Raw genomic sequence first — 72,089 nt, forward strand, 5'->3', positions numbered from 1 at the left:
TAATAAAAAGTGCTTAACCCTAACACTAAAATGTTAAAAAACCCTAACCAAAATAAACCTCCAACACAGCTATAGAAATAGCCTTCCTTTTACCCGCCAAAAAAAGAATTAAAAAAAAAAAAAAGCACTCAAACATATAACCTAAAATTGCTATTAATTTCATTAGCTTAGGCAACAGAGAGATAGGAAAAGAGTAGTTATTTCATTAGCGTTGATCCAAACATAATTTAGTGGACAAGATATTAATTATCATTTTAAAATTGATGGTTCAATTTTTATATCTACAATTGTTGAATAATAATTTAGAAAAAAAAATCTATTCTCCATGATAAAGGACTAAAATTTCATGATCAATCTAGGTTGGCTACCTTACCTGGGATTTAGGCTAGGTTTGGCATTAGTTTTGTAAAAAAGCCATTTGAAAAACATCTTAACCGTTTTTTTTTTACGGTAAAAAAAATTTAAAAATATGTTAAAATGTCTTTTAAAAACACGTTAATTTGACATTGACTTTAAAAGCAGTATACTTCTAGTTTTTAGATTCTCCTAAAATCAGGTAGAATTTGTAATTAATATTTAGTCTTCAATTTTATACTTTAATATACTTTAAAAGCTAAAGCAATTCTAAATGGATCCTTAATATCCTACGAGTTTCTTTAATATCTAAATGTTAGGTGAGGTGGGTTGTCTTGTGAGACTAATCGAGATGCATGTAAGTTGGTTTAGATACTCATGGATAAAAAAAGATTAGTAGTAGTCCAAAAAATCTATAAAACCCCAATTCACGTATCAAAATCTAGCATACGCAAAATAATTATTGCCTCTTTATTATTAAGGAGAGCTAACTGTGTAAGTATTTACACCCTTTTCCCTACTTTCGTCCTTGCTTTTGGCCCAAAGATCACTAGTTGCCTATAAGTTATAGTCACTACACTTATCGAAATAGAAAATTTCACAAAATAACCCAAAATCTCAAAAACTTTTCTATCAATGACCTATTCCTAATAATTTATCTATGACTGACCTTTTGCCCATGTGAAATACCAATTTTACCCCTGAAAGAACTCTTATTCAAGAATACTTACGAGCGGAAGCGGATCTTTCCAATTCATTGTGACAGAATTACCGCATATACATTCAAAACATACTAATATGCATTTATAATGCTAAAGAGATCAAGAGATCATACTAGATGAGGATTTCTTCTTCACATCGAGTCTAAAAGACTCAAACATCTACCTTGAACAATCACCACTTGGACAAAAGAAAACGAAGAAGATAACACCACTCAGAGCCCTCAGTATTCTTGGAGTGAGAATCCAAAGTGTGGGCTTTATTCGAATTTGGTAGAGGGAAGGAAGAAGAGAGACCGTACACAACAATCAAGAAAGTAGGAGATGAGATCGTCTATCGCATAGACAAGATGCTTGATCGTTTAGGTAAAGTATACGATCGTGTAAGAAAAGTAAGCGATCGTTTAAACGATTGTGTAGGAAAAGGTAAGCAATTGTACAAACGGTCGTATAGGAAAAGGGTGAGCGATCGTCCAAATGATTGCGTAGGAAAAACTAAGCGATTGTCTATACGATCGTTTAGTAAATATTGGGAGCTAAACGATCGTTCAGATAATAGCGCGCGACGGTGTAATCGGTATGCGATCGTTTAGTAAATATCGTATATGTAAGGGATCGTGCAGTCACTATTGTATAGGCACTGATTTTCTAAACGATAACACTATCTTTTTCATAATGTCCGTGCACTTGTCTCTTGAACACCGTCAGCTATTTATAATGCACTCATTCGTTATTTAGAATAGAAGAGGTGCCTTTTTATTTCCTTTATAACTGTCCAATGAATGTGATCTTATCATATTCATAACATATAATTAATATCATATATTAATTATAATATTTTTCTCTACTAGATATAAATCATATTTATATCCAATTTCCTCCAAATTAATGTATCTTATACATAAAGTTAATTATATCATATTTAATTAACTCGTTCAATTATATCATATATAATCGAACTGCCTCTTGTCAATTTGAACATTTCAAATTGACCCAAAAACTGACTCTCAACTTATATCCAAGCTACCAAGGGGACCTTATGGACCTATGGCTTGAAACTCTAACGGTACGTGAATAAATGACTAAACTCTTTAGTCCCGATATCCACCATACGTTAATTTCCAGGCACTCCACTAAAGACCGACAGTTGAACTCTTCTTGCCATATATATATTTCTATGTCCATTGGATATAACCAATCATCAGTACGATGACCCTTCACAGATGCTCGTAATTATAGTAGACGAATTTACCATTTTTCCCCTGTAATTACATCTTCATTCTTAAGTACCACTGATCCCTCTAATGAACAATACAACATAGTTTTACTATGTGTGAACACCTCTTGGCCCATGAGAAGGTGTGTGGTGCCACATCGTTCAAGCCTCGGGATCAGCCCTTAAGAGAGCAATCTATCTACTTACCCTACTTTGGGGAATGAATGAACTCCATCTTGTGAAGCTGAGTTCCCAACTCTCAAATCAGACGAATCAAAGGACCGCCCTCAATGGCAGAAGTTTCCAATTCACTCAGGATTGAGGTCATATTACCTATGGTCATCCTAGTTAAGTGAAGTCTCAGTCATGAACGGTGTTATATGAAAAGACATTAACACTTCAAGGTCAAGTCTTATACAAACTCTTTGTAAAGGACGCCCCCACTCGCATGTCCACAACACGAATGATCAGGATCAAACCATCTATGACAAGTCACAACATTTGTAACTATTCCACAAAGCGGGCCGCGTCCGTAGTCTTAGCAGGATAAGGTTTCCCTCCTATATCCATATACTACAGACTATTTTTGTTGTCGTTTAAGACATGATCCACTTGTATGTCACTACATACATGCTTAAGTTACATAAAGACAACTAGGGATATTAAGTTTATTGGTTTGTGGTAAAATGAAGAACATCTAAATGTGTAAAGTCAAGTAGTGAAGTAGATATCATTTATATTATACATCACAAATGTTCGTACAAAGTTGTTTACAAAATATAGGACACGAGACTTTAGGGCACAAACCCAACAATCTCCCACTTGTCCTAAAGCGAAGTGGGGAGTACAAGTAAACAGGTGCAAAAAAATAAAATAGGGCATAAAAACCTAGTGCAACAAAATCTCCCACTTGCCTATGCACTGAAAGTGACCCTCAAACACGGTAGCCGTGAGAGCCTTCGTAAATGGATCAGAAACGTTTTTCTCCGAGGCAATCTTCGTGACAATCATATCTCTTCAATGCACTATCATGCGGATCGACTTTAACATGGAAACAAGTAAGAAAGTCTTCTCATAGTCAACTCCCTCCACCTGGGTATAATCCTTTGCCGCAAGTCGAGCCTTGAAGGTTTGCACCTTCCCATCAGCCCTCGTTTGCACTTGTAGATCCATTTACAACCTATAAGTCTTACTCTATCAGGCTGATCTACAAGATCCCATACTGAGTTGAAGTACATCGACTCCATCTCGAGATTCATGGATTTGACCCATTCATCCCGGTCAACATCTTCATTGCCTTTTTATAGGAAAACGGATCCTCAACGTCTCCATCTGTCACCATAGCTAGGATTTTCGTGAAACCCAGATAGTGATCAGGCAGGTTTGTAACCCTCCCACGGCATCGAGGTTCCCTCAACTCTTGAGGTGGAACTGACCTACCAGATGAATTATCATCAACAATTCTGGTTGATGAAGCAGGTTCTTCAACAACTCTTGTTGAAGTTTCAGTAATTTCTTTGGAAAGCTCACTTAACACGACTTTACTACGTGGACTATACTCCCTGATATGATCCTCCTCCAGGAAAGTAGCGTTCGTGGAAACAAACACCTTGTTTTCGGACGGATCATAAAAATAACCTCCGCGTATACCTTTGGGGTAGCCTACAAAGAGACACAACCTCGATCGTGATTCCAACTTCTTGGGATTTGCCTCAAGCACATGTGCTGCATAACCTCATATGCGGAAGTGACGTAAATTAGCTTTACGCTCGTTCTACAACTCCAGAGGTGTTCTTTCAACACTCTTAGAAGGAACACAGATGAGAATGTATACCACAGTCTCCACTATGAAACCCCAAAACAAGTCTGGTAAGGAAGCATAACTCATCATTGAACGAACCATGTCCAACATGGTTCTATTTCTCCTCTCTGCTATGCCATTTTGATGAGGTGTACCCGATGCCGAGAGTTGGAAAACGATTCCATGTTCTAATAAATAGTCTTGGAACTCATAATCCAAAAACTCTCCACCTCGATCTGATCAAAGTGTTTTTATTTGTCTATCCAAAGCATTCTCAAATTCGGCCTTAAATAATTTGAACTTTTCAAAAGATTCAGACTTTTGTTGCATCAGATAAAAATACCCATATCTTGAGTAATCATCAGTAAAACTGATAAAGTACTTATAGCCTCCTCGAGCTCACACATTCATAGGACCACAAAGATTAGAATGTACTAATTCAAGAGGCTCTTTGGCTCGATAACCTTTTTCAGTAAAAGGTCTTTTAGTCATCTTACCTTCAAGGCAAGATTCTCACACTGGTAAAGAATTTTCCTCTAACTCGCTTAGAAGGCCATTATTCACTAATCTCTCAATCCTATTGAGATTGATGTGCCCTAATCGAAGGTGCCAAAGTCGAGCATTTTCTTTTGGAGAAACTCGTTGGCATTTAGATTGAGTTACGACATATTTAACCATCTCTATGTTATGGAGGAAACTTAAGGCTAAAGGTCTTAGCACATACAAGTTATTTTCTAGTTTAGCTGTACAAATTTCAACACCATCCTTACGAATAAACACTTTATTCAATTTGAAAGAAATAGTGTAATTGTATTATAACAGAAACTTTACAGAAATAAGGTTCCTTTTTAGTTCAAGAACTACAAAGACATCTTTTAATATAAGAAAACTATTCTATAAAGTAAGTTGGATGTCTCCCACTGCCACAGCTGAGACGACCTGTCCGGTGCCTACTCGCAACGTCATCTCACTAGCCTCCAACTGTCGTCAGGATCTAATCCCCTAAAAAGAAGAACATACATGATTAGTAGCATCTAAATCTAATATCCAAGCAGAATCATCATTCTCCACTAAATAAGTTTCTGATACAAGTAAATCATATTTACCTTTGTTTGCCTTGGCCTTAGCCTTGGTAGCCTTCTTTTCCTTCAGATAACGAGGACAATTCCTCTTTCAGCGTCCATCCTGGTTACAGTGGAAACATTTTCCTTTTTCAACCGGCGGTGGATGCTTCTTATGGGCGACAGGTAGCAGGTTAGAAGGCGCATTCCCTTTCCCTTTACCACCCTTTTTCTTCTTCCCCTTTCCAGAGTTAGAAGTTGAAGGTGCAGACTTTGTTCCTGAGGTCGAACCTCGATAGAACTTTTTAGAGGACGAGACAACATTTGCCTCACCTCCCTTTTTCTCCTTACTTTTCAGCAAGGATTGGTTAGTCTATAACTCGTTGAGGAGGGTGGTAAGGGAGTATTCCACTTTGTTAAGAATCGTATTACTAACAAAATGGAGGAAGCTCTCCGACAATGAATGTAGGATAATGCTAACCTGACTGCCCTTATTGATTTTAGACACATTCATTTTTACCACGTTAAAGTTCACCATCATATTCAGCATATGTTCACAAACAGAGGTGCCTTTCTCCATTTTGGAGCTAAAGATGTGTTTCAGAGCCTCATGCTTGAGCTGTCTAGACGGTTGTTCAAACATTCCCCGCATGGACTCCATGATTTCACGAGTTGAGACCTTGGACTCATGTTTCTTGGCCAATACGTCACTAAAACTGGCAGAATATAGGCTCGGGCCTTCTCATTTGCCCGTGTCCAATGTGTACGCTGCCCGAACATTTCGAGTAGCGCCCTAAGGTGGAATAAGAGGACATTCCTCCGTAAGGACAAACTTCATATCCTCGATGATGAGTATCATCGTGAGCATGTTTCCAACTTGAATAGTTTTGGCCATTTAGTTTTTCGGCACTAAGCAAATTGATAGTGGCTGATGCCATTAAGAAAAACCGTTGCTGAAAACAAAATGAATAACCTTTTATAAGACTTTGCAAAAACCACATTTTTTAATTAACCAATTAATTTTAGCAAAACAGATTCCAAGTACTCTAAGTGAAAAGACTTCTATTTTGCAATGATGCCCCAGCGAGGTAGGACAAACATCACCGTTGGGGTGATTAGATGGCCCTTCACTGGGATGAGACATTCTCAACCATTAAGTAGAACCAACTCTTGGAACTAAACCTAATAGCCACCATTTTTTCGGTTCAGAATAGTTAACCCTTAACAATCCTATGTAAGTGTAACCCCTCATTTTTGGCCCCAAAGTCTCCCCCTAATGCGCTCACCATAGGGAAAAGACAGATTAGGACAAGAGACTAAGTAACCTTATCCTCTTACAGGAGATCAAATAAAGAAACATGCAAAAAAGTCATCCTATAGGGGGACACACCCAGGGTGCCACGATGCGATGCCAAAAACTTTATTCAATCCAACGAGGGAGATCGAGGGATATATTGTCGCACTTTCTGCTCCCACTTGCTATGAACACTCTCTCCATCCACCTTGATATTGACCTACCCAAATACCATCTGTTAGGGGGACACGCCAAAGGTGCCTTGAGGCCGAGGATAGATCTCACGGTATGGACTATGAGGGAGAAATGCGAGAGGTGAAAATGAAGCATCAAATGCCCCAAGAACCTCCCACTGAATGTTCTACCTAGGGGTTTATTAATCTAGACAATCTGGCTACTGATGATGATCTAAGTCATTTATTAAAATTGCTCAAAAACAATTTTTGTCTTTGAAATTAAAAAAAAAACAAAAAACAAAAAACAAATCCAAGTAGTCACATTAAATTCTTCAATGGACTGGCCTTAATTTGCATGCATGCATCAAATCTATCTAAATTACCTTTCCAGGTAGGTTCCCAGGTAAAGTTGTTCCGTTGCCGTCATCTTAAATACTCCAGCCTAGACAAAACCCGCCTTCGACAAAAGGTCTACTATAGATAGACTTGCTACATATTAATCTTTTACTAATTATTTTAGTTCTAATTTCATTTTATAACCATTTATAAAATAAACAATTAAAACACTCATCCCACATAATGAAGTATTTATAACGCTTATAAATATAACGTTAAAAAAATAAAAGCATACATAAATATAACCCTTATATTATATGATGCAAGAGCATGCATTTATGTAAATTAAAACATACTTCTCTAAATTATAACATTTACAATAAAGAGATGATGCATGACCAATGCATAACCTAAGGTGGGATTTACTACATGTGCAAACCATATGACATATTAAAAACATACAAAACATACATCGCATGTAATAAATAAAGGATTAATGGATCGAGATGAGCCTTTACAAAGATCAGATTGAAAATAACTCTATCTATTACATTTTTCATCGAGCAAACTGGTTCACAGGCGAACCAGGTCTTAAACCGCCAGGAGGACTCCATCGTGTAGTAAATGTCGTAGGTAGACGATCATCCAACACGCACAAGATGATAGAAGCAAAATTAAACGATCTCATAGATGAAAACGAGGCTACGAAGCCTAATCGTCTATGTGATCGCTTAACGTGACGACAAGTAAACAATTTACCTTGCATTACTAATCGATCGTTTAGTCAATTACTAAGCGATGAAGCTTGTTGACCAAAATGATCGTCTATGCGGTCACTTACGTTTATTACAAGTTGCTAAGATGATCGTCCCTACTGAGAAATATTTTTCTACTATAGTTTCTTGCCAAGTTCACAAAATTGTGTCGGTTATTAAGAATAAGTTGACAAAAGAGAAGATGAGAATGTTTAGAACAACGGTCTTTGGTCCACTGTTGGACATAGATCTTGTATTTAATGGGCAGCTTTTTCACTATTTTCTGTTGAGGGAGGTAACAGATGCGAACCCAGACATTACATCATTCAACATACTGGGGAAGAAGGTAACATTCTCCCAAGATGAATTTAATTCGATAACTGGGTTATGGTCGACCAAGGAAATAGTAAAAAGAGAAACAAGTAGTGAGAGCCTGCGACAACTCATTCTTAGACTGAAGAACCCAAATGATAAGGACATTTATTGTAAGGACGTGGAGAATGCATTCGAGAAGTTCACTTTTACAAACGATGAAGATGTTGTCAAGGTTGCATTAGCATTATTCATCAAAACGTTGATGATTGGAAAAGACAAGAAAACCCAATTTGATGTGAAAAACATTTGAGATTGTCAATGACCCTGAAGTCTTTAGACATTATGACTAGTCGTCCTTCTTTTTCAAACGTACATTGATTAGCATGAAGACTATCATGTGCGGGAAGAATGAGGCACATGAGAAAAAGAAAGTAGAAAATGCTCATCATGCTTTATATTGCTGTATAAAAGAATTTGCACTTGCATCCCAGGTATGTACTTTCATTTCCATTTCACTTTAATCTGTGTGTTATGTATGTGTAACAAAGCTCCCATATTATATGTTTGGGCTTGAAATTTTATTCATGTCAAAGAAGTTCATAGCCACCAAAGTCAGCAAGGCTGCAATTCCTAAAATTATTAGCTGGACTTGTTCTTGTGCTCCTGAGTAAAAATGTATTTCAGCCCAAAAGTAATCGATCACTTAGTAATTATTGGCATCTATCATAGTTTCATGTATTCTAACTTATTTGCTTATGTACAGACTAGTGTTTTGATGAGAATTGTACCGAGCGCAAAGGAGATAAGGTACAAAGAGGATTCGTTGGAAGGACTTAATGTTGAAGGAAGAAGGATTGAGAAGGTTGAAAGACGTGATCACTCTCTCGATACCCATGAGTCCTTTGGGGGGCACGATGAGTTCGACCAATATGTTGGGAAGCAAGAACATCCTCTATCTGATGAACCCATGTTGGTGAGCAAGATAAGCATATAATTAAGTATCATGCGCCATAGAGCCCAAATCACTTTTGCTTTGAACGTATCAATGGGTATGAGATCGCACAGTCATCAGACTGCTGAAGTATATTATGCACAGAAGTAGTAAAATTAGTCTGAAATTTATATATGTTATGCATTAGAAGTATGTGATCGCATGCTTTGCTTTTTATATAGATTTATTGGTAAAAATTATCTAAATTTCATGCATTTTCATTATTATTTTAAATGAAATAGATATAATAACCTGTATTTTTACAAGTTATCAGCGATCATTTGGAAAATCCTAAACGATTGTTTGGATAATTCAGAATAATTGTTTGGATAATCCTAAACGACCATTCAGGATTCTCCAAACAATTGTTCAGGATAATCCAAACGATCATTTAGAAAATCTTAAACGATCGTGTGAATATTTCTAAATGATCGTTTAGAAAATCTTAAATGATCGTGTAGAAAATCTAAAACAATCATTTATATAATCATGCATGATCACTTATTTACTTGTATATTTTGTATAATTTGTACAGGATAACAATGAAGGGACTCATGACGATAATAATAATGATGGTACTGATGATTATGGTAATGTTGAAGAAACTCATGATGATGGTAATAATAACAATAATAATGAATGAACCCCCCATGATAAGCAGTCCAAATTTATCAGTGATCAATGCATGACTGTTGAACACAAGACGACAGAAGTAGTTCAAATTTATCTTCAACTTCATTCTTGTCTACATCCAATAGAAAAGATCAGTTTTGCATAAGCAGCAACACATTCAACTGTAAACCATTAGGACATAATGTTTGAACATTAATGTTTCTAAGGGTTGCAACAGATATTGCACGGGAGTATGGGATCTCAATTCAATTAAACTCCATACAAGTACATGTTCGTGAATGAAGATCAACCAACCCCCCAAATATCCATCGTCCACATTAATTATAGACATGTCCACCAGAGAAACACGATCTGTTCTAGACATCAGTTCTGATTCCTTAAGAATACTCATTGCGTAATCAGTTACAATGCTTGTGCATGCCATTGCATATGTATGTCAGACATAAAACCAACCTTGTAACCACTCATAGATATGCTCTAATAGCTTCGTGATTGGTAGTTCTCGTGCATTTTTCAACACTTTATTGAGGCATTCTACTATATTTTTCGTCATCTTGTCATATCTACAATCGACTTGATAAACCCTGACCACCATTGTTATCCAATCTCCCCAAAATCGGCCATCACCTTGGGATACTGATGGAGCTTAGCCCAAGATATCTAAAACTCAGACAATCAATAAGCTTTCACCGTTAGGTAGAAGTGTGAAATTATGTCCTTGTTCTTAAACCTATCCACCAAATTGTTCCAAATATGGTATATACATAGGATATGGAATGCATCAGGGAATATACTTGAGACAACCTTCGCAATTAAGATGTGACGATCTGATATAATCATTAAATACGAAATGGCTCCTACTGAAACCTTCAAATGAGTCATGAACCAATTCCATGATGTATCGTTCTCCCCATCTACAATACTGAAGGCGATAGGATATATGTGTTATTGCCATCAATACATGTTGTTATTAACAATATACCTTTATGTTTCTCATACAAATGTGTCCCATTAACAACGATTATTGGAGGGATGCATTTCAAGAAACCCCTAATACACGGACCAAGTGCCATGAAGACATACTTAAAGCAATGTTCGTCCTCTACTTCAACCACAAATATCGTACCCTGATTTGCAAGCTTAAGCGCCTCACCATATGCCCTAACAATAGCATATGATACAAATAACGACATCTAGGATGCATCACTTCCTTCTAAAAAGAAGCTAAGATCTTCATTGTCGATTATGTCAATTAGGAAAGTCGGGACCAATAGATTGTAGCAACATTTGATGTGTATATCAAACATATCTGTATCGATATTCAGTCGTTGGTGCATAGTATTCACTAATTCACTGACCGTTATATCATTTCTGACCTTCAAACTTTTCATATAACCTCTAACATAATTGCTTCCCGACTGGTCCCGTTCCCCACCAAATAGTACAAAGATGTGAAGTAGCATCATAGATTTGCAATTAGATTAGTAAATTTTTAAGCAATATCTAATCAAATTTTAAGAAATCGCTCAGTAATTTATAAGTGATCGCCCATCTATTTATAAGTGTTCGCTTAGAGTTGTATACACGATCATGTATATACTATTAAACGATCGCACGATCGTTTAGTATTATATACACAGTCGTTTATATACTACTAAACGATCGTTTAGTATTATATACACGATCGTTTATATAATACTACACGGTTGTGAAGTAGTATATAAAAGATCGTTTATATAATACTAAACGATTATTTAAATGTTATATAAACGATCGTTCATATAGTACTAAACAATTGTTTATATAATACTAAACAGTTTTTCATATAATACTAAACTATCATTTATATAATACTAAACAAGCGTTTATATTGTAATGAATGATCGTCTATATATTGTTATACGATCGTTCATTCAATACTAAACAATCTAAAAGATGAGAAATATTATAGAATATCACTTACATTCTCTCCGTCTCTGGATCTAATGAATGAATCTTGCTCTATACCCAAAGACACAATGAAATGAACAAAGATGAAAGTGATCGACAAGGAGGATATTATACTGAAACAATAAGAGAACAATGGGAGAACTTCATGGTGAGTTCTACAGAAAATGAACAACTAAGAGTGACCTTCCATTCTTGATATCAATGTTGTTTAATGCTATCTGTAGAATATTAGTTGAGAATAAATGTGTTGATGGAATGTTAGTGTCATTGAATATACATTGAATGAAAAGCTAAAGAAATCGTTGAAGGAAGAAGAAATGTGGCACAATTTGAAGAGTTTTGTTAAATTAGGGGTATAATTGGTATTTCACATGGCCAAAAGGTCAATCATAGATAAGTTTTTAGGAAGAGATCATTCATAGAAAATTTTTTTAGAGTTAGGTCATTTTGTGAAATTTTCCTATCCAAATCTTTATTTCTAGATTCTCGTGAACTTAATTCATTTCATAATTTTTTTTTTTTAAGAAAACGATACTATATATATATATATATATATATATATATATCAAAACACTTCCATTGGCAATTACCTTTATAGATTTTAAGGAGTTAGAGTGTGAATATATTTCAACTTCTCATGTGTGGATTTTATAATTTTTTTAAAATTTTAAAATTTATCATAGATTTATTATAAACAAAATTAAAAGTTGGAGAACTTATCAGACACTCTTAAAATTTTGGAGTCTAATATAGATAAAAACCTTAAAGTTAAAATTGAATGATCAAACTTCTAACTTACGTAAAAGGTAAGCAAATTAAAAAGTCGCTCAAGGTAACCTAAATATTTTATTTATTTACTTATTATTTCATTTCTTGAAAACTAGCTATTTTTATCTCTTATTTTGTTATTGTTTTTATTACTAATGAATTTGTGCTGATTATTTAAAAGAGTTTATATTCACCAAAGTTTTATTTCCAATCGTTAGATGATATAATTAAATTTTTCTGTATCTATTAATTTAAGCTTTTAAGTCAATTGGTGACTTAAGATGATATTAGAGCAGGTGGTCCAGAGAGGTCCTATGTTTAAGCTCTTGCAATATTATTTTCTCTCCATTTAATACTGATTTCCACTTGTATAACTTTCTTCATATTTCAAGCCCATAAGTGAGGGGAGTGATATATGATAGGGCCAGTTGCATAAATGGTATTTAAGCCCAAAATAATAAATATATGTAATACAAGGATAAAATAATTGCATATATAGAACAAAAAAGGTAAAAGACTAAAAACTCCACCCCAACCACCATTTCAGGCGTTACTTACTGGCTTTTATCAAATTGAAAGCTATCACTGATAGTTGTGTTAGTTTTTATGTCCTAAAACTCGCAGTTTGTAAAATGATAAATATTTTCTATAATTAATAAACTTATTATTGATTTCATCAATTGTACGAAAGTCTAAATCCAATCAACGAAGACCCATGACTATTGTATGAGTACTTGAATTTTATGTGGAGACATAAGAGTGGATCATGTTCGAGTAAATAGTTAAAATGATCTATGGTATATGAATAAGGTTGGTTACCTTATTCTAGTAACACCATTGGATACGGCCTACTCTGTAGTTGTTACAAAGAGTTGTAAAGTGCTACATATAATGTGATCCTAATTCGTACGTGTTATGACATGAGGAGTGGGAGCGTCCTATGCAATGAGTTTGCATAAGATCAGGACCAAGAAATAAGTCACTCTTACTTTATAACACTGTTTACTGTATAAGACTAACTATTTCACCTAGATGACCTAAGTAACTCGATCTTAATCCTAAGCTAACTATGAACTCCTTTTTATTTGGGATTGCCCTTATATTTGCACAGGTGAGGGTTGGCTCAACAGCACCGACTCAATAAGACTCTCATTTCAGGGGTAAGACCAGACATATAGTTGGGGACAAAGGGTGTAAGACGGAGTTCGCGCCTACCCAATTTAGGGATAGGAAAAAGGTTGTTCTGTCAAGTACTAAATCAGGTCTTGAACAAGGGGCCCCACCCTCTCACTGGGCTGAGAGAATTTGGTTTAGTGATTGGATCACAAATCAGTTGTTCATTAGAGGATCAATAGAGACTTGAGGAATAAGACATAATCTCGGGGGTAAAACAGATATTTGACCCAGCTTACGAACAACCTGTGAAAGATCGACTTGTTGATTATAGTTAAATCATGTGGACATAATATATCTACAGTGAAGGGAGTGCAACTATGGGCTTTAGTAGAGTGACCTATTAGTTAACGAAGGAGATTAATTTGGTCTAATGAGTTTAGCCAATTAATCTTGGATCGTTGGAGCCCATGATCTGTAGGTCCAGGAGGTCTCCTTACTAGCTCATAACGGACTAGCTCTAGAATAGCCTGATAAGTTAATTTGAAACGTTCAAATTAAAATTAAGGGAATTAGTAATTATATGGGATATAATTACATTTTTAGTTTGAGAATTAAACGGAATAGGAGAATTTATATATTTAAATATGATTTAAATATATAAAGATGGACATGTGTTAAAATTAATTTAATCTTTGATATTAAATTAATTAAGTTTTATTTAAAATTAATTTATGAAATTAATTTAATTTTATTTTTTTTCAGTTTTAAAATCAAAATTTGATTTTATGATAAAATTGAAAAGGAGAAAAAACAAAACACTTAAATGGAAAATGTTGATTTTCCATCATCCATCTCTTCACTAGCTCACACTAGAACGCATCCAACTTTGCCTTGTCTTCTCCAAGCATGAGTTGCAACTCATGCAACTCTCTTCTTTGCCTGTTGATTTGCAATATAGTGAAGAGATTGGAGTGAAATTCGAGCATGCAATCTATAGAGAATTTTAGAGAAAATTCGGTTTGAAGAAAGGGTTCTTCACAAAGATTGTTGTTGTGAGTTTTTCTTCATCCCTTGATTCAAGCTTGTTTTGAGTCCCACAACTCAATCTAGAGTACCAAAAGAATAGTGGGGAAGATCTTGAGGTGGTCTGCAACAAGATTTAGAGAAGATAGCAACTAGAGAAGGAGCTTTGGAGAAGTTTTACAAGAGGTATCTCTTGAAACACACTTGTTTTCTGCAAGAGCATGCTTTATATTATGTCAAAATTAGTGAATTAGAGTGCTTAGATGATCCTTGGGCTTCTGTTGTTGCTAATACAATCCTACAAGCTACTATTAGTGTTAGCTTCCAATTTGAGAAATGTGCTATCAGGAAATATCATCGATAGCTACTATTAGTGATGCTATCAGTGATAGTTTTCAATTTGAGAAATGTGTTATCAATTGCTATCACTTGCTATTGGTGATGCTACTAACAGTTGCTATCACTGATAACTTCTATCAGTAATATCTTTTAATTTAAGAAATGCGCAATCAGTTGCTATTCCAAACACTGCCAAAATCCTCCACCATTTATGCCAAAATGCTTATTTTTTAGTATAGTTGCAACTTTTGTTGAAATAAATTCTTGATTTCAAGTTATTGGTATCTGTGAGAGAAGACAGTTATATCATTTAGAAATTCATAAATGAAATTGATAGTTAAAGTTTCTTAAATAAATTATTCAACATGTTATTCAAAAATTAAACACTATCAGGTTGTTCAAACATTAAACACTAGAGACCAGTTATAGGAGCTATCACTAATAGCATGATATCAATTTTCTTTTGCTTAATCTCGTTGATTTCAACGTCATCCAATCCTACTGTCTGATCGAGATCGTCGTCGTCGATCCTAGAACCCTAACGGAAGCACGTCGGAGTCCTCCACCCAGTTCAGTTTTCTCAGAGCCCACAAAAATGGAAGCTCTAAGAGCTCCACTCCATGCATGATCTCGTGAATTTGGTCCTTCATGAGCTTGCATTCGCTTTTGAATTCGACGAACACCACCGATTGGAGTCTTGTTGATCGAGCCACTCGAAGGTCGATTTCCATGGCGAGTCACCCTCGAACCTTAATTTTTAGAGCTTTTCTGGAGGAATAGACCCTATAGGAATCATTCATCTTAAAAAATCTAGCACGAACTTTGGCCGCTTCATGCTGTTGGTACGCCACCGTGGAGGCGTCAATCAATGGTGGTGATATCAGACTTCCGATCTCTGACAGAGGCATTGTCGCAACACTAATGAGCAAGAAAAACGTAAGATCTGAGGAAAATGGAAGAGCAAGGGAGAAAGAAAAGGGAAAAAGAAAGTGAGGAATAAGATGGAACGCGTACAACTGAGGGCAGGATTGAAATTTAAAAAAAATACAGATTAACTGATCCAAATCTGCCATATTTACAAATATTTTGAAGTTATACAATATTTTCATAATGTTTCCAAAATTGTACTATCTTATATAAATTCCCTATATGATATATATAAATTTGTCTTTACCCACTATTTTAAGCTTTTGGATCAATTGATGATTTAAGACCAACTGTTAGAAAAATAATTTTTTACCATCTTTTCCTCATTGGAATTTCTTTCTCAGAAAAATTCTTGGCCATGTCAATAAAATAATATATTTATTTATTTCGTGAACCCTACATAAATTTTAAATTCTACTTTTGAGCTTAACAATAAATAAAGGTAGTATGAAAAAAAAATTTATCCGATAATTTGTCATTTCTTTCTTTCTTGTATACTGAGGATTCCATATTGAAAAAAATAGAGGTGATAACTTGTAGAAATACAAGTTATTGTAGCTCAAAAGTTGGAACAATTAGGGTCTTTAATGATAAAATCTCATCATTTTTAGAAGAAACACATGGAATTACTTGAACACTATCAAACTCATGCAAAAGAATGTTTATTGCTAAAACACTGCGGCACTAACGCATGATATTGCAGGATTTCAACAAGAGGTAAACGCATGATTAAGAAAAGTGTCGCAGGCAAAGTCTAACGCATGGGCCATGCGTCGGAGGGATTCAACGCAAGGAAGATTTATTGATTCAGGCTATTTGTGTCAAATCACCACTTGCAAGCATGGGCACCTGCAGTGGGTGGCGTCTGAAAAGCATCTGAGTTTTAGGCGGCTGACCAGGGTATGGAATTTAATGCTATCCATCATCAAGTTGGAGAAGACCGACGCCTATAAATAGAAGAAATCCCACCAGATGAAAGAGTTAGAAGTTCCAAGTTCTCAACTCTCAGTATTAGTTTCGGTGTTATCTTAGTCTTATTTTTAAATCTTTAGATCTGTGTTGTGGTGCTGAGAAGAACAAGAGGGAAGAGAACCACCACCATCGCCGATCAAAGAGCGGAGGAAGCCGAGCTCGAGAGAGACACTTCTTCCGACTCTTACACAAGTGGTTGTACACAACTAGAATTGAGCCAAAGAGGATAAGAGATTATACTCTGCGGCTTGAATCATTTAATTTCATCTTACTTATCGCTTTCATCCTTTCATCTGATTAAGTATTGGTTTTGTAAAGACAATCAGTTTCTTTATAAATTCACATATTTGATCTATCATATTTTTCCATTGTTTATTTCTTGTTTATGTTGGATGCATTTATACTTCATGCAAAATTTCATTTCGAACGCTTAAGCCAACTAAATCAATTGGTAAAAGCATCTTTAGCTTAAACTATTCGAGAGAATAAGTAAGCCAGCATCAAGTTAGAACGCCTAGTACGCCTAGAGATAGACGCACTGGTGTTTTATTGCATCCTGTGTTTGACGCGTACATCCTAGAGATAGGTATTGTATGATATTCACATTGAGAAAGTGTCGAATAGAGTCTAAAGCATAAACGGAGATAAACATGTCATCTCATTCGCATCATATTCTTGTTCATGTATATCCAATTTAGATCGACGCATCAAACTCCATTCACGCGACCCATCATTCTTTACTCTACCCTTTTGTATCTTCTTGCACACACACAATACCTTAGTGTAAATAACTCATTTTTCCATACACTTAGGATATCCCTACAACAGTTACAATGCAAGGTCTGCGTTAGCTTTGATCTGAATCCCTAAATTCGACCCTGGACTTACTAGGAACCTAAGTTGGATTTATACTTGGATCTGATTTAGGAAAACTTGAACGTCAATAGAGGAGTGTCATGCGTCCTGTTGCACATCACTAACGCATCAACGCATCATTCATATTTATACTTATTTTTCCAATTATTTTATACAATACACTCCTAAGCTCGAATCACGAAATCAACGGAACAAGAGGCAATGCCTTAAGACATGTAATAACTCTTGCTCCAGTGGTTGTGTTGTGGCTTTTATAGATCCAGCAACCAAAGTTCGAAACTTTTAGGATCCACTTTAACAAAAATGTTTTTATATAAATAAATAATAGGTTAATAGGCTTCCTTTCACTTCAACACTTACAAATATTTTTAAAATTTTAGACTTGTTTAGTAATTATTTGATTGTTGATTTTTAGTTTTTAAAAATTAAATACCAATTTTATATATAAATTTTTTATTTTATTATCTACTTTACCATTATTTTAAAATTAAATTCAAGTCGGCACAAGTTTAACTCTTAGTTTTTAAAACTATGACTAATAAATATCTAAACTTTTAATTTTAACTTTAATAAGTTGATTAAAAATGTATAATAGATATATAAACTTTCAATTTAGTATCTAAAAATCTCATAAAATATTAAAAATGCTTAAAAACTAATCGTTGTATTAGATAAAAAATAATTTTTGTTTCTAACTAAACCTCACAATTTCAATTTTATAGTCAATAGTTACATTATTTTTTTAAAAAAAAATGTCCGATACTACATATAAACACACTAATCGAGTTGTCAATTATTTAATATATATTTTTTAAAGTTCAAGAACTATATATTACACAAATTTTAACGTTAATGAGCTAAAATTTTAACTTTATATAAAGTTGTGCTCCGTGACCTGAAATTCTAGATCAGCCACTATTCTCAGTTAGTTATGATTGTTTTGGCGATATTATACAATTTAAATATTATATCGATACATCTAAATTTATATTCATATGAACTTGTGTCTCCCCTTGCATAAAATTTTGGATCTCATAAAATCAATTAATTTTGAGATAGAACCCAATGATTTGATAGGGTGTCTATTCCGACTTTGGAGGCATTTCTACACTATCGTTTAGATTGTTGGCAATGCAATCACATACATATATATATAATTTTATTTAATTAAAAAAAAAAAAAAAAGGTCAGAGCCAGACTGGAAGGAAGCTGAGAAAGAAGAGAACAGTAGGTTCTATTTCTACGTTTGTAATGGTAAAGTATTTTATTTTAGAAATTTAATTAAAAAAAAAAAAAGAGAGGATATTTTAGAAATATTATTAACATTCTATTCGACAAAGAGAGAAAGGAGTAGGGTAATAACGCGCTGAGAGTAGCGCGTGAGGAAAGGAAAGAAGGAAGAAGTCACGTTGTGTAGGGGGCGGTTTAACTTTAAAGAAAGAGGCGCCAAATGGAAATGGGATTGTCGTGCGTAAAAGCGTGTGAGCTGTTCCTTACGTGCTCCAACAAATCATTTCACGTTGTGTCACCCCATCCCCTCAAACCAACTCCATTCTCTCCCCCCTTTTTCCTCTTTTTTTTGTTCTTTTCCTTAATTCATTCTTTCAATTTTCCCATTTCTTAAATTAATTACAACTTTAATCTTTAATGTTTAAATTTTGTGTTTAATTGGTCTCTAAATACCTCCAAAATTAATCAAAATAAAATTTAAACTCATTTTTAGTAGATAAATTATTTTTTAAAATTTAAAATTTATATGTTTCGTGGGACTTATAGTTATAAAATTCTAATTTTTAGAGATTTGTTAGACGCAAAATTGAAACTTCATTGCCTTATTATACACTTATATATTTACAATAATTTAGGAATCAAAGTTCAAGAACCAAACTTGTAATTTAACCAAAATGCATATATTACCAGTGATATATAATTATTTTCACTTTATTTAATATAAATCACCTCAAAATTACCTAAATAAAATTAAAGTTAAAATACAATTTTAGTTCTTGTAATTTGCATTTTGTTCCATTTTAATAATTATATTCTTTATTGTCCAAAGTTAGTTTGAGTACTTTTCAATACTTGAAATTGTAATTTTGATAATGAAATTTTAGTAATTCAAAGGTACTTTTTGTCCATCAAAATTGGTTAAATCATTATAATAATTTTAAGAGAATACACGGAATGCTCATATAACTAATTCTATAGGGAAAACATCAACAACAATGACTAATTTTAAGATTTATTGAAAGATTTTTACTACAATTGGGGTAGAAGGATTCGAACCGCATATCTTATAATTACAAACACATTTGAATGTCAGTTGATACTAAATTATAACAATTGAAAGTTGGGAGACTATGAGTGTGTTTAGAATATATTTTCAAGTGTTTAATTTAAAAAATAAGTTATTCTAGAGAAAATTGGAGTGTTACAACCACTCATAATAGATTTTGAACCGTATTTTAAATGGTTTTGATCAAAAGTATTTAAATAAAAATGAATTTTTTGAATAACACTTTTTTTTTAAGTCAATCCAAATGACCCTAGAATTGTTGAAATATAATTTAACAAAAATCCTTTAATATAACAATTTTGGATGGGAATATGGGACTATTTTACTTGGGTGCTTGGTATAATAATAGATATTAAAGAATTTTGTTAAATTATAAAATTTTGGATATGGTAATAATTTAAAAAATTTATGATGATTCTTTTTAGTCTCTAACATATATTTTATGACAGATTCAATCACACTCTTTGGCCAAAGGAAAACTTTCTTAACTCCTTAATTATGCTTATATTGATAGTAAATTAGTGAGTTTTAGGATATTCATGGATGTCTTGAAAAAAAAAATTCATTATGCCTTTAAATATTTTATTTTGTGTTTAATATAAACCTTCGAATTCTAAAACTATTTAATAGATTTTTAATTTTAAAGATCCCATAAAATGGATAAATTGATTAGAAAAAAAATTATTTAAATTTAACCTTTACCTTTCATAATCAATATATAAATTTAAAAATTTGCCATTCCAATTTAGATATAGCTGAATTAGTCAATACATATATAACTTTTATTTATTTATTAAAGGTATGAATATTCCCTCTTGTTTGAAATGTAATGCCCATATTTTTAATATTTATCAACATTTTTTTTCATTGACAATCCTTAAATTTATTTTTCTTTTTTTCCCCATAAAATCCTTTAATATATTTCATTGAAGTGAAACACACCCATTTATATAATTTTTAACGTTATCTTGTGCATGTAATAAACCTAAAAAAATTAATGTCATTTGACTAAGCTAATTTAAGCACATATAATCAAGATTTGAATCTTTCCATTTCACCATATTATTAAACTAAAAAATATAATGCAATTAACTAATATGCTTTTCTATTATAGTCACGTTTTTAATTAAATGCATTAGGAAAAAGAACATTTATGTTATTTCTAACCTTGAAACCAAACTTCAATAAATATAACTTAAAATATAAAGAATACATGCCAAATATTTGTTCCATAAGAAGTTTTAACCGAAATATTAAAATAAAATTTTACGTAAAGTTTAACCCTAAAAGAAAGGAGAATTGTTTTAAATTGTAAGCTGCTGAAAATATTTTTAAGTATAGTAAAATATCATCGTTCATTAATTAGATAAGATAGTAATAGATCAAAATGGACATCTATTACTAGATGATAATTCGCAATAGACAAAAATAGTGATATTTTATTAGTTTATCCCATTGAAAACATCCTAAAAGAAATTTGGAAAATTCATGGAAAAATATGAATTTATTACCTAAGTAAAAATAGAAAAAAAAATGTTTTGACGGGAGAGTGGGACCAGGTCTTGGACAGGCATAATATGCCACGTACTTTAGCCCTCATTATTACTACTAATAATATTCATCGTTGCCGTTTCATTTATTTTATTTTTATTTAAAAAGAAAAATGAAAATAGTTTTGCCAATTTGATAATCATTTTACTCTTATTATTATTTAATTATTACGAGAAATTTGATGGCTTTCAATTCCTACTTTTTGCGTCGACACATTCCTATTCATGATTGCATCCAACGATCGTCTCCATTTCTAATTTCTTCTTCCTTCCTTAATTTTCCACTGAACACCTCGTTTGTTTAACTGCACTTCCTCACTCGCCGGCGCTTTTTTTCCGTTCAACTTCCGTCGCCATTTCCTCCTCTCTCCTCTATGGTGCGATCTCCATTCCACTGCTTTCTAATTTCTGTGTCTTCTATTATCTGAATTTCAATTTCTGTAAATTTTCCGATGCAATGCTGAGCAGTTAACTTCGTTGTTCTTCTGTTCGATTACTTCGGAGAATTTCAATTGAGCTAATTGGTTAACGAAGCAGGTCTTGATTCTGAGACTGCGTTTTGTTTTCTGTTTTGAGAGTGAATTTGCGTATTGATCACGGACTTGAATTGTTCAGGTCACGATATATTCAAGTTTCACCTCTCTGGATAACTTGTTTTTTTCCTTTTCTTTCTATGATTGTGTTAAATTGTTGATTCTCAAGTTATGTTGTAAGTGGATGGTTTTGAAGTGATTAACGAATCATTTTTTTTTTTTTTGCTAGAATTCTTGTTTGCTTTGCTCTGTAGTCTGTACCACGAATTTCCTTGAAGCCTTTAAAAAAATATGAAATCTGACATGTTCTTTCTTCTATGGATCTTGCTCTCGTCTTTATCCGAAGTCTGGAATAGTAGTGCTTGTTATGGTTTTTCGTGATCTTTTGGTACATAATCGAGCCATTGAATTTCTCCGCTCACTGATTCCATGAAACCAAAATCACAAGAAAATGAGAAGAGATTTTGGTTTGAATATAAAGAATGAATTATTATAGACTTTCTCTTTAGGGTGTACTGTTGGTTCTGTGGCTCAAATGCATACAGGATATTAATTTCTCCAGGATATGGTTCGAATGCTTATGACCTGTTTTTGTTTCTGTAGCTCATGCCAGTTTTTAAACTTCATGGACTTATCTTTTTGCCTACTTTTTTTTTTGTCTCTTTTCCATTTCAAGGGAAACAAGACATTCAGATCAATTTATACAGAGTATGAAAGAACCAAGAAAATGATGGCGTCATGGTAGTTCCACAAGCTGCATGGGAGGCTTATTATATCCTATTGACTTTTATCACAGAAGCATGGCCAAGAAAATATTTAATCAAAAGAGACGTCATGGTGGTATGATTGATCTATGTTATTATGCTCTTGGTTATGAGCATGTTCTAATAGTTCTGCCTAAAGAGTAATTTTCCTTTAAAATGTAACTGACATTAAGTTGAGATTTTAAAGTATTTTCAAAATATTAGAGCATGTAGTACCTAGAGAGTTAGTTGAGGAATAGTGAATAGAAAAATTTTCTTGGACAACCAAGCTTACTTTAGAATATTGATTTTCATATGGAAGCATTTTTTTTTTCACATACCAGATTTTTCTAAATTTATAATTCACAGGGTTCTTTGAAATTTTGGTGTAATGAATGTTCAAACTTCTTACCAGTTCATCAATATTAGGATGTCGACTTGAGCAGAAATTAATCATAGGGAAAATCAGTTACTTGAGATGGTTTTGTCTAAATAGCATTTACATTTTGCTGCAGGACTGGAAACTCCTCGAAATAGCCTGGAGCTACAGATGGAGAGTTCCCAAAACTATTGTGCTGCAGAAGAAATACCGGTAAATCTACCATTTTGTTTGCTGTATACTAACTGAACAGCCATTCACGTCAGATATCTTGTTATGATGTTGTTCCTTTTTAGAACATTATACTACTACTAGAATTTACAATTATACTACTACTCGAATTTACTTGAAGCTTTCTCCCCTACAGCAAACTGAAACAAGTCTTGACTATATAATAGGACCATCTAAGTTCAGGATCTCAATCTTTGATATGTGTCTGGCAAATTTGTTCTGTTTGATATTCTATCTTAGTCAACATCCTTTGCAGAATCTTTTTGAAAATTGGAATCCGTAAGATCTTTTTCCAGCCTTAAATTTTGTTGCACAATGGTTAGGATACAAGTTTTGAAAAAAAAAAGATCTTCATGTTTCATGAATTTATGTTGCCAACCGAGTTGGATATTGGATTGACCTATCATCTATATTATGTATCAATAGTTCGACTGCAACCAAGAAATTGAATGTCGTATACTCTCTTAATAATTTCATTACGAAAAGGTCCTAAAACTAATTGACCTGTAGCTTTAACAGTTCAGAACACTTGTCTCAATAGTCATCAGCCTATGTGACGAAAATTATATGAAAATGGCCTCCTGTTAATTACTAAGTTAAAGAACACAAAAGAAATATGTGCAGGTGTATCTTGTTGCTATCCCACGTCCTAATTGGAGTATTTCCTACAAACACTCTCACTCTCATTCTCATAACTTTCTCAAATTCTATTTCTGAAAAGGATCTTTTCAAGTGTCCATCCTCTTAACTTTCTCAAATTCTTTTCTAGATATTATTTCCCTGTACCAATATACTATTTTCATGAGTGTGATTTTCCAATTCATTTCCTTTTCTATCTCTCTAATCAACATTTCACGTGATCATTGCCAAATTTTCAGTACTCCTATCAAATCGATGAAGTGTTTTCTGATAAGGACTATTTGAAAAATGAGGCTTCAATGAAGAAATTAATTGATAAGGAAATATCCACGCGCACAAATGTCAGACATAATGGACCAAGCATTGTTGCTCGACTCATGGGAATGGATATGTTGCCCTTGGATGCTAAAGATGTAGTTGAGCTAAGTGACAAGAGACGTAATACCAAGGGAGTTAAGACTTCAAATAGAGAAAGTAATGGCAGAAGCAATTCTCATGCATCCTCCAAATCAAATTCTTCTAAGCAAATGGACCTGAACTCATCTTATCAAGATAATGACAAGGGCGATGATCGTTGGAGCAGCAGTCAGAAGATGGGAAAATCACACCGTCGGGAACATCCTCAGGAAGAGGAATTACAAAAGTTCAAAAAGGAATTTGAAGCATGGCAAGCTGCAAGGTTTAGGGAGTGTTCAAGGGTTATTGAAGTTAGTAGCATCAACAGACGGTCACTTGCTCAGGACGACCTTGCCAAGGAGAAGATGGCACTAAATGCAAACACAAGGAGAATATTGAGTCAGAAGGTCTCAGCGGAACCTAAAGGTTCAACAGTGGAGATGAAATCATATAGAAATATCGATCTGGATGATGGCGTTAAGAGGGAAACATTCCCAGCTGAGCAGAGGGGATCCTTTTCTTTGAGAAGTAAATCCATGGATGCAGATTTTGAACACCCTTGCATGATAAGTTGTGATCAGAAAGACAAATCGCGTGGCCCAACAAAGATTGTGATTCTGAAGCCTGGTCCTGATAAGATGTACCTCCATGAAGAGCACTGGAAAAACTCCTCAGGGACCTTAGGAGAAAGAGTTAGTATTGAAGATTTTCTTGACGAGGTCAAGGAGCGGCTGAGATGCGAATTGCAAGGGAAAACGTTGAAAAAAGGTTATGCAGCTCGTGGAAGTGGAATAGAGACACCATATAGTGAGAGGCCATCTCACACAAGACAAATAGCTCAGAACATAGCCACACAGGTTAGAGATAATGTCACAAGAGACATTGGAATAAATTTACTTCGTTCAGAATCCACAAGATCATACAATAGCGAAATTCAATTTAATGGGTTAGATTCCCCAGAATTCATAAACAAAGATACCAGAAGATTGTTGTCAGAGAGACTGAGAAATGTTCAAAGGAAAGATTCAAATTCAGACCTTGATAGTGGCAGCTCTAGGTCATCTGTATGTGATCATGAAAGAGTTGTGAACCAAGTAGAAACCACTTTGAAAAATGGAAAACGTTCAAGTTACTGGGAAGCACTCAGAGATACAGAAGTTATACAAACTAGATCTTTCAGGCATGAGGCAGACCAAAATGAGGCTCTTCCCAAAGAATTATCTCCTAGGAATCTCACCAGGTCATTATCAGCTCCAGTGTCAGGAACATCATTTGGGAAACTTCTTCTGGAGGACCGCCACATTTTAACTGGTGCCCACATTCAGAGAAAACATGAAGCAAGTGATGTGGCGGTGAGTGTCAAAAAGCAGAAGAAAGAGAGGTTTAATTTCAAAGAAAAGGTTTCCAATTTCAGATATAATTTCACTCTTAGAGGGAAGCTGTTTGGTAGAAAGACTCAGTCAATTAGCGGATTGCATTCTGCCAATCTATACTCTTCCAAAGACATCTTGAGTGGACCAACCGTTGTAATGAATTCCGGAGAGCGCCATGAAAGGGTATAATTTATCAACTATTTCAATTCTGGTTTCACACTTTTATATTTACTAATAATTTTTCTTCGTTATCCCAGGAGAATTTCACTGAGGTGCCTCCGAGTCCTGCCTCTGTGTGCAGCAGTGTCCAAGAAGAGTTCTGGAAGTTATCTGATCATCACAGTCCAATATCAACTTCAGATGTGACTCCTAGAGAAGAGAACTGTGTTTCCCAGGTCTTTAGGGAGATAAGCTCTAACTTGAAAGGTACGGGGAGTTGCTTTTATGCACGACCAATTCGACACTAGTACTCAATGCCGTATAAGAAAGTCTTTTTCCTTTATCCCTGGATTTGTTTATTTTGAGATTTTATATCTCTCGATATTCTTATACATTGATATACTGTTTCTTCTAGTGTTATCAAATTATATCACGCCTTTGAATACAGTGACTGTTGACATTTTGTTTTCTTACATCTCAAGTCTGTTCTCTTCGAATACTTCCCCTTCAGAAGTTTGTCTGCTTCTGCTTATGTATCTTGGTTGATTTACAGATCTTAAAAGAAAATTTAGTGTACGTATTAACATTTTGTATAATCTGTTTAAGGTGAAAACTGTCGTACATATGGAACTCTAAGTTGTGACGATAGTTAACCTCAAATAGGCAGCACTAGCTAAAACATGTCATTCTCTCAGTGACAGACATATATCAAATTTCGTAGAAGAATGAGATCGATATCTGTGTTCGAATATTTACTTACATTTTTTTTACATCACAGAACTTCGAAGACAGCTGAATCAACTTGATTCAGATGATATTGAGGACAAAGTGGAACAGCAGCCCGTTGAGTCTGAAATCGCAAAACTTGAAGATCCAGCAGAAGCTTACATACGAGACCTTCTTATTGTTTCTGGTATGTATGATGGATCAACAGATAACAACTTTTCACGGAATAATGCAGCTACAAAGCCTATCAGCAATGCAATTTTTGAGGAAGTAGAAGAAGCTTATAGAAAATCAGAGACCAAAAATGAAATCATCGGGAAGGAGCAGAATGAAAATAGTGTAGGTCATCAAATGTTATTTGATCTTTTGAACGAAGCACTTCCTATTGTACTTGCACCATGTTTAACAATGTCCAGATTTAGAAGAAAAGTTACTAACTCCTCTATGCCACTGAGGCCTTTGTTCGGAAAAAAACTATTGGATTCTGTATGGGATGTCATCCGCAAGTTCGTGCACCCTTCAACTGATAGATCTTATTACTTGCTTGATGGGGTTATGGCTCGAGATTTAAATTCAATACCATGGTCCTCATTGATGGATGATGAGGTTAATACAACTGGAAGAGAGGTTGAAGGTTTGATCATCAAGGATTTGGTTGAAGAAGTTGTGAAGGATTTGCTAAAATGATGCTGGAAACTGCAGAGTCTTAATTCTCAGGACACTGACCTTATGCTACTCCTTGGAGTGGACAGAAATTGCATGGAAATCAAATATTGAGGATACCACGCTTGATATTCACTCGAAATATACCTTTTCTTTTTTGTGTTTCTTTTACGTACATATGATTTGTTTAATGCAGATTGGCTTCAAGTGAAGGTGTTTTTATTCAGATGTAAATGACTCTTATCTGATGTTAATTATCATAATTTGTAAAGGAAAGTTAACATGATATTTCTCTCTGCAGTTTGTGCACGATCCTTGGCCTTTGCCATATTTTGTAATATCCAGCGTCAGAAAAGTTAAACAATCAGCTGCCGCAAGTTCCAATGTTCAATTGCTGCGACAAAAGGTATAACTCATACAAGTTTCTCCATCTATAATATTATGACAGAAACGTGACAAACCACAAATAATTGAATCTTATGCTATGTATTTATTGCTCTTGCCCCCTACTATGAGATTGTTTTGTTTGATTCACAGTTTTATGAAGTCCATGTTTATAAAGTTTAAAAATTAGAAAGTTAGATTAAAACCTTATAATACGTGGTTAGATTATGCAAAAAACAAATAGGTTTAAGACTAGAAATTTTATTGGATTTGGTTGGCTTAATTTTATGATTGGTAAATGTAAACATGTGATATATAAATTGTGACCTTCACATATGAATCTCTGTGGCGTAATATACATGCTCATATTTACCGAGGAGCTAAATATTGCTCGACCCTTGATTAAATTTCGGGTCATACAAATCTCTGTTAGATTAGCATGCTTTGGCTTGTTAGAAATAGAATGTTTTGTGTCGAAACCAGGAGAAAGGATTATTGTTTTTTGAATAAGTATGTAAAAAGAATTAATGGTTAGACGTTATTTGATATAAAATGCTTCATATCTTACTCGGCCAACCCACACCATAAATTCTCCAAGATAGCCGAAAGAATGGTCAACCTAATTGTGGTCAACCTTACTATTAAAAGAGACAAAGGACCCAATTGCAAGAGTGGAAGTGGAACTTTACCAATTCATTCAGCTACCCAATTCCCATATAGCAAATTGTGGGTCCAGCTATTTATGATGTTTCATCATGGGTTAGGTAGACCATACTAATATATGTAAAAGCCAAGCAGCTGAAAGAGTAAACTTCATATTCACTTATAAAAATATCTATATTACTCCAGTTTTTATAACGTAGGTTAGAATTTTACTATGACCGAAAATGGTGTGGCAGTAATCTTTATATGAAAATTTGAATTGTCACACCTTTCTATCTCACTGCCACATCATTGTAGGTTCCAATTTTTGTTCTAAATTAGGAAGGATTTCCACATCAAGATAGCTTCGAAATGTTTACAATAGTTTTGCTACAACTTTTGATATAATATATACACTTTTACTTATATGTATAGAGAGAGTTTAGCCTATATAGAATTAGAGATAGAGAGAGTGATCTAAAACTAAAATATCCATGGACTTTGAAAGAAGCTGGATTCATACCGAACCAACTAAAAGTAGAATTATTGCAGGACGTGGACGGTTGAAAATTTAGGACTCTAGTCTTCATGATCATGGCTACCAAAAACGATAAGCGAATATAGGAAACTGGAATGTTACATCTGTTCTCCATTTGTTTGGAAACTAATTGGATCTTGTTTGAAAATTAGTTGAATCGGTATGTTGGTGTGAGAATATCTTTCGTCCTTATCATCAGGAAAAGTCTATGGTGTAGGCTTTCTATTTCCATTTCCATAAATGTAAATGGAAGGAATTTTGTTTTCTCCAATCTCTCACTCACTCTATCTTCTTATTATTGTTCACATACAGTAAATAGAATGAGAGAGAGATGGATGATATTGATTGGTGGTGGTGGGGACAATGGGAAGTATCGTTTTGGCATGGCCGCCCCCTGATTTTGACCTGCCTCTTTATCTTAGTGCTTAGTGGTGGAGCACATGCTCTGTCGGCTAATCATCCTTTTCCTCTCTCTCTTTATTGGATTATTAATCAAATTTATCTTCTAATCTCCCTTCTTTCTTCTCCTTAACCAACATCTCTCTACATCATCTCTTCTATTTTATTCCCCCCATACTTTTGACCTCGCAATACCCATGTTATTAATTAAATTACAAGTTTAGTGTCCCTACTTGTGTGATATGTTTTTTTCCTTAAACTTTAAAAAGTATCATATAATAAGTCTTTGAGGAATTATTTGGAGAGTTAAATTGAGATAGGATATTTGGAGTTCATATGTCTGTATTTGGGGGTACAGAGTTTGGATAATATGCTTTTATGATTACTATTTTTGTTTTGAAATTTTTTTATTCAATGATTCTATCTATCTTTGTTTGAATAAAATATGAATTGTAAATTTTTTCTTTTAATTTTTAAAACTTTTTTTTCTTTCTTTTTTTTGGCAATAAACAACAATTAACTCATTAAATTTTTGATAGAAATATGGTTAAATAAAATGAGAAACTAAAGTAAAATCAAAACATTTGATTCTAGCTAATTTTTCTCCATGAACTTCATTATCATCTTCTTCTTTTTCTTCTTCCTATTGTTAGCTCTATATTTTTCCTATGTCATGAATTTTTTTAAATAAATCTACCCATCATCGTAACAGCCAATTGAATGTCACTACATTTGTTCAATAGTTTCACTTTCATTTCCTCTAAATTTGGAAGATCATCAAAGAACAAATTCCTATTTTTCACTAATTCTTGTTAGAAAATGTTTTAGAAAAAAAATCATTTTATGAATTTTTTTGTTATATGTTACATACTTTTCAACTACATACATATTTTTCATCTAAATATTCTTAACACTCATTCAATATGTGAATTCATTACGTATAAATATTGCACTTATTGTAGACAAAATAATATTTTTTATATAATCAACAACCCTACAACATACTTTAACAATCATCAATCTTATAATAGTTGGAAGTGGTTGTCAAAGTTGATTATTGAAGATGTCTTTTGCTGGAGTTTGTAGTTGGAGGTGGTTTCTGGAGCCTGAAGTTGGTCGCATGAAGGTGTATTGGAGTTGGTTTTCGAAGTTTGTCATCGAAGATGGTTTTCAAATCTTGGAATTGGTTGGACAAAAGTGGTCGTCGAAGATGATTTCCGTTGGAGATTGTAGTCGAAAAGGTGACTGTTGGAGCCCGAAGTTAGTCACATGAAAGTGGTATTAGAGTTGGTTGTCGGAGTTTGTCGTCAAAGGTGGTTGTTGAAGCCTTGAGTTGGTCGTCAGAGTTGCTTGCTCAAAAGTGATCATCAAAGGTGATTTTCATCGGAGTTTGTAGTCGAAGGTGGTTGTCGGAGTCTACGAAGGTGGTTGTCGGAGTTTGTTGTCAGAGCCAATTGATCGTCGGAGTTGGTAGCGCGAATGTGGTCGTCGGAGTTGGGTCACCGAAGGTAGTTATCAGAGGCCATAATTGGTTGTTGGAGTTGGTCGCCGGAGCTCTCATCGAAGGTGGTTATTAGAGTCTAGATTTTGTCGTCGAAATTGTCATTGGAGGAGGTTGTCGGAGTCAGAGTTGTCATCAAAGGTGGTTGTCAGAGCTCGGAGTTGCTCGCCGGAGTTGTTATCAGAGGTGGTTTTTGGAGTCCGGAGTTAGTTCTCGGAGTGTGACAGTGGCCGATGGGTGGAGCCATTGAAAACATGGAAAGAATGGAGAGTTGGGGTGAATTGGTAAAATATACCAACTCAACTCCACCAACATTTAAAGTTGGGCCAAACAATGAGTTGGCATATTATACCAATTGAACTCATGTTGGTGAGCCAAACACCCCCTAAAAATATTCGATTTTGTTTGTGATGTCTGACAAATTTAAAAATTTATAAAATTATTTAATCTGTTGTATATAAATTTGACTTTATATCTAATATAAATTTTATGTCTAGTAGATCTATAAACTTAAAAAATGAAAATGAAAATTTAGAGGTTAAATTTGTAATTTTAAAAATTTAAGGACTAAATAGGCATAAATCTCCAAATTTTGTGTACTAATTTGAAATGTAACTATTATCTTTTTTCATTCCTTAATTATTAAAAACTCAATAGTATTATATATATATATATACATACTTGTGACTATTTTTGTGCTGTGGCGAATTATTTTTATTTATATTTTAAAATATTTTAATTAATTTTTTTGGTGTGAGTGATAGGAGGAAAAAGTATAGAAATTGGTACATCTTGGGATGCACCCAAGTATTACCCTATCTAGAATCATCATATTTTATGTCCTACATCTAAATTATATTTTAGCCCAATGGATAAATTATGATTCATCTAACGGGAAAACTATTGATAAATTTATGTTTCCTTTTTTTTTTAAAATGAAATTCATAAAAATCAAAGAATAATCTAACAATTCAAACATCATTTCGTCTCAAGGATGGAAGGATAATATAGGAGGAACCCTTTCTAAAAAGGGTAGAAGAAGTCAAATTTGCTAGACTATGGGCAACTTTGTTCTATTCTCTAAGATTTTTCCAAAAATTATACACTTATAGAAGGAGAAAAAAAGAGTCTTCTCAACAAAAAAAATGTCTTTGATAAGTCTAAGATTTCACGAATAATCCAATCGGTTCCAATAGGGTGGTCACTCCAATCACGAATAATCCAACCGGTCCCACCGCTCCGAACGTTCTTCGATCAAGCGGCATCGACATTCATCTTCCAAAAACTCTATCTTAGCGGCTTCCAATGGCTAATAGATGGATTGATGTTCAAACTGATCCTAGGAGAGGTAGCTTCCTCCTTCAAAGAAAGAATCTCTAAAGCTTTTTTTTACAGCAAGAGTGATAACTTGAGGATCAGGAAGAATGTTGTTAGAACAGGTAGTGTTACGGTAGTTTCAAATACCTGCGATTTTCCCCAACTCCTTTTTGTTGTTGGTTTTATGTAGACAGTTCCAATCCCTCATCGGCTTCCAGTAACCCCTTCTCGAAAACATCAAATCAACATTAGAGAGAGTAAAGCTTCTTTTATAAGTTTCTAGTCATTTTGCATTCATAATCAAATGGCTTGTGTTTAATTTCCAGAACTTAGGAACATATTGCTTTACAATAGTTACAAATGTGCCCCCATTATAGATGAAAAATAAAGTTTTCATAAGTTTCTAGTCTCCTTTACTATCCGAAGATCATGAATATGTTTTTTTTTTTCATTCTCATTTTAATTGATTATATACATTATTCTAATTATTTACTGGAAGTTCTAATCTCCAAACTTCACCGACATGTTGTTGAACCATTTTCAATCTTGCATCTACATTGAACTTTTTTTAATATATATATATTCTCATTAATATTCCTCAAAATTCATACATCTCAATAGTTTTTTTTATTAAAAAAAATAAAACTCTTAAAGCCCCACACCAATTTGAAACTTGGTATTCATTCTAACAAGCAAACGGTATGAATGACGATTTTATGCATTTTCTATTGTGATTTCAAATATAATTTGATCAGAACATATTACAACAAAAGTTTTTTTTTCATTGAACTCATTTTTAATTCAATTAATTCTCCTTATTCCCATTGCAGATAAGAAATTAAAATTGGGTATTTATTCTATCAGAAACAAAAAAGTAAGATCTATGAAATCCCAACGGAATCTTAATTAAACAAAAGAGACGATGGGAGAGAGAAAAATAAAGGCAAATATGATATGATTAAGGCTTTTGTATTTATCTGCTAAATGCAATTAATGGTAATGAGTCATCTAATTAATTAACACTCTCACATGCATATTACTAATCAGACAACGACCCTGCATGTGTCCATGTTTTTAATTATTATTAATTTCATTTTATTTTTCCCTTTAAAAATATATATATAATAAAAGAAAAAAAACAATTTGATTTTTGGGACAAGAAGACCATCAATCTCTGACACAAATGAAAAAACACCCTCCCCCTTCACTGTCAAAAGCTGCAGAATTTCCGACATCTTCTTTTTATCTCCGCCGTGATTCCACCGCCGACCGCCGTAACAGACAGCACAAACTTTCAGAATAACACGTCAACTTGTCAGAGGCTGACTGGGCCGACGAGTACCCTCAGGGTAAGACAGTGCCAGAGGAAACTCAGACACGTCAGCTCTCTTCCACCGATACTTCCGGTTGCCTTTCCCTGTGTAAATATCTTTCTTTTTTCTTTTTTTTCCCCTCCACTCAATTACCCTTCAAACTAAATCATTTCCTATTTTATAAGGAAATTAAATTGTGTTTAATTGCTTTCCATTTTAGATTCGAATATTTTCCATAAAGGAAAAAAAAATCAAATCCGAGATAGATTTGATAGGGACGTCTTTTTATTTTTTTACTTAAAATTTAAAAGTAATATTTTGATATTTGTACTTTACAATTATTGTTTTGGTCTAGTAATTAATTTTAATTGATGTAGTTTCAAATTAAAATTAGTATGGGAGTTAATTGTTTCTTTTAAAAAAAAAGAAATTGTTTCTTTAAAAAAAAAAGAGAAATGATTTCTTTTTCTTTATAACTTGTAAAATTACATTCACATAAATTATTGTTATTATTATTTAACTAACTTTGATAAAAAAAAATTAAATCACGAAATTTAAAATTAATTGACATTAGAAGTACTAATAGTATTATATCCTTTTTTTCCTTTTCTTTCTTTTGAATTAATATTATAAAAAAGTTCATGAATTTAAATAAATATCTGATTTGCCCACCTAGTGAAAATTACTACACATAGTAGTTTTACTTTTATCATTGCTTTTAAACATTTTTACTGACACTTTTTTCGTAACCTCTCTTATATATATATAAAAAAAAAAAAAAAAAAAACTCTCATTTCTCTTTTCAAAAGAACTTTCGTTAATTAATTTTCAGTGTTGTCTAGATTCAAAAGGAAATATTTTTCAAATTTAATTTTTTGCAAATTTTTTTTTACGAATTAATTTTCTTTCAATTACAGATGATCCCATGATATTTAAGTTCTAAACTACAATCCTCGAGTCCATCTATTTTTTTTTCTTTGGGAAGAAACTCATATCCAATTTATTTATTTATTTATATATATATATATATTGTTTTGTGGTCTTCAAAATATATACCTTTTTAAATTTTTAAATTTTTTTGAATAAAGTAGTTAGAGCTAAAAAAAAATTATAATAATAACGAAAAGAATCTTCTATAAAACTCTGCCGACGAAAAATGTAATTTTTTTTTTTAAATTTTTATGGAGTGAGACAAAGCTAAGAAAAATTATGGATTAGAGGTAATATTTCTAAAAAAAAATTAAAAGGGCAAATTGAAAGGAAACTTAAAAATTTAAATGTTTGTGTATATTTTTCGAATTTAACAACCAAAAGAGGAAAATCATTCATTTCTTACTCTCCTATTTAGACCTAAAATTGAAATGGAGTTGAATTAAAAAAAAATGAAATGGAGTTCAAAGGCCATATATACTAATACATTATTAGTTAAAACCGGTTAAACATATTTCATATATGTCTTTAATCAAATAATCCAATGTTGCCAAAATGAGTATAGCTGAGTATTTGTTCTAAAACTTTGAAGTCATAAGTTTGATTTTCCTACTCCACACGTTGTTTGTAAAAAAAAATAGTTAAAATATTCTGACCATATTTCTATTTTTAAAAGAAGATTAATGATTAAATTATGGTGGAGATTAGATTAGTAGAGTGTGAAATGACAAATTATAGGAATAATCATGAAATTAATTTTTAAAGGAGAAATATTTTAATGTTTAAAAAAAAGGGAGAGAGAGAGAGAGAGAATTAGTTTTAATAGTACATTAAAATAAATAATTAATTTTGATTTGGGCCTCTCTCTCCTTCCCGCATATTTGTCTGTTTCTTTACTTTCCCGTTAACCGTCCGCTTTTCTCAGCCCTCTCTGAATTTCCTTTTTTTCTTCTTCTTCTTTCGTTCTCTCTCAAAGAAAATTTTGAAGCAGAGAGATTATGATGGAGTGGGAAAAGCCTGAGCAGCAAAATCCTTACCATCATCAGAACCCTCCTCTTCGAGACGATCATCTCCATCACCTCACCGGAACTACCGCCGGCGCTCTCTACGTCAAAGTCATGACCGACGAGCAATTGGAGACTCTTCGCAAGCAAATTGCTGTTTACGCCACCATTTGTGAGCAGCTAGTTGAGATGCATAAGACCCTCACTGCTCACCAGGATCTCACAGGTTGAAATAAAATGCTCTTTAATTTCTTCAACTTCTTCTTTTCAATCGAATCGCCTAACTATGCCTTACACACCTACTACGCCTGTGTTGTTGATTAGAGTTTTCGATTTCTTGGAATTTCCTTTTTGAATTTTGATTACTGGTATTGTATGCGTTTATGGTGCAATCTCTCGAGGTTTTGTTCTTGTTCTTGTTTTATTTATTTATTTTTTTTGAACTTCTGGAAATGCGTGCAAATATTTGGTCATTTTGAGCTATTTGTTACCTCAAAATAAGGGCAAACATCTAATGCTGTAAGACTACGACTGGTTTCCCTTTTTGTGATGCTATCCAACTTTTTTGTGGTCCTTTTGTCTCTGGTAGCCCTGCCGTAAAGTAACTCTTTCCTTCTTCCTTCATTGTTTGCAGGATGGGTATCTTTTATATGATTAAGAGGCACTTTAGTAAATATTTAATGATCTACTTCAAATAAAAATGTTTTTGTTTTCAGAACTAATTCACGAGTATTCTTGGAAGAAGTGAAAATTTTTAAAAATGAAAAAAGTAATCGTCAACACCGTTAATCAAAACGGGGGAGATGTGTTTTCTTTAGCAATTGAATAAGGGGTTCAAAACTATACAACTTCTTGTAAATTGAATAAGCCAGTTGAAGACTGGACAGTTTTGATAATGTGGTGTTAATGGTTTTTGGATTAAGATAGTTGTGGCAGTATGGCTTTCACTTGTTAGCAATTGGAAACTGCTTTCTGCTCCATCTGTATGATCTTGGAGACAATCTGATGAGCCTCCTCTATGCACTTGCTTAAAGCTTGTGTCTTCTTGCTGCTTTGCAGGAATGAGGTTGGGTAATATGTATTGTGAGCCATTGATGACATCTTCCAGCCACAAAATCACTTCTAGACAACGATGGACTCCGACGCCTGTGCAACTTCAGATCTTAGAGCGTATATTTGAGCAAGGGAATGGAACTCCCAGCAAACAAAAGATCAAAGAGATAACCTCTGAACTGGGTCAGCATGGCCAAATTTCTGAATCTAATGTCTATAACTGGTTCCAAAACAGGCGTGCTCGATCGAAGAGGAAGCAGCAAAGTACAGCACCCGCCTATGGTGAATCGGAAGTGGAGACAGAAGTCGAGTCACCAAAAGATAAGAAGACAAAACCTGTGGATTTTCAAACTCATCAATCCTCTGCATCTTTGGGGGACGACATGTGCTTCCAGAGTCCGGACATGAGTTCTGAACTGCATTTCCGGGATCCAAACACCAACAAAGCTGATACTTTGTTTCCTTCGAATGGAAGTTTAAAAACTGCGAGAAGTTTCAACCAGATGTCTTTTTATGAGGGTATGCCATAAGAGTTTCTTGTCACTCTTTCATATGTTCTATTACTCATCTTTTTTGCCTGACATATCCAACTTTTTCTTGTCATATTATCTGGAGGTTTCAGAAAAGTATTAAACTCATCAATTTCTCAAGTTTTCAACTTACTGATTAGAGTATACACACAGAAACTTCTGAATTCTGTTTTGTTAGGGAAAGCCGTGGTCCTGCTGGTTATTGTTTTAAAATCACCTTCTTTTGATACCACTACGATGACAAGAATGTTCAAGTTAAAATGAGTTGCTAACTTGCTACATCTAGATACATATACACTAATAAGATCCTCATTTGACACTTTTGTTTTTTTTGCTTGGATATCATCTCTGTCTCACAGAGGATATAGAATTGAATGTGTGCTTTTCTTTTTGAAATTGATTCCAGCAGGGAATGAGCAGTTGACAGGAAAGATTGAAACACCAGAGAACTATAGTATTTACCAGCAAGCAGAAGGCTACAGCATGACCGAACGACCATGAATTCTTATACAATTAACACAAGGTGTAGTTGTCTTATTACGAATATGCTGGACTTCTAGCTCTCATGTGACTGTGATTTAGTCTGATATTGAAGGAGACGGTGATGACGATGACGAATGATGCTGACTTGTGTGCTCGTATCTTGTCGTGGATTGTCGGAGTATTCAGTTTTGAGTAATGTATTTTGGTTGAATTGTGTTTGGAGATGAGCATTGGGAGTTTGATTGGTTGATTGAGCAATTCAAAGAGTCTTTTTGAGTTTGTTGAATGACCCCTTAAGAGGAGAGGATGTATGGTGTCCATTTGTACAAGAATGTGTTTGTATTAAAAAGGATGATTGCTAAAATGATGATCCTAATTGATAGGAGAATGGGCACAGCCTCTGACAACCTCATTCTCTTTCGTACTAGTCAATTTATAGCAACTTTTTTTTTTTTTTTTTTTTTTTTTTTTTTTTTTACACTTGATCTTAGCCAAAATGTCGAGAAAGGTATGTTAATTTTTTTTAGTTCAACACATGGTTATGAGAGAATTCGAACATATGACCTCTTAATCCTCTTAGTGATATGTGTTTTAACCTAGTTAGTCAAGTCAATGGATTAAACTAATTTATTTGCTAGTTCAACACATTAATCTGTGATTAATTGTTAAAATTTAAGAGGGTTTTCAAAATAACTATGTAATCATTACTCATTGACTTTAACTATTTCACCTCAACTAGTAGGTAGGATTATTAAGTATGGTTGTTAATATATTTAGGTGAAAGGTCGAATATCATATATTAAATCTTATTTTGAATTTTTTTTGTCCTTGCGAGTAATTCTTTTATTAATAACTTTTAAAAGATTTAAATGTAAACGAAGTTACCATTTTTATGAAAAAGAAAATATGCATCTACCTAATATGGTACCAACGTGAATATGGTCTTCACCAAACATACATAACACTTTAGCTAGTACACGAAAGTGCATACCATGATTCTTCTGTCTATCAATAACGGTAGGCATTGCACTATGAAGGCGAAGAAATAGACCATTATCTCGACAATAATTAACCTTATTTTACTAGTTAATTACGTTTAAGTTCCTCTAATTATGTGTCTAAGTTATTGTAAGTATGTGACTATAATGTTTGTAGTAGTTAAAAAAGTATGAAAATTATAATGAGTAGGCGTGTGAGGTAAAGATGGGGAAAAATTTCTAAGTCTTGAGATGATGTGCTCTCTGGTAGCAAAGAGCAGCCAACACTGAAACAAAATTTGGGAAGGCTAAGACAAGTGGGAAACACATGGGCGTTTGTGGGCTTAGGAACCTAAGGTTGGAAAATTGACTAAGTGCAACAGGAGGTATGGATCAAGGGCTTTAGAGGTTGGTGAAGGCCTAGGATGGATAGTATGCGGGCAATTAAGGTTGCCTAAGTGAACGCATAGTAGCGAAGGAATGCTGAGGCGTGCTAGAGGCAAGGGATGCATTCATGAGCATTAGGCCTAAGCACGAATGTCTAAGAGTGAAACCAGCGTATGCGTTGAACAGTGATGTGTGAGCAAGAGGATGCGATGTTAGCCATGATATGCATCAGCCGAGGCAGAAGGCTAGCAGGAACGCAAGCCTGGACGTTGGTAAGAGACTTAGGCATTCAGTTTAAACTCTTAATTAGTAGGCTACGTGGCGTGCTTAGAAGCCCTAAAGATGGGTTAAGTGTGCCAGTTGTCATTTTAAGAAACTTAATAACTATGCAGCTTTAATATAAAAGGAAAGTTTGAATAGAGGTGCTTGGTTTTGGCATTTTATGTGAGCTAAGGGAGGAGAATTTCTGCCAACTTAAGCTTAGAGTTTAAAGGGGTTGAGATAACAAAGAGGAATTTCCATGAATTTGAGCTATAAGTTGAGGAATTTCTTCAAGTATTCTAGAATCTAAAGTCACGCAGATGAGTTGTAAGAATTGGTGAATTCCAAGCTCGGGGGAGAAAGGAACCAGAAGTTGGAATTCTAAGGTAAGGTAGTTTGAGATGTTTAGGAATAAGTTCTTAGAATGAGGTTTTATGAGATTGTATTTGGAATTAAGTTATACAAGCTGAAAGTGAAATCTGAAATTTTGATTGGATGAACAAGCAGGCAACTGCAACCCACGCATAAGCAAGCAACTTACAAGCAAACGTTAAATGTGGGCAAGCCATCGTCGCATAGGCAAAGCCAGCACATTTTGACGCATAGGGGTATCTTGTACGAGCTGCCACACACACATTAGTTGATCACAAGGTAAAAATTTGGTTAAGTATGGTTATGCACTAAATATATTACACTGAGGATGCATCGAGTAGGAAAAGAAATGAAAGATATGTTGAACTAAATTTGAGGCTTATTATGCATTACCTTGAATAATAAGTTAAGCTCGAGAGGAAGCTAAGGCATTAATCAAACACTCTTATTATTCTTATAGGGCAGATGCATATAGGGAAGGCCTACAATTCTTTAAGGAAGTAACCCAAAGACAATGAGTTACTAGTTTTTAAAATATTTGCTAAGTAATTTACTTATGAAAATACAATGCATAGTTAGATTTATCTTGATCTTTCCAACACGTAGTTGTTTTAATCATGATGTTTCAACACATGCTTTAAGTAAAGGGAGTCGAGCATAACGCATGTTAATGATTTAAAGACAGTTTTTACATGTAATTTCCACACATTCCACTTGAGTTTTATATCATAACTTAGCATTTAAAATGAGCTATTTATTGATTCCCTTAAGTATGATGATGAGTATTTTATGATGTTACGTAAATATTTGCTAAGTAAAACCTACTTTTGAGCATTTGGTACCGAAGGTATAGTAAGGTACCCAGTTATATGACGATCCTTGCTACCAAAGGTCTGGTAAGGCAAGCGGGATCATATCCAATTCTACGTGCACGTAAGATCTATGTTATTGACGTTGATGAGATCGAGCAAAATGGCTCTCTCTCAACTAAGGTTATTAGGGATCGAGCAAAAGAGCTCTCCTGCATGTTCGACAAGGGACTAGAAGAATTTTACAGGAAGGTTGATGAGTTTTAGTTGAGGGATTACATGCTATGTTTCACATTTTTAAATTCTTATTTCCAAACCCTGAAATGTGAATATAAATGTTTATTTATAAACAAGTTTATATCATGAGTTAATGGAAGCATGTATTCTTTATAGAAGTCACTCACTGTGCATTTAGAGCTCACCCTTTTTAATGTTTTTCTCCCCAGACAACGATCGATATTCCGAAGCCCAACGATTCTACCAGTCAATCACTACTCAAGAATCATAGAAGGCTTAAATTTGAGGTGGTCCACTAAGTCTTGTTAAAACCTTAGTTTTATATGTACATGTCATGGGAAACAAGGTAGAACTATTGTTGTAAATAGATCTGGTTTCTGAAACTATTATGTATGTTGGAGTGGATATTCTGATTAGTATTAGTCTATATGCCTTGAGTTATTTCTATGATTATGTATTAAGTTCTGGATAATTATAAATTGCTAATCAGGTTTAACAGAAGTCAAGGTCACAGATTTATAGGAGTATGTTGGGCATTAATTGTCATAAGAGGGTTGACACTACTGTCTTCACATCTCTTCTCGGATTAAGAGACTGATCTGGGAAAGGGTGATCTGGGAAGGGGTGTGACAAATAATGAGCCAAGCTAGTATTTGCACATAACCCACATGTTAAGTAGACATGTATTACAATAAGAACTCCCAATTCTTGGGAAAATATAACCCTTTTGATCTTTACTCGCATGTATCTGCCATAGCATTCAAGTAATGTCCCTTGATTTCACCTGGTGGATAGATAACTAAAAAAAGTATACAAATGTGATGTGTTATGACATGTATAATAATTGGGGATTATGAGACAAAAAATAAATTCACTCCATTTTAGACTTGATGCAATCCAAGAGCATCATTCTCTTTATTTTGCACACCCCAAAAAATATTCCGAAGGTTTACAAAAAGATCAAAATATACAAGATTGTATATGAAATTATGTACAAAGAAAAAAACATGAGAATATTTTCAGATGTTGAAGAAATTGCACGTATCAAGATTAAAAAAGGAATTGATCTTATTCAAGTGATAATTTTTATGAGATTCCCAAAGTTATTAATAGAAGATGGGTCTAAAAAAATTGAAGAATTACAAATGAATGTATAAAAAGAATTAAATTCTGGAAACCGAAAACTCAATATTGTTATTACAAGAATAGGAAACCTTATGGACACTCTAATATTCTTGCAGAATTTATAGCCAAACAATTAAAAAATAGAGATTCATTCTGCAAAACAATAAAAAAAAAAAAAGAAAAAAAGAAAAAAAAGCTATTGAAGTAATTGAACAGACAAGTACAAAGAGAATTGAAGTACAAATTGCCAGATGTATAGTTTGAAAAGAAATTGTATGTATCGAATGGATTAGAAAAGGAAGGATTCCTCTACAAATCGTTTGAACTAAAATTGATGATTAATGTTCTTATTATAAATATTATAAAAATAAATAGATGCCCATTGCTTAATATTCTAAAAGCTATGTGTCAATCTTCATGTTGTCCATGTGCCTTGTAGTTATTCATGCTTGGTGTTCATGTAAGACCACATCCTACTTGCTACTTTGCCTATAAATAGTGTTGATATACGCCCGGACTTTTTCATTTACCCATACCCAACGCTCATATGCCTCTCGAACATTTCGAGTGATGTTTGGAGCTGAAACAGGGGGATAATCCTCCGTAAGGACAAATCTTAGGTCATCAATGATTAATATTGTGTTGATAGTATTTTTCCATATAGTGTAATTTTCACTAGTAAGTTTGTCGGTGGCAAGTAAATTTAGAGTTATGAAGTAATTTTGTAATTTTTTGAAACATACAATTTATTTAAATTAGTATTCAAGCATTACCCATTTGGAAAAACCAATCAAAATTTAGCAAAATAATTTAATGCATCTTATGTGACATCTATTTTGCAATGATGTTTCAGTGAGGCAGGGTAACAGAAATGAGGCCATCTTAACAAATATACAGAACTGAAGGAACGGTGAATTCCACAATAGAAGCATGATCATTCCTAATTTTAATTGTACACAGAATTATAAAATTACAGAACAACAATTAATTATGCATAAACACAAAAAATTTACAGTATGCATGAAAGAGAGAAAATGATTAGGGTTAGGCGAAATACGCACCCTTGAAGTGAAGGAACTCTTATACAAGAGTATCTATGAGCGGAAGCGGATCTTTCTAATTTCATTGTGACAGAATTTCCACACATATATTATAACATACAGATATGCATTGAAAACACTAATTACTGGCATGCTTTTAAAATTAAATTACAAGAGATCGAGAACTTACCAGTTGAAAACTTTCTTCACAAATCTCGGTCTCACTGTGAATGAACTCCTCATGCTCTTTCTCGTCCAACAGAAAATCGCCTAGCACTACCACGGTCGTCTACACGATCAGTCGCACACGAACACCAAGCAACAAGGACGACACCACCACTTGAAGCCCTCAGGATTCTCGGAGTGAGAATCCAAAGGGTGGACTTTGATGGAATTGGTAGAGGGGAAGAGGAAAAGCAATTGTGTACTACGAACAAGTAAGTGGGAGACAGGAGAGACTATCGTATAGTCGGGTGCTTAATCGTCTAAGTCGGGGTAAACGATCGTGTAGTAATTGTTAAGCAATCGTCTATATGATCTGTCTCTTATACACATCTAGATGTGTATAAGAGACAGACACTAAGCAATCGTCTATCAAAAGGTAACCGATCGTTTAGTTATGCTCGGCGCGCTAAGCGATCGTCTAGCAAAGGAAAGCGATCGTTTAGATAAGCACGGGTGATCATTTAGTTAACGCGGGTGTGCGATCGTTTAGTAGATGGGGCTATCATATAGGCTCTCAACAACTAAGCGATACAAGGTTTTCACACCGTGAGCAATTTTTTGTATCTTTTGTGTGTCTCTTACAAAAATGAAAACTATTTTCATTTTATTCTTCAGTTACAAGAACTGAATTCAACTTCCCACTTTCGCACGAATCCGGAGAAACACTTCGGCCAATTATTTCATAACCACCTAATTAATAAAATAATGAATATAATCATATTATATTCTTAACCTATAGTTTGATATCATATATCAACTATAGTGTTTTCTCATCTACTTGATATAAATCATATTTATATCCAATTTCCTCCAAAATGATGCATCTCATACATTTAGTCAATCATATCATATAATTAACAAGTTTAATTATATCATATATAATCGAACTCCCACTTGTCAATTTAAACATTTCAAACTGACCCAAAAACTTATTCTTAACTTTTATCTAAGCTACCAAGGGGACCTTATGGACCTATGGCTCGAAGCTCCAATGGTACGTGAATAGCTGACTAAACTCTTTAGCCACGAGATCTATCATCCGTTAACTGCCAGGCATTCCACTAAAGACCAACAGTTGAACTCTTCTTACCACAAATATATTTCTGTGTCCATCTGATATAACCAATCATGAGTACGATAACCCTTCACAGATGCTCGTAAGTACAGCTGGGCCAATTTATCGTTTTGCCCCTGTAGTTACACCTCACTCCTTAAGTACCACTGATCCCTCTAATAAACAATACAACATAGTCCAATTATGTATGAACATCTATCAGGCTATGAGAATGTGTATGGCGCCACATCGTTCAAGCCCTGGTTAACCCTTAAGGGAACTATCTATCTACTTTCCCCTACTCCGAGGAAAGAGTGAATTCCATCTTATGTAGCTGAGTTCTTAGCTTCCAAATCAGACAAATTCCCAAAGTGGTAGGTTTGAGTCGACGACCTGGTCACTCACACCCATGCAAATCAAAGGACCACCCTCAATGACAGGAGTTCCCAACTCACTCAAGATTGAGGTCATGTTACCTATGGTCATCCTAGTGAAGTGAAGTCTCTGTCATGAACGGTGTTATATAACGAGACGTTAACACTTCATAGTCAGGTTTTATACAAACTCTTTGTATAGGACGCCCCCGTTTGCATGTCCCATACACGAATGATCAGGATCAGACCATCTGTGACAAGTCATAACACTTGTAACTATTCCACAAAGCGGGCCGCATCCTTAGCGTTACCAGGATAAGGTTTCCCTCCTATATCCATATACTACAGACCATTTTGGTTATCACTTAAGACATGATCCACTTGTATGTCACCACATACATGCTTAAGTTACATAAAGACAACCAGAGATTTTAGTTTATTGGCTTGTGGTAAAGCAAATAAAAACATTCAGATGAGCAAAATCAAGAAGTGAAGTAAATATCATATATTATACATCACAAGCGTTCATACAAATTGTTTACAAACTACAGGACACGAGACTTTAGGGCATCAACCCCAACATGAAGAACCATTCTTCACGAATCTTTTTCTTTGAATTCACCACCATAAGAATTGCCTTTGTATTCTCCTTAGGATGAGAATTCTCAGCAGTTGTGTGGGATCTAAGATTTTGGAAGAGGGAGAATATTTTTGAAGAGGGAAAAACTTTCTATGAGATCTTGATCATCCAAGTGATCGTTCTATGTGAAACCAAAAAAATAAGATGATCCAACCTTACCAACACACGTCTGTGAAACGAGAGAAAATAGGGGAGGGAGTTATAACTTCCCCCAAAATTTAATGTTTAACAAATAAAATAAAAATTTAATATATATTTATATGATAACTAACTTATCATATAATATATTAAACTATATGTTATATCGTATATAACACATAACCTATAGTTTTTATATTGTATCAAATCCAATATAACCTATAGTTTTTATTTCTTTCATACGTGCATAGTATTTAATATAAATCATATTTATACTAAATTTAATTATATGAATCTCATCCATATAATTAATATGTGAATCATTTGTGATATTTAATATAAATCATATTTATATTTAATTTAATTACATGAATTCAATCCATATAATTAATATTTGAGTCATATTCAAATAATTAATTCCTCTCAAAATAAACTCTGTATCATAATGTATCAAATACATTATATTAATTATATCACATATAATTAATTTAAATTAATAATATCATATATAACTAATTCTCTCAATTAATTTGAATAATTCAAATTAATCCAAAATTAGTTCTCAATAATCCCTATTGAGCTACAGAGGGGATCTTATGGACCTGTAGATTGAAGGTCCAATGGTACGTGAATAATTAATTAAACTCCTTTAGTTAAATTAACTAAATTATTCAACATGCCTTAACTGCCTGTCACTAAAAACCAACAACTGCACTCTTCGCACTACAGATATATTTTTGTGTTCATTGAATATAACCAGTCAATAGTGCGCTGACCTTTCACAAATTGTTTGTAAGTATAGTTAAGCCAACATTACTGTTTTGTCCCTATAGTTGCATCTAACTCCTTAAGTTCCATTGATCCCTCTAATGAACAATAAGTCATAGTCCAACTATGACCAAATGTCTCTCGGGCCAAGAGAGGGTGTGGCCCTATATTGTTCAAGTCCCAAAATCAGCCTTTAAATGAGCAATTTATCTATTTATATAGACGTTAGGGAAGGAGTGAATTCCGTCTTGTGTAGCTGTGTTCCTAGCTCCCCAATTAGACGAATCCCCAAAATGGTAGGCTTATTGAGTTGGCGATCTAGCAACTCTCACCCATACAAATAAAAGGACTGCCTTCACAGGCAAAAGTTCACAAGTCACTCAGATTCAGGTCATGTCACCTATGGTCATCCTAGTGAAATGTAAGTCTCTATTATTAACAGTGTTATATAATGAGACTAGTCATTTTGTGGTCTGGTCTTATACAGACCCCTTTGTATAGAATAACCTTACTCACATGTCTCCATATGAATGATCAGGATCATATCATTTGTATTACTTTACCAAAATTGTAATATCTTCAAAGCGGGCCATATTCGTAGTATCACTGGGATAAGGTACCCAACCTTATCCATCTACTACAGACCATTTAGTTTATCACTTAAAGATGATCCACTTGTATGTCTCTACATACATGTTTAAGCTATAGAAGATAACCTTGGATGTTAGTTTATTGGTTTGTAGGTTAATGCTACTAAATGTTGAATAAAACATCTCACATTTTATTAAATAAATAAAGTTGTTTGTACATTACAATTACAAACTATGAACCCACGAGATTTAAGGCATCAACACTAACAATCTCCCACTTGTCCTAAAGCTAGTGGAGTATACATCATAAAAGTCATACTTGTATACAAGTACACAAAATAGTAAACTAGAGCATAATAAGCGACCAGTACAAAATCTCTCACTTGCCCTAGACTAGATGTGGCCTGTCCCGTAGACCCATACTCTGTAGGTGACCCTCAAACACTTTAGCCGTGAGGTCTTTTGTAAATGGATCAACAACATTGTACTCCGAATCTATTTACGTAATGATAACATCCCCTCGGTGCACAATCTCTCGGATGAGATGATACTTCCACTTTATGTGCACCTCGTGCTTGTGACTCTTAGGCTCTCAAGAATTAGCCACAACACCACTATTATCACAATAAAGAGTGATGGCCTCATAAATGTCTGGAACCACTTCTAGATCAGTCAGAAATTTCCTGAGCCACACAACTTCCTTAGTAATTTCATAAGTCACTACGTACTCAGCCTCCATAGTGGAGTCAGCAATGCACCCCTACTTGGTGCTCCTCCAGATTACTACTCCTTCGTTAAGAGTGAACATTGATCCTGATGTGGATTTCCTAGAATCCTTATCAGTCTGAAAATCAGAGTTCGTATATCCTGTAAGAATCAAATCCTTAGAACCATACATGAGCATGTAATCCATCATTCTCCGTAGATACTTGAGGATGTTCTTAACGACAGTCCAATGATCAAATCCTAGATTAGACTAATATCTATTGACTATCCTCACCGATGCATATGGGATCCATCTCATTTCTTCAACTTCTTGAGGTGTCTTAGGACACTGTTCTTTAGACAATATTATTCCATGCCTGAAAAGGAGTAAACCCCTCTTGGAGTTTTGCATCGAAAACTTGATAAACATCTTGTCAATTTACAATACTTGAGATAGAGCTAGCATTTTGTTCTTTCAACCTTTAAAGATCTGAATGCCCAGAACAAACTGTGCCTCTCTCAAATCTTTCATTTGGAATTAGGCCACTAGTCAATTCTTAATTTCAGCCAGTAGACCTAAATCATTCCCAATAAGTAGGATATCGTCTACATACAACTTTAGAAAAGCTACTGAACTATTGATGGTTTTCTTATAAACACAAGGCTCATCAATATTTTGATCAAAGCCATAAAATTTGATCGCAGTATCAAATCTTATATTCCAATATCGAGAAGCTTGCTTCAATCCATAAATGGACCGATTAAGCTTGCAAACTTTATGCTCTTGACCTTGGGTTATGAATCCTTCTGACTGCTCCATATAAATGGTCTCCTCAAAATTATCATTCAGAAAAGCAGTCTTGAAGTTCATTTGCCAAATCTCATAGCCATAATATGAGGTAATAGACGTTAACAGGTGAGAAAGTCTCCTCATAGTCAACTCCCTCAACTTGGGTATAATCTTTGCCACAATTCTAGCCTTAAAGGTTTGCACCTTCCCATCAACATCCTATTTTCTCTTGTAGATCCACTTCCCATCAACATCTTATCTACAAGATCCTAAATTGAATTGAAGTACATAGACTCCATTTCAAGATCCATTCATCTTTGTCAACATTCTTCATTTCTTTTTTGTAAGACAATATATCCTCAACATCTCCATCAACTACAATAGCTAGAGTTTCTGTTAAATTCATATATCAAACAAGTAGGTACACAACCCTCCCACTGTGTCGAGGTTTCCTCAACATTTGAGGTGGATTTATCCTACTAGATGATCCAACTTCAACAATTCTTGTTGAGGTGTTGGACTCTTCAACAACTCTTGTTGAAGGTTTAGTAGTTTCACTGAAAAATTCATTCACACAATCTTACTGGGGCTTATGCTCCCTTATGTGGTCCTCTTCTAAAAAGGTAGCATTTGTTGATATAAACACCTTATTTTCTATTTGGCATGATAGCAACAATGAACCTGAAGTTCATGAATCCAAATATATTTGCTATTTGGCATGATGGATTAGGTCATCCAGGGCCTATAATGATGAGAAGAATTATTGAGAATTCAAGTGGACACCTATTGAAGAGCCAAAAGATTCTTCAATCAAATGAATTATCATGGATGCTTGCTCTCAAGGAAAATTAATTATTAGACCATCATCAGCTAAAGTGGAAACTGAATCACATACATTTTTAGAACGAATTCATGGTGTTATATGTGGACCCATTAACCCACCAAATGGACCATTTAGATATTTTATGGTATTAATAGATGCATCCAGTAGATGGTCACACGTGTGCTTATTATCAAGCCGAAATCTTGCATTCAAGATTACTTGCTCAAATAATTAAGTTAAGAGCACAATTTCTTGATTATACAATTAAGACCATTCGTCTTGATAATGCTAGTGAATGTACATCCCAAGCTTTTGACAATTATTGTATGTTAATTGGGATAAGTGTTTAACATCCTTTAGCTCATGTTCATACACAAAATGGTTTAGCAGGATCATTTATAAAAGTTTACAATTAATTGCAAGACCATTACTTATGAGAGCTAAGCTTCCATCATTTGTATGGGGACATGCTATTTTATATGCAACGTCACTTGTACGCATTAGGCCAATAGCTTATCATAAGTACTCGCCATTACAATTAGCTTATGGTTATATTTTCCATATGAAAATTTTTGGATGTGCAGTATATGTTCCAATTACTCCACCACAATGCACTAAGATGGATCTTCAAAGGAGGTTAAGAATATATGTTAGATATGATTCCCCATCAATTATTAAATATCTTGTACCCCTGACGGGTGATGTATTTACTGCACGATTTGCTGATTGTCATTTTAAGAGACAACTTTTCCAACATTAGGGGGAGAAATTAAGAGATTGAAATATATATATATATATAATGCATCATTATTGTATTATTTAGATCCCCGTATAGATAATTGTGAACTTGAAGTTCAAAAAAATAATTCATTTGCAAAATATAGCAAATCGATTACCAGATGCATTTATAGATGCAAAGAAAGTAACTGAGTCACATATACCAGCTGCAAATGTTCCATTAAAATTTGATATCCCAACACAACACATTGTCACTAATGAGTCTGGAACATGTCAGAAGCGTGGTGGACCAGTGGAGTCCAAAGATAAAAATCCTTGAAAACGAAAAATAATTAATAGTAAAAAATACTTGATTGAGGATGTAAATACCCATGAAAAATCATCGACATGACTAGTGAGGAAGGTGAAATACCTAAAGATAATAATGACACTTCAATAAACTATGTCATGACAGGAAAAAGATGGAGTCGAACTAATATAGTTATTGACAACATTCTTGTGTATAATTTTGCTCTTGATATTATATCTGGAAATGATGATCCTGAACCAAAATCTGTTCAAGAATGTCGACATAGAAAAGATTGGCTTCAGTGAAAAAAAGCAATCGAGGCAAAATTAAACTCACATTCAAAACCACAGGTTTTTAGATCAGTAGTCTGAACACCAGAAGGTGTCAAATTTATGGGATACAAATGGGTATTTGTGAGAAAAAGAAATGAAAAAAAAATGATGTCACAAGATACAAAGTAAGACTAGTTGCATAAGGTTTTTCACAAAGACCTGGTATTTCTTGGGTTGTATGTCCTAAATCTCGTAGTTTGTAAACAGTAAACATACATGAAGTTTATTCAGAAAAATGTTGTTGATGAAATTGTAATTGCTCACATGTATATGAGCTTTAATGTGTTGCAAAGGGTCTGTAATTTTTATGGAATCATTAGAGTCCAATTAGACCTTCTTTTGTTCAAAAGAAATTGTTGAACTCAAGCTGGCCGAGAGAATATGTGAAGAAAAACACTCACAGGACCATTTCAGCACCCAAACCCGAGAACCCGACCCACAGCATAAGATCCAACCTAGTTCGTTGAGCTCCCGTGGCGCCTTCTTTCGTCGCATCCGATCTGACAAGGGCTCGACTTGTTTCAGCATCCGACCCGATTTTTTTCCTCTCGTTCACGCACCTGCTCACAGCGTTCGACCCGAGTCCCACCTACGCACCCAGTTGCCCCAATTCGTTGATCGGCTCCAGCGTTTATTGATCGGTCCGATTTAGCTTGGTTGAGACGGTTTGACCGGTTCAACCTAGTCTAATGGAGTTTTTTAGCTGGTTTGAGTGGGTTTTGGTTGGTTCGAGTTGGTTCAAACCGTTTAAGGCCGGTTCGAGGGAGCTGCTTATTGATTTATGATGACATGCAGAAATGCATGTCATCTTAGGCCTTTTACTTAGAATTATAAGGGTTGATAAGTAGAATATGCGGCAATTATGTTAGGAATTGATGAGAAAATCAGCTTGTGTTGTTCAGCATTAAGAATCTCGGCTAACCCAATATTATGCGTTATTATGCATTCAATGTTCTATTTTTGTAGCTAACGCAGGAAGTGGATGCAAACGCGGAAATTGGACCACCGCATAGACGATCACATATGGAGAAACTCTCCATCACAAAGGCAAACACGTTCGATCAATGTATGGACATTATAGTAATTAGTCATATGCATCTATCGCATGGGAGTTGCGTGCGCCAAGTGATTGCGGTCATCGTGTAGAGTTGCAGTATTAAGTGAATGTGGTCACTGAATGTTTGCGGCTACACGATAACGCATAATAGAGGGATCAATGCAAGGTTGGTGGAATGAACGCATCAACGCATCTACCTCGAGAAAATCAAAAGATGATGTTGACATTTCACCTTCCACGCTGTTAGCAGCAGAGATTCAGAAAGGTCTAAATGCACCGCGAATGTCAGAATTAGAGCAGTCCATTAATGTTGTTAGCAGTCCAGCTCTATATAAAGAAGCCGATGAGCAGAAATTGAAATGGTTTGGGCTTTTCGCCTGAGGTTCGCCTAGGGTGGATCCCTATGATCCAGAAAAATGCATGAGAAGAAGCTTGAGAGTTCTTTACCTCCTTCCTCCATTCCGAGTGACGACCGAAGCCTTCAATCGGAGCTAGATCTCGAGAGAGTCAGCTCCACTGCCTATCCATGGCACCACCGGCAGCCTTGATGCACATCTGCTAGAAGCAAGTCTTTGCTCATTTCATTTTCCTTTCTTTTCCTATATTGTATTGTATGGAATTTTGTGATTAAGGAATTAATACATTTTGTTTTCAATGAATTTCTATATTTCCTTTGATTCCATCTCCATCTTCTTTACTTAGTATCTCTAACTTTCATTGCATCACTTAGTGAGATTGCTTGAGTATCGCATACTTAGTCATGTGGATTAGGGATATGAAGCATGTAGCAAACCATCGAGAGGTGTGCATTGCATGAGTGTGTGAGTAAACCTTATTTGCTTAGTGTGAAGCTGTAGCAATGCCTGTCTATAGGCGGACGCAGTGCTTGTCTATGAGTAAAGTTAGCAACAACAAACTGTCCGAGAGGGTAAGTGGTTGGTCGCATTAAGAAATATAAGTCATTGTTCACTAGAGATAGGAATAATCTTATGTCAGCAAAGTTCATGCGGTTACGTCTATGAGTGCATCATCCATCATTTAGGCTTACTTGAGAGAGTAGTCTAAAATCCAAATCTAAGACTCAAGAGAGCGGATTGGAACGCATAATCAAGAATGGAGAACTTAGAGATAAGCTCCGTTTTCTTTCACACAGCGTATGCACCCTACGGATAGGATATTGCATGCGTCCAGGAAGTAGGGTATGGTGGTTGTATGCAGTCATCTCGACACTTATACATACCTACCGCATACGTCCTAGAGTTAGGCTTAAGTGTGTGTGGCATGACAACATGGCTTGCGTTGACTAAGGTTGCCCTTGTGGTCACGCTTAAGTATTGCAATAAAGACATCTCCACATTTTATCTATTTTCCCATTCATTTATTTCATGTCAAGAGTTGTCGTGTATCTACCTTTCATTCATATTCTCATTGTGTTGTTTGTTAGCTAGGAGTAGAAGTAGTGTTAACTTAGAAACCTCCCCATCATTCTTTTATTTAAACCGCCGCATGCACATTACTGCATTCACCCAGCTACAAGTCCCTAAGTTCGACCTCGGATCACTCGAAAAACTAGCGTTCGTGTTATACTTGGTGTGAGGGCAAGAAAACTTGTGACAGGATGCATGATCATCGCATACATTCATTAATGCATAGTCATTCCAACACATGCCCATCGACACATGACAATCAACGCATACCTTAAGCACATGCATCACATATAACGTCCAAGAGATTTTAGTTGTCGAGTAAATTGACATCTCCCGTCATCATTTTATGTAATAATTTAGTTGTTTGTTTCTTTTAATGCCAAAACCGTTCCACTTTAATTTTGTTTAAGTATTATGCATGTGATGTATGATATTGTTTTTAATATGCGTGCATAAAGTATGTCATATAGTTTTAAAAACTCCATCATAGGATAAGCATCTGGCATGCATTTGTTACATGTTATAAGCGTTATAATGTATATAGTAGGCATGCTTAGATTTTCATTATTCAATATAATTGTTATATTAAAACATGATTTTCTTTAAGGAAGCATGTTATAGATGGATGTTATAGGCTTTTATAATTGTTATAAAACAACCTAGACTTTTGAAATCTATAACAAAGATAAATTGCATACTCACCTAGGGTTAACTGGTGTAATTCAATCGATTTCTTTTTAAGAGTTAAAATAGGTCGATTACTTGTAAAACAAGAGTTGTTTAGTTACCTAGAGAGATCTTGTCTAAGGGGGGTACTTAAGTTGACGATTTATGGAATATCTCCTACCTGGAGATCAAAATGGCTCTAAGGTAATAACCTTAGTTTTATGAGCATGCATGAGTGGTGTAAGATAATAAAATTGGTTTATCACCTAGACATCATAGTTTAAATCTTGGTATAATAGTTATACTAGGAAAAACTACCTAGACTTAGGTTGTATAAAATTAGCCGGTTAATAACCAAGTCAGTACTCATTTTTATAAAATAGAACACTTCAGTGGGAGATTAATAATATATGAGATATATTATTTCTAGCTCTTACGTCTCTAAGAGTTCACACCATAAGATCCATGCTCGGCTTCGAGTTGCTATTTGGGCAACCTCTCTTTGGAAAATGTTTGCACGGGTCAATAACAAGGTAAATAGGGGAAGTATTTCATAGTAAGTGGGTAAAGGGTGTGTGTCAACACGTCCTATGGTCTCTTCTATTAAGTCACACCGTGAGATTTCAATGTTGTGCCTGCTATCATTTTTAGGCAGCACTAGCTAGTCGTTAACCGCGACGATCCCTTCGGAGGGTTGTAACATAGGATTCGAAACACCGTGAACTCCATAAATGGATAGAGTTACTTGGGTCCATTTTCAAATAATTGTTTATCCTTCGAGGGCTTGTTTGATTCTAATCTCTGTACGAAAATGGTGGGTTTACACTTACAAGACTTACTAAGTGTTAGTAAAGTTCTTAACAAAATAAATGGTAACTAAGTACTATAAGGATAAGAATTATTTTAGTATTAGTATTTAGTCAGGAATGTTTTGATTCAGTGAAGGAGTAGTTAGACTACCCTTCGGTGGGGCCTATTCTGACTCACTGAAGTATCACAACCAAAGAATAATGAGTATGGGTACATTATTATTTGCTTAATAAATTGGTTTAAAAATTATAGTTAATCAATTCACGAATAATTTGTTTACATTTTAGCAATGACAACATCATTTATACAACTGCTAGCTTTAGAAAAACTTAACGGTGGTAATTACGGAACTTGGAAATCAAATATTAACACGATACTAGTAATCGATGATCTCCAATTCGTTTTAACAGAGGAGTATCTTCCAACCCCTAGTCTCAACACAAGCCGAACAGTTCGAAATGCATATGACAGATGGGTCAGAGCTAATGAGAAGGCATGTTTATATTTTAGCCAGTATATCTGATGTACTAACTAAGAAACACGATAAGTTAGCTACTGCAAGAGAGATCATGGACTCTTTGCAAGGCTTGTTTAGACAACCGTCCACATTTGTCAAAAAAACTCTAGATTTACAAATCTTTATTGAAAAATAAAGGTTTAGAGGTAGAAGAAAATATTGCTTCCACTTCAAAGAGAAAACCCCAAAAAGAATCGCCTTTTGGGAGTAAATCTGGCCCTTCTTTCTCCAAGAATAAAGGTATTCAAAAGAAAAAAAAAAGAAAATTGGGAAGGGGAAGGCTCCACCTACATAGAAAGCTGAAATAGAAAAACAGGGTAAATTAGATTTACTAATAATTGAAACATGTATAGTGGAGAATGAAGATTCTACCTGGATATTGGATTTTGGGGCCATTCATCATGTTTGTTTTTCTACTCAGGAAGCTAGTTCCTAGAGGCAACATGAAGAAGATGAGATTACTCTCCGGGTTGGATCCGGGGAGCACATTTCAGCAAAAGTAGTAGGAGCAGTTAAGTTAACTTTTGAAAATAGATTTCTGTATTTAGAAAATGTTCTTTATGTACCTTCTTGTAAAAGAAATTTTATATCTATTTCCTATTTATTGGAACGTTTATACTGAAGGAACTCTTATTCAAGAGTACCTACAAGCGGAAGCAGATCTTCCAATTCATTGTGACAGAATACCGGATATACATTCAAACATACTTTCATAATGCTAAAGAGATCAAGAAATCATACCAGATGTAGATTTCTTCTTCACAGCGAGTCTGAAGCCCAACCGTCTACCTCAAACAAACACCAATCGGACAGAAGGAAATGGAGAAGACAACACCACTTAGAGCCCTCAATATTCTTGGAGTAAGAATCCAAAATGTGGGCTTTGTTTGGATTTAGTAGAGGGAATGAGGAAGAGAGACCATATACAACGATCAAGCAAGTGGGAGTTGTGGTCGTCTATCACATAGACAATATGCTTGATCGTTTAGGTGAAGTATACGATCGTGTAGTAAAAGTAAGCAATCGTCTATACGATCATGTAGAAAAAGGTAAACGATCGTGTTGGAAAAAAGGTGAGCGATCGTCCAAACGATCGCGTAGGAAAAACTAAGCGATCGTTGTAAGGATATGAATGGAGTGTTATGCTGTGTTATGTTTTGTATCGCTTATACACACTACTAATGGATGAATGTAATACAAGCTCATGTCCCCGGCAACGGTGCCATAAACTTGTAAGGATACGAATGGATTGTTATGTTGTGTTATGTTTTGTATCGCTTATACACACTACTGATGGATGAATGTAATACAAGCTCATGTCCCTGACAACAGCGCTATAAACTTGTAACGATAAAAATTAATCTTTTAGCATATGGACAATGTGAATATGAATCATACAAGCTCATGTTGCCATAAACTTGATGACTAAATTTTATAATATTTATCTTTATCTAACTCTAATGCATGACTTGTGAATGAAATGAATGATGTGCTATATGCGCTCAAGTGATCTGCGATAAAGACAGTTTATGCGATATTACGTTCTAAGTGTATGTGTTGATAGTGATATACTCATAGTATGCGATGAAGTGGTACGTGTCATAAGTTTCCTTACGCTAAAACCAAGTATAATTCCAACGCAAGTTTCTCAGAGTGATCCGAGGTCGAACACGGGGATTTTTGTCATTAATGCGATACTTATGTGATACATGCGACCGATTTTAATAATGAATAAAGAATTTTGGTTTGTACAGAAATATAAATTGCGATGAAAATAAAAATGTGTTAATAAAGTAAAAATGCGTTGTAAAGTAAAGATGCATTGATAAAGTAGATTCCTAACTACTATGATACATGATGATACGTGATACAGGGGTCGAGGACTAACTGTGAAGTTGTACAAAAGTATCGATGAATGCGATGGCAATTCTTATGAATGAGGCAGAAAGAGAAAGAGTAAAAAGTAAAAATATCGTAAGTTTTTTAATCATGTTAAGGATGCAACTAAGGTTCCGCTTTTTCTTGGCGTACACCTCTCAGTGATCGATTGCGTTCTCATATGTCTATGGTGAAACAGAGATGAACGTGATGAACGCAAGGTTGTTTCCATCTCTGGAAATACTTCTCGCTTTAGTTAACGCATTCTTCCAACCTTCTCTCGATAGGCGGAATAACATCTTCACTTCTGCTCTCACAAGTGAAGATGTCGTCGAGCATGCTTTAGCTAAACTTAATTAATTCCTTAACACAAATTAACTCACTCGCTTAATTCTCGCTTTTTACCCCGAGGATTAAGAACACGTCATGGAGAAAATGGATGATAAATATATAGAAAGAGACAGAGAGATGATAACGATGACGATGATAACATTTAATTCTAAAATTAAACGTTTGATACATGTTTGTGAATAAGGGATTAAAGAAGATGAATACAGAAAGATGAATTAGAGAATAGAAATAAATACAGAAAGAGTGTCAACGTCTTGACACAGATCCCGATCGGAAATTTGTGCTCGTTGGCGTATGAATGTGGTGGAGAGGAAAGCTTCCCTCTCAGGCTTGCTTTCCCAGTAGAATTGACCCTTGCACAGAGCTTCAACTTTGGGAATTAGAAGAATTCTTTTCTCGGAGACTCACCTCTCGGCCTTGTCTCGTCGTTCTCCCGGATTTACTCTATAGAGTCACTTCAGACCAGTCTCTCTCTCAGTATCAGTATATGTATGTATATATGTATATGTATCAGCGAATTTGAGGAAGCTATTTATAGACGAGACCTTGGCTCTTTGAATTTGTGGTCCCCACTGTCTAATTATGGTAGTTCCTAAAATGGCAGAATGGAAAATTCCTTTCTGTTTCACGATCAATCCGGCAGAATTGCATAACTAAAAGCTGTACACTTGTCAGAATTGTCCGCGAATGCGTTGCTTTTCACATCATCGATATATCACCGCATGCGATGTTGTTTTGATTACTGCATACGGTTGAAATGCGTTGATCGCTAAAGCTCTTGATCGATTGTTGCATGCGTCGTCATTGCGTTGATCATCTCTTCGTTCTTGATTGATGGGCATATGCGATGTAGATGCATTGTACATTTTGTCTTCGAGCCATTAACGCATGCGGTGACCTATTTCCTGCAAAACAGAGACTGAAACATTCTATTTTGCCATCGCAATGGTGTTAGTGGGTGTGTTTACGATATTTCATAATTTTCGTATTTCTCAGCCAATTTTTATATTATCGATGAAACTTTTCTCTCTTTTTGTCGCAATATCTAAATAAAACAGTATAAATAACTTGTATTTCTACAAGTTATCAATCGTCTATATGATCGTTTCATAAATATCAGGAGCTAAACGATCACTTAGGAAAAAGGTAAACGATCGTTTAGATAATAGCGCGCGACGGTGTAACGGTATACGATCGCTTAGCAATATCATATATGTAAACGATCGTGCAATCACTATCGTATAAGCATTGATTTTCTAAACGATGACACTATCTTTTTCACAATATCCGTGCACACCAAGATCAACACACCGTCTGCTATTGATAATGCACTCATCCGTTATTTAGAACGAAGAGGCGCCTTCTCATTTCCTTTATAACCGTCCAATGAATGTGATCTTATCACATTCATAACTTATAAATTAATATCATATATTAATTATAATATTTTTTTCTATACTAGATGTAAATCATATTTATATCCAATTTCCTCCAAATTAATGTATCTCATACATAAAGCTAATTATATCATATTTAATTAACTCGTTCAATTATATCATATATAATCGAACTCCCTCTTGTCAATTTGAACATTTCAAATTGACCCAAAAACTGACTCTCAATTTGTATCCAAGCTATCAAGGGGACCTTATGGACCTATGGCTCGAAGCTCCAACGGAATGCGAATAGCTGACTAAACTCTTTAGTCACGATATCCACCATCCGTTAACTGCCAGTCATTCCACTAAAGACCGATAATTGAACTCTTCTTGCCATAGATATATTTCTATGTCCATTGGATATAACCAATCATCAGTACGATGACCCTTCACATATGCTCGTAATTACAGTGGGCCAATTTAGTGTTTTGCCCCTGTAATTACATCTTCCTCCTTAAGTACACTAATCCCTCTAATGAACAATACAACATAGTCCTACTATGTGTGAACACCTCTCGGGCCATGAGAAGGTGCATGGCACCACATTGTTCAAGCCCTGGAATCAGCCCTTAAGGGAGCTATCTATCTACTTACCCCTGTCTCGGGGAAGGAGTGAATTCCATCTTATGAAGCTGAGTTCCCAGCTCCTAAATCAGATGAATCCCCAAAATGGTAGGTTTGAGTCGACGTTCTGGCCACTCGGACCCATGCAAATCAAAGGACCGCCCTCAATGGCAGGAGTTCCCAACTCACTCAGGATTAAGGTCATATTACCTATGGTCATCATAGTGAAGTGAAGTCTCAGTTATGAACGGTGTTTTATAATGATATGTTAACACTTCATGGTCAGGTCTTATACAAACTCTTTGTATAGGATGCCCTCGCTCGCATGTCCCCTACATGAATGATCAGGATCAGATCATCTGTGACAAGTCACAACACTTGTGACCATTCCACAAAACGGGCCGCATCCGTAGTGTTACCAGGATAAGGTTTCCCTCATATATCCATATACTATAGACCAATTTGGTTATCACTCAAGACATGATCCACTTGTATGTCACCACATACATGCTTAAGTTACATACAAATAACCAGGGATATTAAGTTTATTGGTTTGTGGTAAAATCTAAATGTGTAAAGTCAAGTAGTGAAGTAAATATCATTTATATTATACATTACAAGTGTTTGTATAAAGTTGTTTACAAACTACTGGACACGAGACTTTAAGGTACAAACCCCAACATGTACAATATAAATGTTGGTCATAATGAAGCGTTCATTGCAAAAAGAGGTGTACAAATCTGTTCCACAAACTTAGAAAGTAACTTATACAAGTTAAAACCATCTAAAGTTGAAGTTTTATATAACATAGAAAGTTTAAAACAGCTTAAACTCAAAGAAAAAAGCAACACATTTCTCAAGGTACCTATCTTTGGCACTTGAGACTTGGTCACATTAATCTCAATAGGATCGAGAGATTGGTTAAAAGTGGACTTCTACACAAGTTAGAAGATAAATTTTTGTTTCTGTATGAGTCATATCTCGAAGGAAAAATGACAAAAAGATCTTTTTCTGGAAAGGTTTTCGAGCCAAAGAAACCTTAGAGGTCATGCATTGGGACCTCTGTGGACCGACGAATGTTAAAGCACGGGGAGGTTATGAATATTTCATTAGCTTTATGGATGATTATTCAAGGTACAGTTACATTTACCTAATTCATTATAAGTCTGAAGCTCTTGAAAAGTTCAAGGAATTTAAGACCGAGGTTAAGAACTAATTAGGTAAATCTATTAAGACACTTCGATCAGATCGAGGTGGATAGTATTTAGACTTGAAATTATAGGACTATATGATAGAACATGAGATTCAGTCAGAACTCTCTACATCAAGAATGCCTCGATAAAACAGTGTATCTGAACAGAGAAATAGAACCTTGTTAGACATGGTTCGGTCCATAATGAGTTATGCTCAGTTGTCTAACTCGTTCTGGGGGCATGTAGTAGAGACTGCAGCTTACATTTTGAATAACGTTCCCTCTAAAAATGTTTTGGGAACACTTTATAAGTTATGGACAAGGTGTAAAGCTAGTTTACGTCATTTTTAGATCTGGGGTTGCCCGACACACATATTGGCGCAAAATCCTAAGAAATTGAAACATCATTCAAAATTATGCATGTTTGTGGGTTACCCTAAAGGAACGAGAGGTGGTCTATTTTATGATCCTCATAATGATAAGGTAATTGTATCAAAAAATGCTACATTCCTAGAGAAAGATCACATACGAGATCATAAACCCCACAATAAATTGGTATTGGAAGAAATTTCAAAAGATGCTACAGACGGATCAACAAAATTTTTTATCAGGCTCACTTATCAACAAGAGTTGTTGATAGATCAAGGACATCTGGTCCATCACATCTTACTTAAGAGTTGAGAGAGTCTCGATGTAGTAAGAGGGTTGTGAGACAGCCTGACCGCTATATGGGTTTAACTGAAACTGAAGTCATCATACCTGATGATGACTTAGAGGATCCATTAACTTATAAACAAGCAATGGATGATATTGATCGAGATCAGTGGATCAAAACCATGGACCTTGAAATAGAGTCTATGTACTTTAATTCAGTCTGGGAACTTATAGTTTAACTTGATGAGGTAAGAGCTATCTGTTATAAGTGAATCTACAAGCATAAAAGAGACCATACGGGGAAGGTACAGACCTATAAAACCCGGTTAGTAGCAAAGGGTTATACCCAAGTTGAGGGAGTAGACTATGAAGAAACCTTCTCACCTATTACTATGATTAAATCAATAAGGATACTCTTGTCCATTGCCACTTTTTATAATTATGAAATTTGGCAAATAGATGTCAAAACTACCTTTCTAAATGACAATCTTGAAGAGAGTATTTATATGGTCCAACCAGAAGGGTTCACTGAACAGGGTCAGAAGCAAAAAGTTTGCAAACTGAAGAGATCTATTTATGGATTGAAACGGGCGTCCAGATCCTGGAATATGAGATTTGATGCTATGATCAAATCTTATGCCTTTGAACAGAACGTTGATGAACCGTGCGTATACAAAAAGATCATCAACTCCACTGTAGCATTTCTAGTTTTGTATGTAGATGATATCCTATTTATTGGGAATAATGTAGGATACTTAACTAACATAAAAAATTGGCTAGCAACCCAATTTCAGATGAAAGATTTAGGAGAGGTGCAGTATGCTTTTGGAATTCAAATAGTTTGAAACCCAAAGAATAAAACACTAGCTATGTCTCAAACATCTTACATAGACAAGGTGTTGTCTAGGTTTAAGATGCAAGATTCCAAAAGAGGTCCTTTACCTTTTAGGAATGGAATACATTTTTCAAAGGAACAATGTCCTAAGACACCTCGAGAAGCTGAGGATATGAGACGGTTTTCCTATGCATCAGCAATCAGAAGTCTGATTTATACAATGCTATGTACTTGTCCAGACATATGCTTTGCAGTAGAGATTGTTAGTGGGTATCAGTCCAATCCTGGTTATGCACATTGGACTATCATTAAGAATGTCCTCAACTATCTTAGAAGAACGAGGAACTACATGTTTGTATATGGAAATAAGGATTTAATCCTTATAGGATATACTGACTCTGATTTTCAGACCGATATAGACTCTAGGAGATCTACTTCGAGATCGTGTTCACTCTAAATGGAGGAGCAATAGTATGGAGACGTATTAAGTAGAGCTGTATTGTAGACTCCACAACGGAAGCAGAATATGTTGCTGCATGTGAAGCAGCCAAGGAAGCAGTATGGCTTAGGAAGTTTCTAAATGATCTAGAAATTGTTCCAGACATGCATCTGTTAATCACTTTGTATTATGATAATAGTGGGACAGTAGCGAACTCCAAAAGTACCTAGAAGCCATAAGCGCGGAAAAAATATTGAGCACAAATATCATCTCATCAGAGAGATCTTGCTAGAAGGAGACGTTATTGTGAGATAAATAGCGTATGAGCTTGCTGATCCGTTTACAAAGGCCATCCTAGCTAAGATTTTCGAAGGTCACCTGAAGATTTTTAGGACTAGGGGTAGAATAAATAGGGCAATTGGGAGAAATAGTGGGTATGGGATGTCCTAGTTTATTCTATTTAGCTTTCTCTCATAGTACTTAACTTTTTTATATCCCACTAAGAGTTTTAGTCTAAGTGGGAGCTTATTGGGTTGTATGTCCTAAAACTTGTAGTTTGTAAATAGTAAACATACATGAAGTTTATTCAGACAAATGTTGTTGAATGAAAATGAATTGATAACTCTAAATCCAATAAGCTACAAACCCTTCGCTATTGTTATGAATACTTAGACTTTATATGGAGATATAAACTAGATCAAGTTCGAGTATAATAACCTAAATAGTCTATAGTACTTGGATTAAATTGAGTACCTATTTCTAGAGATACTATTGAATATGGCCCCTTTTATGATTGTTAAAAATGTTGTAAAGTGTAATAAACGATGTGATCAGTTTGTTCATGTAGAGACATGTGAGTGGGGGGATTCTACACGATGAGATTGTGTAAGACTCACCACGAAATAATCACTATTACGTATTAACATTGTTTACTGTTAACACTGATTAATTTCACTTCTTAAGGACCTAGATAACTTGATCTGAATCCTGAGCTGTCTATGAACTCCTGCTTATTCGGGATTGTCCCTTGATCTGTATAGGTGAGGGTAAGCTCAACACAATTGCTCAATATGCCTCCCATTTCAAGGATAAGACCGGGTAGATAGCTGAAGACATAGAATTTGCAAGATGGAATTCACTTCTATCTATTTCAAGAATAGTAGAAAGGTTGTTCCCTTAAGGGCTGATCCCGAGTCATGAACAAGGGGTCCCATCCTCTCGTGGCCTGAGAGGGAATGGATTTAGTGATTAAGATCTTAAATTAATTGTTCATTAGAGGGACAGTGATACTTAAGGAGAAAATATGTAACTCAGTGGTAAAATGGTAATTGACCTAGCTGAGGTTACAAATAACCTTTGAAGGATCAACTTATCGATGACGGTTATATCAAATGGTCACATAATATGAACGCATCTAAAAAGTGCATTTTTTGGGCTTAGAACTTAGTTAGTTTTATGCTTAATTTAAGATCTTTGACGTTGTTCAAAGGAAAAGTGAAGAGGAAAAATGCACTAGTCTTTTGTTATGCGTTGATGGTCATGCGGTTGACTAAAAAATATGCAATATGCGTTGAGCGCGTATGCGATGACCATGCGTTCCTGTCACAAGTTTTCTTGCTTTCTCGCCAAGTATAACGAGAATGCAAGTTTCTCGAGATGATCTGAGGTCGAACACAGGGACTTGTAACTCAATAATGTTTGTGAAGTAATACGTTTGAGGCGATGAATAAAAGTAAAAGGACAGAAGTTAATGGATTATGCGCTACTCTAACTCCTAACTAAACAGATTGAGCAGTGGAAGTTTAACTATGAGAATTGGTAGAGATGCAGCAACTGCTAACTCATAATAAGGTTACTTCATTATGTTTGGTCGCTCGAGTAATCCCAGCTAGCCACACTAACGCATTGCACACCTCTCGGTGGCAGCTGCATGGTTATATCTCTATAATGCATGGTTGCGTCGAGCATAAGATCGTTCCTATCTCTAGGAACAATACTTACTTTGCTTTAGTGTGTTCCACTACTTACCCTCTCAGGCAGTTAGTTGTAGCTAATCAGCTCATAGACAAGCATTGCGACAGCCTCTCACCAAGTAAAGAGGATTAACTCACTATACTCGTGCAACACACACCTCTCAGTGATTTGCTACATGCATCATATCTCTAGGCCGTTATGACTGAGTATGCGACTGTCTTTGATACTTAACTAAACGATGAATGTAGACAATGATAAAGAAGAATAAGATGATGAAGATGGTGCTAAAGGAACTAAGAGATGCATTGATTACAAAATGTATTAATGTCTTAAGCCAAAATGTAATACAAAACAGAGATAAGAGGAGAGGTGGAGGGCTAGATGTAAGGAATCTCTTGCTTTTCATCTGAAATGCGTCAAGGCTGCTGGTGGTGCCATGGATGGATAGTGGAGAAGTCTCTCTCGAGCTCTATCTCCGATGAAACTTCGATCATCACTCGGAAGGGGCTGTGGAGGTGAAGAATCCTCAAAGAATGTCTTGCTCATACTCTCATCTGTGATCACAAGAATCTGCCTTAAGGCAGAAACTCGGATGGTTTGAAGTGAAGATCCAAGGCTTTATTTATAGAGCTCAAACGCCGACAACATTAATGATTGTGTTCTGACTCACTGCTACTCTTGTCAATACATTCAGTTCGAAAAACTGAAAAACCGATCCCGACCGATTTATTTAGATTTCTGACCGTCCGACTCCATTTCGATCGGTTTGGGTCGGTCGTATCGGTTTTTCGGTCTAACATGCTCATCCCTAGTCAGCATCACATTATCTTGTTGATACTCCCAAGGTATGCGTTCATGCTTGTTTCTCCTAAGGTGTCAATGCATTCAATCCACCTCGCGATCAACCTTGTATCACAATTATCATTCTGTGGATGCAGCATTCCATGCGACAAACTAGTTTTCATGATGATCAACGCATGGGTCAGCCTTGCGGTGGTCTAGGACCAACGCATGCGATCAATTCTTGCAATATCTGCAAAAATAGACACTTTGATGCAGAATAACGCATGATATAGGGTTAGTGAGGATTTTCAGTGGTGGTCGATGCAAGCTCACTTTTCTATATGAATTCTTAGTATTATTGACGCATATTCTGCTTATTAGCCTTCATAATCCATTAAATACAAGCTATCAGGTTTTTTTCCATTGGGTTTTTCCTAGTAAGATTTTAATGAGACATATTTCATATATATATGGACATCTAAGGGGAAGTATTATAAATATTATAAAAATAAATATCGTTGCCTAATGTCCTAAAAGTCATGTGTGAACCTTCATGTTGTCCATGTGCCTTGTAGTTATTCATGTCTATGTCTTGTCACTTTGCCTATAAATAGTGACATTTAATGGATCTTAAAATCGCACACATTAGTAAGATCACTTCAAATTTCCACTAAACTTTCGTATTATTAAATTTTCATAACTTTAATTATTTTATTTATTTGTTTGTTTATTTATTTATTATCATATTTTGTTTATTTATTTATTATCATATTTATATATTATTATATTATATTTTAATTTCACAACAGTTATCAAGTTCGAACTATCCACGGGATATTAGGAATAAAAATTTGGATAACATTTTTATGAAAAAGAAAATATGAATCTGGTAGTTGACGGCCACATTTTACCAATATTATATACATCACTATTATGACATGTCATTACACGATATATTGTTTTAATTGTCCCATTTATTTTTAAATACTTACAACATTTGGCACGTCATCAGAGGCAAACAATGAAGTAGACTTGGTACGAAAAATTTTACAGCCCACAGAACTAGAAAATTTTCCCTTTCCTTACTATTTCACGTTTAATAAAATGATAACAAACATGTTAACTGTAAATTGATAGAAAACAGCACGTGAATTCAATTAAATTCTACGTGTTCTATTCATAGAGAGCTTGTCAGAGAATGACAGAACTATCATTGTGCACCCATAGGAATTAATATTAGCCAAAGAGTAACTCCAATCAACTCAATTGCATGAACGAAAAGAAAAGAACAACAGATATTATCTAAAACAAACATATTTTCCACACAGTTCATATGACATCTGATCGTTATCATGTAAGAGAATATGTATTACAGGAACTCCAGGAACCTGAGAAAGAGTGAGACCATATAATTCAGTGATCGTATTCCCGACTTTGCCTCTCCTATACCAAAATTTGGACTCAATCGACTTGAATTTCACCTCCAAAGTCACTTAACTCAGCTGTCTGCACTTGATGGGGCCACATCAAATGCATCGGCACTACCAATGGGATCGATCCACTACTGCCCCGAATTCCCCAGTAATCGTTCAACTGCGGCATGGACATTTCCGGAAGTGGCAATCAGTGCTCGTATGTTCTCCTGTCTGTCAATGAATCCCATTTCTTGCAGCTGTGTGAGCTGCGTAGAATACAATTCTTCCGGCGGAACTGTCGAATGGAATGCATTAAGAGGAAGGTAGATGAGAATAAAAGGCTAAATTACAAAACATACCTGTGAACTTCGTACTTTGAGTAAAAAGTACACATTTTTTCCAATTTTGCAATATTAGATTTGACCTTTCATCAACGTTTCAAAACTAATCCTAAATTAGAAATCCATTAGAATGTAGGACGAAAATTTGGACCAAGAATGATATGGCAGAGACCTAAAACGAAAATTGGGATTTGAACACCACTGCACCCCTTTTAAGTTCAAATTTCCGATCAAATACAACGAATTTGTACTCCAAAAAGTAGTTTTCAAACATTAAAATATCAAGAGTAATATTGCAACATTTGAAAAAATAGAGGTATCTTTCAAATGAAGGCAAAGGCAAAGTTCTGAAGTATCTTTTGTAATTTAGTCAAAATAAAACTGAAGAAAGGCAAAAGAAGAGATTCAACCATTGGATCTGTTGGGCACGGCTAGACTACCAGCACCAAGTCCACCAAACATGTTCATCAACATCTCCAACCCCGTATTGTTTGCAGCTCCTATCATTAAGAAAGTAATATTAAACCAAACAAGAGTGCTAATTTGATAACCCATCGCACAAATAAAAAGAGACCATGCTAACTTAGAGGTTCATCATTATGTGCATTGTGGTAAGACTAACTCAAATCAAACCTAGATCAAACAACTACTCTTCCACCAGTACCACCTTTCGTCTCTAAGTCACCCTAAACATCAAAAGCCACCAATCAATTTGTGTTATGTGATCAAGCTTCTGGAATGTATACATATCCGACTTCACTTAAAGAGCAACATAAAATGTTGAGCAATTCAGCATATTTAAAACGTACTACGAAAAATGAACAAAGACAATAACCCTCTAAAACTGCCAATCATAATGGTAGCACAACATCAATACTTTTCAACCTATTTATAGAGTTGATTACCTGTGCCTCCACCGGTCTGACCTTGGTTCCTACAAAAAAGATAATAATAATAATAAATAAATAAATGAGAAGATAAGTATTTGCAAGAACTAGTGACAAATACGAAACAGTTCAAGTGTACCAAATATCAAAATATCAGAGATACCAAGAATTCAATCATTATACAGGATTAATGTTACATACAATGATACCCAGTCAGCAAAGCTAATGAAATGAACATCAATTGAGCGAAAAAAAAAATCTTTCAAATTGATGAAGTTTTCAAATCCGAACGCAACTTATTGTGGTTATCATCCTTTATGAATAGAGGGGAGTTTGAGGTGCTGCAGTCGGGCAATTCAATAAGCAATCAATTAAATTGCCAAACAGATTTCCATGTCCATGTCCATATGTTGATTCACTTGCTATGCATAAATATGAGCTTTATCACTAAGCAAGTTCTGCATAATATAGAATGTACAGCTATGGCCTACAAAGATTTTATATCGATGATTGAACAGAAATAGGTGATCAAAATGCATCATAGTGTTTTGGAGTATGGGGATATCTCACCTCTCTCTTTTGTAAATCTCCTTTCACAATGATTTTTTTTTTTTTTTCCTGGAATGATACATTCCAGAAGCTTATCTCTTTTGTAAAAAATACTCATGAAGCAAAATCCCATCAACTAAAACTTAAGGCCAGCTTCAATGACCTAATAAAACAACCCATGATATCACTAACAAAAGACGACTAACTAAAGCCTTACCAGAAGCTTGACAATCTCTGCGTCTCCATCTCCAAAGAAATACAAAACTCTTATTCTAACACAATTACTGGTTTTGTCCTTCTAACATCGGTGTAACAAGGAGGAGATACTAAATAATCATAGGGATGTACATCCCCAGTCTTTCATTTTTCATGTTCTTACTTGTGCCCCATGAGAGAATGGGTAAGATGATTCTCCCTTTCCCCATTCTACCAACCAAAACATGATGGATGTTCTAAGTTTGGTGAGATAGGACCAAACACAACTGATTATATCTAATTATTTGGTAGTCATAGCAAGTGGATTTCAAGCTGAAAAGGCCCAATTATTAACAAAAATAATGATAATTTAAGAAAAGAGCATTCAGGGAGATCAAATAATAAGCTTTTCAAAATCATTATTATTTTTATCTTTTTTGTTACGTGTACAAAGGTCATTTAAAGGAAAATCTGATTCATTTTACAAGAAAATTTGATTCATGCATCACTGTCCTTTGATGCAAGAATATATTTTGATTCAATCAAGTCCTTGTGTAATTTACCATAGTTTCATTAAAGAACAATACACAGAAAACATGAGAAGCTTAAATTCTTCCGACAATAATTTTCCAAAGCTTTACTAATTATAAGAGATCCTGATTTGAATCTCCTGCATATTTTTGGACATTTTCCAGATGTGAAACAACTGGTTCAATCATGAAGGCTGCATTACTATCAAGTATTAAACACTTTGGTCTTCGTTCTTTCTGGTAGAAGGTGGTTCAATTATTAAAAGAAAAACCAATTAAGACTGGGGTTTAAATTCTTATTAATAATTAATGCATATGGACTGCCAATAAGAGGGAGCCCATTTGGCAAGGGCTAGGGGTCTCTTGATCAAACTGGTTTTGGAGGACTCAAGTTCAAACCTTCTGGTGAGCTTGATATCAAAATTCCTTGTTGTCTCCTGGGCTCGGGCCTTGGAGGGTTTAATTCCCGGTTATCCAAAAAAAATAATGCCTTTAGACTATCATCACCAAACATGCAATATATCAAAATCAATTCAGCATTAAAAATTCAAAACACATCTAGAAGGCATGCTCGCCCCATTCCAAGGACTATGAATACAATAGAACATCTACTTATAAAGAACAGCCAAGAATTAACTCAATTTAGCAGAGGACATATCAATCATAAATATCAACACAAATACCATGTCTATCAAAAACATTAAGATAACACCTAGGTCCTGGCAAGACTGCTTAAACAATCTATTCTAAACATGAGGTTTTTTATTAGATTACTTACAGGGTGGGCTGGCGACCAAGCTGTGACAGAAGTTGTTGTTGCATAGTAAACATTTGCTGCAAAAAGATCCAGGAGAAAGAAAAAAAAATCAGAAAATCCTTGTACAGAGCATTGAGGTTCGATAGGAATCGTACGATTAGGCTGGATTGAGGGAATAAAAGTAGAAAGAGGATGTTGACATGGCAGTCATGTGGATCCATTCCATTTACCTGCATTGTATCAGGGGAGGTCAACTGACGTAAAAATTCAGGATTCTGCATCATCTCTCTGAGCTGAGGATTGGAATCAAGCAAGCTGCGCAATTGAGGGTTGAGACCAAGGATCTGACAGGAGATATTGTAAGAAAACAGAGAACCTCCACATCATCTTTAAATTCTAGTGAAAACCTGAATGAATACCTGGTTCACATATTGAGGGTTTGACATAACACTTTGCATCATTTGTGAAATAGCTGGGTTTTGCATCAACTGATTCAAACCAGCGGCATCTGGTGTTGCACCCAACATGCCCTCAAGATTTGGAAGACCAAGCCCAGCTAAACCAGTGGGAATTTGAGCACTAACATTTGGAGTGGGATTCGACCTTGCAGAATTAGTTTGGGTACCGCCAGCTGATGAATTACTGATGTTAAATTGAGTGTAAAATCCTTTATGCTCGAAAACTAAGAAATGGAAGCAAATTTGATACATGGAAAACTTAGATTCTAAAGCAGTTAGGAGAGGGTCAGAAAAATTAGCAGAAATCTTACAAGTATATTAAACAATGACATACTGAAATAAATAGAAGAGGGCAATAACTGAAATGCCTATTACTAAATATACATTGGAAATATAATATAGAAAAATTCCAAACAAACTAGGGCTTACTGCTGGCAGGAGACCATGGGTTTGGAAGTGGGTTTGTATTTGGAGAAGGAGATCCATTAGTCGTATCAGAAGTTGTAGATAAATTGGAAGTGGCATTATTGGGCACATCCCCCCCACCAGTCCCCAAAAGTGCAGAGAAGGGGTTCGAGCCATCATTTCCAGCAGTTCCAGACATAGTTGTTGCATTTAAAAAGGGCTCTTGAACAGTTTCATACATGCGCCTAAGCATGTTAAAACCTTCAGGGGAAGATTCAATGTTGCTCATTGCTCTATCAGTATTCCTCATCATCTCCCGCATAAGCTCGGGATTTCTTGCAGTTTCAAGCGTCTGCCGGAGAGTACTGGGATCATTGAGAATGTGTGCGAGCTCAGGATTACGATCCATTATTTCACGCATTTGAGGATTGTTCATGATCAAGTTCCTCATGATGTCTGGATTATTCATGATATTTTGTATAGCAGGCATGTTCATTATTTCTCTCATGATGTTTGGATTGCGGGTCAGCTGCTGCTGCACCTGTTCGAAATCGGGAAGGCCAGCCCCAAACAATCCACCAGTGGCACCAAGCCCATCGAAACCAAGCCCAGGAAATAGAGAAGATTCCAAACCAAGTCCTCCCCCCAGTGCTCCACCTTCATTTGATCCAACACTTCTTGCGTTACTTGAAGCAGTGTTCGGACCGCCACCATTGGAAGCAGTTGCAGGATTGGTCGGCGTGGCAGCGGGTGCCGATCCACGAACCAAATGGACGGTGTGATCTGCCTCTAACCCTAACAGAAAGAACATCATACGAACAATTACTATAGAGAAAACAAAAAGGGACTTCATACATCATCAAGAACCTAATATCCCGGTCTTCAGATAATATACATAAAAAAATTCAATGCCAACAACAACAAAATTTTAAAAAATAATAATAATAATAAATAAGAAAAATAAAAAGTGAAAGAATGAGAGCCCAGATTTGTAAGCATCCAGAATTGAATGCAGAAGACCCAGAATGAATGCAATAGAAACGCACCGTAGCTTTGCAGGGTTTGATCATCTTTCAAAATCCGACCCTTGTAAATCAGGCGCTGCTGATCGGCGGGAACCTCGCTCTGGTCAGCAAGGATGGATTTAAAGGATCCAACGGTAGAATCAAGGTTAACGAGAACAGAAAACTTGGAACCATTGGAGCATCGAATGTTGACGTTGACTTTGAGTCCATCGGCAGGGGTCGTGTCGCCGGCAGCGGACACAGCTCCATCGCCACCACCCATAGTGTTATCCCTCCCGGCGGGGGAGGTCGTTCACCGGCCGAAGTGGAAGAGAAATTACAGAGAATTAAAGAAGAAGAATGAATGAATGAAAGGAAAGTAAGAAATGAATGGAGATTAGAAACCCTAGCCTCCAAAATCTACGTTGAATCGATGGCAGCAGCTGATCTCTCTATCGTGGAACGTAACCAATTGCCAGCAAACTCAAATGTTTTGGTAACATTAATAATTTCAACAAAACCAAAAAACCAAAACACAAAACAAAAGAAAAAAAATAATAAAAGGAGTGAGAGAAGAGACCCATAAGTGAAATAAAGGAATTTCATAGATGTCTATGACGCGCCCCTCGTAGGCGCGTTCAATACACTGTCACCCATCTTTTCTTTTTTCGTGCAAAGTATTATAAAATATAATTTAAAGTGTGGAGTGAAAGAATCGAACCTCTATCTTCGAGGTCGATAATACAAACACTATGTCAAATACACTCATGTTGACAATGTCATTGTCACCCATTTTGCCCTTATGTTAATAATATTAAATTAATACCCCAAACTTTTTAGCCTCTTCCTAACAAAATTGTTGTTTGTTTTTAAAAATTTAAATA

The 72,089-nt window shown here is 35.0% G+C and overlaps 4 protein-coding genes across 10 annotated transcripts; 3 read left to right on the top strand and 1 right to left on the bottom strand.

The window, feature by feature from the left end:
- Positions 1-7,755: 7,755 nt before the first annotated feature.
- On the top strand, positions 7,756-8,337 carry LOC120090280. Its single transcript, XM_039047849.1, has one exon. The coding sequence runs from the start codon at positions 7,756-7,758 to the stop codon at positions 8,335-8,337; it is 582 nt and encodes a 193-aa protein (XP_038903777.1).
- A 13,294-nt stretch (positions 8,338-21,631) lies between these two features.
- On the top strand, positions 21,632-31,232 carry LOC120091008. Of its 5 annotated transcripts, none has more exons than XM_039048782.1 (8): positions 21,632-21,845; positions 22,678-22,841; positions 23,260-23,336; positions 24,233-25,945; positions 26,020-26,188; positions 26,700-26,986; positions 27,612-27,716; positions 30,305-31,232. In XM_039048782.1, the coding sequence occupies exons 2-8, from the start codon at positions 22,760-22,762 to the stop codon at positions 30,332-30,334; spliced, it is 2,463 nt and encodes an 820-aa protein (XP_038904710.1). In that variant the 5' UTR covers positions 21,632-21,845; positions 22,678-22,759; the 3' UTR covers positions 30,335-31,232. The 5 variants fall into 5 exon arrangements, 4 of the variants coding, with proteins under 4 accessions (XP_038904710.1, XP_038904711.1, XP_038904712.1 ...); XM_039048783.1 differs by having other exon boundaries at positions 30,360-31,232; XM_039048784.1 differs by lacking the exon at positions 30,305-31,232 and adding an exon at positions 29,187-29,621.
- Positions 31,233-33,228: 1,996 nt separating this feature from the next.
- LOC120091009 (WUSCHEL-related homeobox 13) lies at positions 33,229-37,831 on the top strand. 3 transcript variants are annotated; one of them, XM_039048785.1, is made up of 4 exons: positions 33,229-33,512; positions 35,311-35,564; positions 36,398-36,910; positions 37,328-37,831. In XM_039048785.1, exons 2-4 carry the CDS (start codon positions 35,333-35,335, stop codon positions 37,420-37,422), a joined length of 840 nt encoding a protein of 279 aa, XP_038904713.1. In that variant the 5' UTR covers positions 33,229-33,512; positions 35,311-35,332; the 3' UTR covers positions 37,423-37,831. The 3 variants fall into 3 exon arrangements, with proteins under 3 accessions (XP_038904713.1, XP_038904716.1, XP_038904714.1); XM_039048788.1 differs by having other exon boundaries at positions 33,231-33,512; positions 37,331-37,831; XM_039048786.1 differs by having other exon boundaries at positions 33,425-33,440.
- Positions 37,832-65,863: 28,032 nt separating this feature from the next.
- Positions 65,864-71,488, bottom strand: LOC120090352 (ubiquitin domain-containing protein DSK2a-like). Its single transcript, XM_039047950.1, has 8 exons — positions 71,248-71,488; positions 70,226-70,996; positions 69,758-69,969; positions 69,569-69,682; positions 69,360-69,415; positions 67,326-67,354; positions 66,831-66,920; positions 65,864-66,374 (listed from the first exon to the last, which is right to left on the bottom strand). Exons 1-8 carry the CDS (start codon positions 71,486-71,488, stop codon positions 66,226-66,228), a joined length of 1,662 nt encoding a protein of 553 aa, XP_038903878.1. The 3' UTR covers positions 65,864-66,225.
- Positions 71,489-72,089: the final 601 nt, after the last annotated feature.

The sequence above is a fragment of the Benincasa hispida genome, chromosome 11 (genome assembly GCF_009727055.1).
Source record: "Benincasa hispida cultivar B227 chromosome 11, ASM972705v1, whole genome shotgun sequence".
NCBI classification, from domain to species: Eukaryota; Viridiplantae; Streptophyta; class Magnoliopsida; order Cucurbitales; family Cucurbitaceae; genus Benincasa; species Benincasa hispida.

What these genes read in the sequence shown, in the direction of transcription:
- LOC120090280 (XM_039047849.1), top strand. Translation starts at nt 7,756, where the DNA reads ATGAAGCTTGTTGACCAAAATGATCGTCTATGCGGTCACTTACGTTTA.
- LOC120091008 (XM_039048781.1), top strand. Translation starts at nt 22,760, where the DNA reads ATGGGAGGCTTATTATATCCTATTGACTTTTATCACAGAAGCATGGCC. An exon ending in GTGCTGCAGAAGAAATACCG is followed by an intron (nt 23,337 to 24,232) that starts GTAAATCTACCA and finishes CCAAATTTTCAG; the next exon opens with TACTCCTATCAAATCGATGA. An exon ending in GATAAGCTCTAACTTGAAAG is followed by an intron (nt 26,189 to 26,699) that starts GTACGGGGAGTT and finishes TTTACATCACAG; the next exon opens with AACTTCGAAGACAGCTGAAT.
- LOC120091009 (XM_039048785.1), top strand. Translation starts at nt 35,333, where the DNA reads ATGATGGAGTGGGAAAAGCCTGAGCAGCAAAATCCTTACCATCATCAG. An exon ending in TGCTCACCAGGATCTCACAG is followed by an intron (nt 35,565 to 36,397) that starts GTTGAAATAAAA and finishes GCTGCTTTGCAG; the next exon opens with GAATGAGGTTGGGTAATATG. An exon ending in CCAGATGTCTTTTTATGAGG is followed by an intron (nt 36,911 to 37,327) that starts GTATGCCATAAG and finishes AATTGATTCCAG; the next exon opens with CAGGGAATGAGCAGTTGACA.
- LOC120090352 (XM_039047950.1), bottom strand. Translation starts at nt 71,488, where the DNA reads ATGGGTGGTGGCGATGGAGCTGTGTCCGCTGCCGGCGACACGACCCCT. An exon ending in TCAAACCCTGCAAAGCTACG is followed by an intron (nt 70,997 to 71,247) that starts GTGCGTTTCTAT and finishes TCTTTCTGTTAG; the next exon opens with GGTTAGAGGCAGATCACACC. An exon ending in ACCCTCAATATGTGAACCAG is followed by an intron (nt 69,683 to 69,757) that starts GTATTCATTCAG and finishes ATCTCCTGTCAG; the next exon opens with ATCCTTGGTCTCAACCCTCA.